At 35.7% G+C, this 65,091-nt stretch overlaps 5 protein-coding genes across 5 annotated transcripts in view; 2 read left to right on the top strand and 3 right to left on the bottom strand.

The window, feature by feature from the left end:
- The first annotated feature begins 6,985 nt into the window (after nt 1–6,985).
- On the top strand, nt 6,986–10,179 carry LOC145579286 (uncharacterized). Its single transcript, XM_081636534.1, has 2 exons — nt 6,986–7,936; nt 9,743–10,179. The coding sequence occupies exons 1-2, from the start codon at nt 7,467–7,469 to the stop codon at nt 9,963–9,965; spliced, it is 693 nt and encodes a 230-aa protein (XP_081492660.1). The 5' UTR covers nt 6,986–7,466; the 3' UTR covers nt 9,966–10,179.
- Nucleotides 10,180–24,595: 14,416 nt separating this feature from the next.
- LOC145579285 (uncharacterized) lies at nt 24,596–27,001 on the bottom strand. The gene is made up of 3 exons (XM_081636533.1): nt 26,845–27,001; nt 25,499–25,849; nt 24,596–25,201 (listed from the first exon to the last, which is right to left on the bottom strand). Exons 1-3 carry the CDS (start codon nt 26,897–26,899, stop codon nt 24,867–24,869), a joined length of 741 nt encoding a protein of 246 aa, XP_081492659.1. The 5' UTR covers nt 26,900–27,001; the 3' UTR covers nt 24,596–24,866.
- Nucleotides 27,002–27,868: 867 nt separating this feature from the next.
- On the top strand, nt 27,869–30,475 carry LOC145579284 (pentatricopeptide repeat-containing protein DOT4, chloroplastic-like). Its single transcript, XM_081636532.1, has one exon. The coding sequence runs from the start codon at nt 27,944–27,946 to the stop codon at nt 30,380–30,382; it is 2,439 nt and encodes an 812-aa protein (XP_081492658.1). The 5' UTR covers nt 27,869–27,943; the 3' UTR covers nt 30,383–30,475.
- A 1,688-nt stretch (nt 30,476–32,163) lies between these two features.
- On the bottom strand, nt 32,164–33,785 carry LOC145579283 (receptor-like protein 51). The gene has a single exon (XM_081636531.1). The coding sequence runs from the start codon at nt 33,733–33,735 to the stop codon at nt 32,461–32,463; it is 1,275 nt and encodes a 424-aa protein (XP_081492657.1). The 5' UTR covers nt 33,736–33,785; the 3' UTR covers nt 32,164–32,460.
- An 8,593-nt stretch (nt 33,786–42,378) lies between these two features.
- The window catches only part of LOC145578114 (cellulose synthase A catalytic subunit 8 [UDP-forming]-like), a 23,332-nt gene continuing 619 nt past the window's right edge, over nt 42,379–65,091 (bottom strand). Inside the window, exons 2-27 of the mRNA XM_081635504.1 lie at nt 63,923–64,019; nt 61,075–61,136; nt 60,924–60,980; nt 60,412–60,471; nt 59,560–59,616; nt 58,866–58,908; nt 56,910–56,987; nt 54,791–55,118; nt 54,478–54,628; nt 53,989–54,060; nt 53,886–53,945; nt 51,634–51,979; nt 50,832–51,526; nt 47,736–47,937; nt 47,517–47,596; nt 47,363–47,414; nt 47,113–47,263; nt 46,603–46,872; nt 45,668–46,013; nt 45,440–45,577; nt 44,929–45,054; nt 44,620–44,832; nt 44,181–44,424; nt 43,883–44,082; nt 43,385–43,738; nt 42,379–43,221 (exon numbers count right to left, since the gene is read on the bottom strand). Coding sequence (XP_081491630.1) covers nt 42,634–43,221; nt 43,385–43,738; nt 43,883–44,082; nt 44,181–44,424; nt 44,620–44,832; nt 44,929–45,054; nt 45,440–45,577; nt 45,668–46,013; nt 46,603–46,872; nt 47,113–47,263; nt 47,363–47,414; nt 47,517–47,596; nt 47,736–47,937; nt 50,832–51,526; nt 51,634–51,979; nt 53,886–53,945; nt 53,989–54,060; nt 54,478–54,628; nt 54,791–55,118; nt 56,910–56,987; nt 58,866–58,908; nt 59,560–59,616; nt 60,412–60,471; nt 60,924–60,980; nt 61,075–61,136; nt 63,923–64,019 — 5,070 coding nt within the window. The 3' untranslated portion in view covers nt 42,379–42,633. The remainder of the gene's footprint in view (nt 43,222–43,384; nt 43,739–43,882; nt 44,083–44,180; nt 44,425–44,619; nt 44,833–44,928; nt 45,055–45,439; nt 45,578–45,667; nt 46,014–46,602; nt 46,873–47,112; nt 47,264–47,362; nt 47,415–47,516; nt 47,597–47,735; nt 47,938–50,831; nt 51,527–51,633; nt 51,980–53,885; nt 53,946–53,988; nt 54,061–54,477; nt 54,629–54,790; nt 55,119–56,909; nt 56,988–58,865; nt 58,909–59,559; nt 59,617–60,411; nt 60,472–60,923; nt 60,981–61,074; nt 61,137–63,922; nt 64,020–65,091) is intronic.

Genomic DNA, 65,091 nt, shown 5'->3' with positions numbered 1-65,091 from the left:
TAATTCAAATGAAAATGAAAATTGCATGCGGAAGATCCAAAGGGATGGACTTTCAATATCATTGGATTATGAATCCATTGATATATGTAATTATCATTCTAATTTGAAATTTTGACTAAGTCACCATTTAGAGAAATGATGATGAGAACTCAAGGTCGAATACATATCGATGTAAGAAAACCAAAGGTTCAAAGGTTAGAGACGACAATGAAACTTCATTTGTGATATGATCACTACTTGTGCTTAGTTGAAACATAAGGGTGAAAATTTTGAAATGATCAAAATGTTCAGTATGAAGTTCATTATCAACTTGACAAGATAATGATTACACTACAATATGATTGTAATTGTGAAAATTTAAGTCAAGACATGTACTTGGCAACACATTCAAAATATTGCAATATGATCGTAATAATGAGAATTTAAGCCAAGACCTTGATAAACATCCAAGAGTTGTGAAATCGTTTTACAACAAACTTTGAAAGAAAACCTTGTGAAGTGTTTATGAAGGAAGCTATCAATCTATATGAGATATATTTTGATAATGGATGTAAATTACCTATCTTCCAACCATTGTTCAAGGGATATACTTTTAAGATAAGCTACAAAACTAAACAACAAATTACATAGGTCAAATCAGAATGTAGCAAACGCTTCATATGTGATATGGTTAAGAAAAGTTCTTATAATGTTTTTTCTACAAAGCAAGGAATAAAACATGTATTAAACCGTTTGATGCACGTTCAATTCCTATATAGAGCATGGGGTACTACTACACAACCATACTTAGCACAAAATGTTTGTTGCTCAAGTAGGTGCCCTTATGGAAATTGTTCCAAAAGGTCAAGTGGGAGTAGTGCAAATCTCAAAAGAGTTCGAGAAAAGCAACAAACAAACATGGTTCAAAACCATGGTTGGTTCACCCTAAGCTAAATATGCCTCCTTAAAAGGTAAGTGGGAGTATAAGAACCTCGAAAAGTTCGAGAGCCTTGAAAGAGTTCAAGAAAAGTGATTTCGAAAATCTCGAAGAAATTTGAGAAGTTATCGAATAACAGCAACAATATGAGCATGATTCACCTCATGATACAAATGACAACGCGTGGTCTCATTAAGTGTAATGGGATTAATAACCATGTGTCGAAGGTAGTACATTCCAAGTGCACATCCTCTATTGTCGTTTCTCATTGAAAACTAAACAAAGTTGTTGTATGAGTTTCAATTGTTGCATCAAACCCACAATGATGACTAGCATATGTAGAACTTAGCCAAAGAAATATGATTTCATAATGACTAAGAGTTTTAAAATATTTATTTTGGAACATTATGATTATGCAAGTAATAAAGATGATTTGACAAGTTATAACTCCAAGTGGTTTAAAACCAGGAAATCTGAAATAGATTCTAAGTCTGTAAGCAAGTGTATGACACTTGAATAATTTGCCTAAATTGGGTGAAACCCATTGTAAGCAAAGTAGACAAGAAAGAAAAATGTTATCTAACTAAAGCAAAGACTTCTTAAAGGATTCAATTAATTTATAGTATGACCATGATTACAATGAAACCTTTACATTAGTCATGTTGCAAAGATCTATTAAAGATACTTTAGTGATTTCTACCTTATGAGATTTGGTAGATGGATTTCAAAACACTTTCTTGAAATTGTTCATGATACAATCAAAAGTTTAGAGATCCAATAATCCTAGGGATGCATAAAAGATCCATAATGGATTGAAGTTAGCATCAGGGAGTTAATATTCTTAATTTTGCGAGTTAGTCAAATCGTTTGATGTTCTCGTAAAATGAAGGAAAAGGTCTTGAGTGTACAAGACGTTTAGTGGGAGCTATGAAGTCTTCTTGGTCTAGTACAAAGAGCGATTATTTGTTGCTTGAATAGTCAAGTAATGGTTAATGCATTTTGTATGAAAATCTTGAAGAAGAAGATGAGTACATTTGGGATTCAAGATCTATATAGATGGGTCTCGAAGCATGTTTGAGTTTGGTTAAGAAGCTTATATTGATAAGACTCTTATAGGGTTCAACATTATATTGAAAGGAGTTTCAATCCCATGTAACATGGCACATTGCTTAATGATTCAATACTTTAAGAAAGGTTGATGAAATTAAGATTTTGAGTGATGATCCTTATGCAATTTGCAAAGGATCCATCATGCATGTCATGGACTATACTCGTCTATTTGATTCACGTGTTCTTAGAACAAGTGATGGTAGATTTTAATCGAAATCCAATGTAACGTTGGAATACAAATTAGAAATTCCAAAGTTCCCTGCGAAAGGGCGAAGGAAAATTCTTAGTGTATGGAGATAAAAATGATTATAAGACTTAGAAATTGCAAAATTCATGTTTATGAGAATGTCTCATGAACTCTACTTACTAAACCCCTTCCATGACCAAGGTATAAGAGTCATACTAAGGTTTTTGGATTGAAGCAAGTTATGTAATTTTAGTTGTGTATGTTTTGAGAAAGCATATTACAAAAGTAAATACATTAGCTTGCAGAATTATGTTTATCAATTGAAACAAAGTTTCAATCTTATTTAATCGTGGTTTCAATATTAAATAAAATGTCCAAAATAATTATGAATTGATGGGCTCACTAGGTTAATGACCTTTTGAATGAAACCCCACAGGTGAACAAAATTCATATATTATTAAGTTCCTAGTTCGGAATCATTAAAGTGGACATAAATGATTTCTTATACTGAACTAGCATGTTAAGATTGATTGGATAGCGCAGTTTCATGGGCTATAGGAGTGTAGTGATACTCGGTCAATCACATGGATATGCATGAATGATGCATGATCGAACTATAGACCAACTTTGAAGTTCAAGTATAGAACTTCCGGATATATTAGTGGATTCCTTTGACATGAGTGGAACATTGATTTCATTCAATGGATGATATAACTGTGGTACATTCAAACGTCTTCCCGTAACTGGAGATTAAAAAGGGTGTTTCCTGGTTATTTCAGAAGTTGAGTGGGAGCTTTGGTTGCCACAAGATTGGATAGAGTCTTCCTATTTATTTAGGAATGTGTCATGTTTTGGCCTCTTGAAGAGGGAGAATTCAGAAAATGCATGGCCGTGCTCAAATGTGTTATAAAGTAACCATTTGTTTTGTAATTCTAACTCAGATTTCAAGAAATGATTTGAGGATTAATATTGATTACATATGATGCAATCATATTATCAAATCGACACAAAATGACTTAAGGAATTTGAATATTGCGCACTTGTCTCAGACAAGTGGGAGATTGAAGGAATTGTGTCTTCGATAAGTGCAATTACAAGATATATCAAGGATCACTATTATGGAGATAATAAGTTCATTCTATTGGGGCGTCATCCTCTGTTGCTAGACTATGAGAGATGATCTTTGGGTTAGTCAAATAGCCCAAAGCCCTTTAGAATGGATCCTATATTGGTCACACACAAGGGTATTGGGTTAAGCAAGTTAGAGGCCCATTAATGGGCCTCATGAGCAATCAATTAGTCATAAGCATGAGTGGGCTAAGTATAGTTTGAGTGGGATTAGGAAGTGGGCTTGGATTTGGACTTGGACTATTATTTAGAGATGCGATCTATAAATAATAGCCTTGCCTAGGGTTGGACACACAAGTCACAATTGACAATACAGTGAATTGTGAATCAAGCAACCACCATCCAAAAGCCCTCATCCTCCCTCTCTCACACGCACGCCTCTCTCCTCCCCTCTCACCCACGGCCGGCCACCCCTAGTGGCCACGTGGTGTTGCGCGGTGATTCTTGCCTAGTTGATCGTTCGTCCATCTCCGTAGAAGGTCGATAGAAGTGTTCTCTCGCGACTAACTAGCATTAGTGGAGGCCTTAATCCGTGCCCGTGGACCAAGTAGAGGAATCGCGTTTGAGGTTCTTTATCTCCCTATTGTTCTTGCTCGATCATCGTGGAATCACGCTTCAAAGGTATAATTCTTACTTCTTTATGTGTTATGCATGAGATCCTTGGTTTGGTGCTATATGAATATGATTCATGTTAATTCCGCATTTAGTACCTATAATCTCCTACACGTATATACCTCGAGTATAAACATATGGGGGGAGTTATGGGGTTTTATATTTAACCATAACTTCTACTGGAGTACAGGACGCTGTACATTCCTTTTATTATTATTATTATGCGCAGGAATTCCGCCACCTATGTGTGGTTTTTGACGCTGACACGGTTAGCTCCCGTGTCAGTAACCTCAATTTATTGGGGGAAGTTAGTGGGAAACCCGTTCGATGCGTAATCAACGCTAAATAAATTATTTAGTGTCTAAGGAGATTTTTTATTGAATGTGGTATGCTTGAAAAAAACAGGTGCAACAAGGTAAGTAGTGTGTTGATAGAGAATTGTATGTTAGTGTGTTATTTACGCTTATATACTCAGCTTTGCTGATTGTGTGTTTTGTGTGTTTGTTGGCCTTGTCTTTATCTTGGCCCTATGATGACCCATTTTTAATGGAGAGTAGTGGAAATAGGTAGAGATAAGATTTTCAGGTGTTGAAGCATTTTCATGAATGGACATGAGTGAAGAGCGTATTAAGCTAGTTTCCATAAGAATATGATGTGTTTATCGCTTTAATTATTTATGATTATATTATTGTGCATGACTAACAAAAAGGTTTTGAATTTGGTTTGGTTTTAATAAGGGCCTATAATGGTTCCAAGTTGTGGGTTGATTTTATTTTATTTCGTTTGACTTTGGTTTGACTTTACTTTCATGGATTGACTTTTCAAGTAGACTTGTTTTGAAAGGTTTTGAACTTAGTCTTCCGCTGTGTGTCTTTGATAATTGCTTTAGCCGTTATCACGGTGGCGGTAATGTCTTAGATATTCCTATTTAAAGTTTTAAACAGGACAAAAACAGGTATTTTAAAGGAAAAGGAATTTCTAGGGTGTTACATAAACATTGGAGTAGTATGTTATTTCTCGCACCCATGTCCAGGTAGTTCATGAAATGACATAGATAGATCATCATATGTGAAATAAAATAGTCAATTGTGTCATTTCATATATGTCATTATTGCAACAATTTCATAATTTGTGTTATGGACTACACCCAAGCTCATAGTTCATGGTGTGACTTGCAACCATCTAAGATTGTGTTATTGGGTTAGACTTGACAATTTTGACCTAGACCCGATGACTCGAAAATGACCCGAAATTGACCTGATTCGACCTGACCCAAAAAATGGAGTTGACCCGATCCTGACCTGATACCCGAAACGACCGACCCGAGGGTGACCCAAACCCGAAATGACACGACCCAAAATTGACCCGAAATGACCCTAACTAAAATTACCTTATAATTGAACTAAAAATGTTTTGTGCCAAAATAACTCAAATTGTTCATCTTCAATTGTAGCCAAACTCATAAACCGAATTGATAGTTCTTATTATAGCAATAATAAAATATAAAATTATTAACATGACTTGACCTGACATACTTGACCCAAAAATGACTCGACTCGAAATTGACCCGATCTACATATGACCCGAACGACCCATTTTCTAGGTCTATATTGGGTGCACACAATCCATAATTGGTGCTATTAAGACGAATTTTGCCTTAAAATTAAGTAAAAGGATATACATAGCCCTTAGCCTTAAGGGCTATGTATTAACAGTATAAGAAGCTAAAAAAAAAGAAATAATGGGAAAAGATTAACATTAATTATACCGATCTGCGCGTGGTTTTGTCATGAATTTTTAATTTAATTCATTTTAGGAAATATATTTAATGCTTATACATAACCCTAGGCTACAATACTACATACTCCCTCCGTCCCTTTTTTACATTCCTATTTGTAAAATTACACGGGAATTAAGGAACTTGGGATTAAACAAAGAACAATAAAACAAAGTATAATGGGAATTACAAGACATTGATTGATGTATTTGAACAAAGATATAATAATATTTAATGTTGCACATGTCATCAATCTTTTGAAAAGAAAAAGGACCAATAATATTTTTTGGTGGAAAAAAGGACCAATCATATTCATCTAAATTGATGCACATGGATTCCAAAAATAAGAGTGAGAAAATAATACCGAGGATTAGAAAATAAGAGTGAGAAAATAGAGAAATGATTAATTACAAAACAGAAAAATAGAGATAATTTGGGATATTTGGTAAAAATATATTTACTAAAAAAGGAAAGTAGGAATGTAATTTTGAAATACCCAAAAAGGAAAACAGGAATGTAAAAAAGGGACGGAGGGAGTATATCATTAGCCTTTTTTTTTTTTTTTTTTTTTTTGAAACCCATTACCCTAAAATTAATTCAATTTTTAGTGAATTAACTCAAATAAGTGCTTATTTTTATAAATTATTAATGCTTAAAACCTCCTAAATTAAAATATCTATTTACAGGTTTATTGGGATTCGACATCCATACACCAAGTTGTGGACAGAATCACCGTTGCAACATAAATTTCTCACATGGTGGACCCACCTTTTTTTTATTAAATAGTTCTACTAATATAATATAAAACCTTAAAATATTTGTGGAAGATCATCAACTATAAATTACCATATGAATATAAAATATTAGCAACTCCCTTTTGATTGATGTAACAACTCAACTCACAACTCACGAGATCCATAAAACTCCTATAATGGTATTAATTTAACTTCAAATTATATTCCATAGTCTTCAAATTACATTAATTTTCTTTAAAAAGTTTTTGTCTTAAATCTTGTATTTTTGTTTCATACAAATAAGAAAATTGAAGTAAAAAAAAAAAAAAAAATTAACTCTAGTATCTTAATTTTTTGGTGTTTTTTATCTTAATAATTTTATTTAAAATTTAAAATCAAATTTCGTTTTTTTTTTTTTTTTTTTTTTTTTTTTTTTTTTTTTTTATGATTATAGCTAAACACCAAAAAAAGGAAAAAAAAAAAAGTGTTGAATCCGTGATTGGATCCATACCTTTTTCTTTTACCATTTTAGAGTATTCTTTTGATTTCTTTCTTATCCTTCCTTCTCATAAAAACTTCCATTAAATCCCTAATAAAATAATAAAAAAAAAATTAAAACCAATATTTTTATGCTTAAAATCCTAGGTCAAGGCAGAGAGTCACAAAACAGAGGAGAGAGAAACAGAGAAACTTTACATTACATTTCTAAAACAGAGTTCCTTTATTTATATCCTCTTTCAAATTTTAATAATCCAATAAATTTCACAAATTTTTTTTTATTATTATTTGTTTTAAATTTGTCACAGTTTAGAATTTTGGGTTTTTATAAGTTAATTAGAATGAGCTGCTCTGGTTTTTTTGGTAAAAGTTTTGCATTTTATGTAAATTGGTAACGAAAAAAAATGATGAGTTTTGTGAAATTTAGCGATTCAAGATAATTTTGGTTTTTTTTTTTATTTTTTTTTTTTTATTTTTTTTTTTGGGTTTTGGAAAGTATAAATTATGAGTGAAGAAACTGTTGTTGAGCTTCAAGAAATTGAGAAACAAAATTCAGGTTATTCAATCAATGATACAAGAGTTTCAGAAACAGTTATTGCAATACAGGAAAATTCACAAGGTTTGAGTTGTTCACAGGAACCAGTTGGTATAGTAGTTGTTGTTGTTGATGATGTTGTCAGAAATTCTGAAAACAGATCAAGTAATTCAGGGGAGAGTTGTGCAACAGGAATTGAGAGTGAAACAAAGGTTGCAGAAAATAAAGATGAGAAAAAACCATGGGTTGTTGCTGATGTAAAATGTGGAGATGGAGAAGTTTGTGATGGTGAATTGTTGTGTAGAATTTGTCATTTGAGTTCTGAGCAACCGTGGAAGTTGAAAACTGATCTTATAATGCTTGGTTGTGGATGTAAAGGTGAACTTAGTGTTGCACATTTTTATTGTGCTGAAGCTTGGTTCAAGCTCAAGGGAAACAGGTGATTGCTTCTTCTCTAAATTTGCCTTTTTTTGGGGTTGTTTTGTACTTGTAATGTCCTTGTTTCTTCACTTGATTTAGTATATATTTGTCTTTGTAGTTTCAAGTTTGACGTTTCAATCGATAACATAACATGTTTGCATTGGTAAATCTATTTACTTTGAGTATGCAATATTGGTACTGTTTGACATTTAACTTAGTAGTTGACTATTTTGCTTTGTTTCATGTGGAGTATTAATGACCTGTATGACAGTATGAGTCTATCATTACTATTTGGTGTTTACGACGAAGAAATGTTTGGTAAAATCAATTGTTGACTGTTTATAAAATACGTCTGAGTTTGTTTAGTGTTTGAGTTTAAGATTCAACTTTTTGATGTTTGTAAATAATAACTAACAAGTTGTCACTTTGATGGACCTTGAGAGTAACGAACAAGATTATTGTATGTAGCTTTATTGATATTACTTTTATAAGTTGAAGTGTTTATTCAACACAATTGATACTCAATATTAGAACAACTTGGTTAAGATTAATTTAAAACTATATTTCTGGCTTTTAATTTTCACTTTTGACTAATTGCAAATGATCAATATAAGATTTGCCCATCACTTTTTATTAGATCTAGAATTGTAGATGCACCTTTTACTTTTTGTAATCTATTGAAGATTATTAGTCAAAAAGTATGGAATTTGAAGATAATAGGATTCATCCTAAGTCATATTCACAATGCACATGAAATTAGAGAATTTCATTTCGACTTAACTAAAATTGAAATTATATGGAACGACTCATCACTTGAATGAGATCCAAACCAAGTTAGTCATGGACCAAACTTTGAACCCGGTCTAAACAACTAGTGCATCTCTATTTGAAGATATATAATTTCACATACCAAACCTTCATGTTATCATTTATCAAAGCATATATAGTGTTTGAAAAGAAGTGTTTTAAGGTTTATCCTTATGAAACCTTTGAAAGCAGTCAATAGTCTGTTCTAGACGGGGACGTCGTAGATTTATCCAGAATAACTCATTACATGTTTTTTTGCTTATTAATTAGGACATTAAAGTCAACATAGTAAAAAAGTTGATAGTCCATATAAATTAAAGTTTGCATATGAAAGCTGGAAAACCGTGAACATGTAGTAGATGAAATGATTAAATGACATCCCTTTTATCACAAAGTTGTTGCTTAGCTTTCTCATGAATATATGTGTTCTGTGTTTGAAAAGTGTTGGAAGTTCCACTTGCATACCTCTTTGTATAAGCAACTTATCACGCTCTTATGAGTATTATGTTGCGTAACAACTTCGGAATTCTTAAAAGTTGATCAACCACACAACAGAACATGTAGTTTTCATGAGAAAAATCACCTTTCTATCTTTGGTCTCAATACACTGAAAGTAGTAGTTCCAAAGTATCTCCTTCCTACAACAAAAAATGGTTACCTTCTCTGCCCCTCGGTATGTAGTGTCGTATTACAAGTATTACAGTACTACAATCGGATAACCTACAGTTTACTCTAAGGCCAGATACAAGGCATCCCAACACGGCAACACCTGGTTTTTGCTTGTGTTGAGAGTTGGGACAATATTGGTAATATATGTTGATGACTTTTATATGTAATTATACTTATTTAAAGATGATAATAGTCAGATATTGTTTAAAATCGAATCGATGTAAGATATCTGTATACAATTCTGCATTACTAATGTGGTTGCCGGTATATCTTTGCCCTCCTTGAGCTAGAGAGAACTACTGGACATGTTGTAACTTAATGTTTTTTAAATGCCTTTGTCATTGTGTAGGATTTGCGAAATATGTGGGGAGATGGCAAACAATGTACGAGGGGTGGGGAACGAGAGCTTCATGGAGGAGTGGAAAGATAGCAGAATAAATGCCAATGCAACCGATTCATCAAACATGGGTGCAGAAGGATGCTGGCAAGGACAACCGCTGTGTAACTTTCTCATGGCCTGCTTGGTCATCGCGTTTGTTGTGCCATGGTTTTTCCGCATTAATATGTTCTGAGTATGTACATTTTTTCTTCTTAACACAATAATTTCTTCTTTCCTAGCCGACTAATGGCTAAGATTTTGGTGAAGGAACGTGGTGAAGTATTGGGACATTTATTCACACACACACATTTTTTACTTCTGAGATATGAGAGTTCAAGCTAAGCATACATTCAGATATTTGTAATGGGTGCTTTGGATTTATGAACAACAGCAGGTTGTGATTTTAACTGTATAGTGGTATAGATGGTATTTGAACCCATGATTCGGGGTTACTCTATACTGTTCGCGGTATCATCAAAAATATACATGCCTGACTGAGATGTGAATATTGTTGCACACCAAATCACCAATGTCTTGAGAACTTGATCTAGTATACTGCATGACTCTGGACTCGCGATCCTACACCGGGTGCCATGCCACTTTCCTGCACGAAGCGACTCGTTCCTTGCTCTCCCTTAATTGACAGAATTACTACTTTATACACGTTTACAATTAAGGGAGAAAGCCATTGTATATATGAAGTGTAATGAAAGATTAATAAATGGTTGTACTCTTGCATAACTTCCAACAATTCTGTGTTAGAGTGTTGATTCTATAGAAAGAATTTGTCAATTGTTTTGGATAAGTAGCTTAATTCATATCGCCTTTTTCTTTGTATCCAAAAGCAGTATTACGAATTTATGATGCTTTATTGTTCCGGATAAGTTCCGATACCGAGATGTCTTGGGGTTGGTAAAGGTTTACCGTCCAATTTGATACCTGCACAGTCAGCACAGATAATCTAGCCCGGGGGTTATCCAGGAATAACCGCTCCGATGCTAAAGTTAGTAATCTGAGGAGGAAGGTTTGAAGAGAGAGAAAAAGTGTAGAGAGAGAGATTAAGAGATTGTACCTTCAATATGAAAATGTGGCTGGGTATATATAGGGGGATAACCAAGCAGGTGCCACATATCCCTATATGTGGCGCACCGACCTTATAGGTGGCGCACCGACCTGTAGGTGGCAGGTGCCTGCGTGGTTTTAAGCTGCTCTCCACGTGGCCGAGAAACCGGCTATTGTGGATGCTAAGCTAGTTTGTTAATTGTACATATAATTTGTAACATTAAGGTGTTTATCGGCCAAACGGCTATATTGTCGGTATTATCCCATACAACTAGCCCCCCAAGTGGGGACGTTGATAAGGAGTCAACGTTCGCACTTTAACGGCAAAATATAAATTTACAGAATGAAATACTTCCGAATAGTCCCCTAGGTGAGCATAGCACTATCGGTACTCTGCTCACCTTGGGGGTAAATCGGAGATTTTTTGTCTCCAAGCACTTATCTTTGTGTTGAGCATAGCACTATCGGTACTTTGCTCACCTTGGGGGTAAATCGGAAATTTTTGATCTCCAAGTACTTATCTTTGTGTTTTACCCCCAAGGTGAGCAAAGTACCGATAGTGCTATGTTTTATTTGGAAAATGTTATGGGCGGGAAAAATTGAAAATAAGCAAAAAGTATAGGGGCACGTGTCAGACGTCTGACGATTCTTGATGAAGAGGTGCTTTAATCCTCATCTTTGGATTTCATGCACCAAATGTCAAATCAAACTACTGTTCAACGGGGGTATAAATAAGGAATACGGACAGTTTCTTTATTTCATCTTACTTTTGCGAAAAAATTTCTCAAAAAATTCCCAAAAAATCTCTCAGAAATTCCCAAAAAACGATTCTGTTGCTACTCCGAGTGATTGTCCGTGCGAAGATTTTCTTGGGTCATACTTTGGTCGACGGAATTTAGCTACTTTCGAGACTTAGTTGCTTCGTCCTATTTTTGCGATTCGTCGAAGTTGTTCGCTTCGTGTAGAGGTAAAAAACTTTGAATTTCTCTTTTTAATTTTATTGCTCGATGTTTGTGACTTGTATGTAGTGGGTTTTGATGTTTCTGTGTGTGTTGAGTTGGTTATGCGTGAATCTATAAAAAATTCTATTGCGGGTGAGGCCTGTGAGGCTGACCCGTTTGTGCACTTGTCCTCAGCGTCAGAAAAGGAAGCTGAAAAGCCTTCTCAGCTTGTTAACATTGGTATATTAGAAGACCTTGATCTTGTTGAACTTGAATCTATCAGTGTTATTGAGGACATTGAATCATATATCTTCCTCGACGAATACGGGTCTAATCTCGGTAAAATCGGCGTCCAGAAAATGCCGAGAACTAAACGTCCTAGCATTGATCCTAACCAGGCCGAGAGCGCTAATAGGCGTCCTGGTAAAGAGCCCCTTGTTGATCCTGAAGTCGAAGCGTCTGGTCCTAATGAAGAGGATATGGGATCTACTGAACGCAGCGCAGCGTCAGGTAGGGATGAGATTTCAGATGAGGAAGGCGGAGATAGTGAAAATCAGGGAGAGGAAGAGGAAACTGGCGGAAGTGGACGGCAGTCTGGATCCGACAACGAAGAGACTGACTCCGATATAAATGATGACATTAACATCGGCGAACAAATCATTACCGAGGAAGCATTAGATGAGGGTTACAATTCAGAAGATGATGATGAGCAACACCGCCGCCCTCTAGTGATGGCCGACACACTAAAGGTAAAGACTGTCGTGATTGACGACAAATGGTTGGCAACTGCTGCCGAGAAAGATTATTGTGGCGTTGGGATGAGGTTTTTCGGACTTCCCGATGACTATGTTCTTACTTTACCGCCCTCTGGTAGCACTGTGTTTGACTGCCGAGCCGGGCATATTGCCGTGTATGCTAAACATCTGGAGTTCGGACTCCGCTTTCCGCTTCATCCCTTCATCGAAAAGATGTTTAGGGCCTGGAATATTTGCATTGCCTAGTTAACTCCTCCTGCCGTTCGCAATATTGTATCTTTAGTATGGACGATGATTTATATGGATTTTCCGCTAACTCTGAATCTTGTGCGTAAGATTCACCGTCTTAAAAAAGACAGTCAATCACCTGGTTGGTGGTCTCTTCTCACTACTAGCGGTAGAATTACAGTGTGGCCAAAGCTAACCAGTTGTAAGAATTGGCAGAATCAATTTTATTTTCTGAAGGTTCCTGATAACTTTGCTTTGCGAAGGACCTTCTATCTTCCTCATACCTGGTTTGATACACTTAGGGATAGGAGTTTAGGCAAGGTTGAACGAAAAGCCTTTCGGTTTTTTGAGTGTATTTATGTTAACGAGGGTAGACAAGTTAAGGCCGTTCCAAGGGAGTGGCTGCCCAACTGTAATTATATCCTGGGCAACGCTCCCCTGTCTCATGTCGGTCTATGCCATACTGATGCAATGGGTATGATTTAAAGTCATCATTGTTGTTTTTACCGTTTATCATTTATTTGCACACAGTTTTCGTGTTTTGCAATTATACTGTAATCCTTTCCCTGCATGTTTTACGCGTGCCGTGATAATAATAATAATTAATTTAATTATTTTATTATTATTATTATTATTTTATATATATATATATTTTTTAAAACCTTTCCCTGATGTGTCATTTTTATTACAACGTGTTGTTTTGTTTGATATTTCCGTTATTCTTATCGTTGGTTTAACCGTTCATCCGTCATGATTTTAAACAGGTGTTGACAAACTAGACAACGCCCGACTCGGTCTTTATCCTGACGGCAGCGTCAAGCATCAGTGCCCTCCCAACCCCCAGAATAAGCTCGAAAACCTTCCCAAGTTTGCTACCAGAGCTCAAAGGGGTAGGCGAAGAGACAGAAGAGACATGACGGCTATTTCCCAATCAAAACCGGCGGGATCCGCTGTTCTTCCCCTGAGGAGGGGTGGTGGTGCCGGTAAGTCCAAAAGGACCACTTCAACCAGCGACCGTGATCAGTCTAAGAAGCGAAAGACAACTCCCGCTTCTGACCAACAAGCAAAAGTCAATTTCTATTTTATTCTTATTCCCCCGAATAGAACATCAGCCCAAAGCTTCCGCTGCCGGGCTCAGCGTTGTGAATTTGGACGAGGATGACGTCGGTGATATCGACCTGTCATCCTTGCAGCCGCCCCGTTCTGAAGCCGAGAAGGTCATTACTGTTACCTAGGTGACCACTCAGGCTAACATTGGCTTATCTGGACTTAGCGGCCAGAACGCATTTGTTCCTGCCTCTGTGTCGGAGTTCATCGAGGTACCACATGTAAAAATTCCTCAAGAAGTAGCAGATGAGCTCTCGGCCTTTCCAGCTGGTAACGCCAGTGAGTCTTGGCGTCCAACGCTGACGGTGAACAGAGGTGAGTCTGTTTATTCTGACGATCCGTTATCTGGGGGTAGCCTTGGCTGGCGAATGCTGAAAGATCTACCCACTCCTGCCGACAGGCCTACTGGCCGTGTTGTGGCTCCTTGTGGTGAGATGATGAACAGCCTACTGAAGGTATGTCAATTCTTTATTTTATTTCTTCTCTTTTCTGGTTTTGCTCGTCCTTTTAGTCATATGCTTATCATGATTTGTTCCTCATAATAATATTTTTTTTTTTAAGACCGTCAACTCTGCTGTTGAGGTTGTTCATATGTATAGGCATTATCAGAGGCAGGCAGATAAGGCGGATCTTATTCTGAAAAAGGCTGATGATGAACACAAGGCCCATAATGCTGAGATTGAAGGTTATAAGGGCAAGCTGAAGCTGATGGAGGGCAAGGCCGCTGACCGTGACGAGCTATTCAAGAAGCTTGAGGATCAGACTCAGCTAAAGGCTCGAATTACTGATCTTGAGCAGCAATTGGAAGCCGAGAAGAGCGGCAGGAAGAGGGTCGAGGATAGCCTTGAACTACTGCGTTCGGAAAAGCCGGCCATAAAGCGTAGAGCTGTCAATCGGTTTTTACGGTCGGACTTGTACCGTAACAAGCTGGTTGATCGCTATACCGGCGGTTGGGTTGCTGCGCATCGGTGCATTTGTAAGGCCGAGGAGTGGGACGAGGAGAAATGGCAGGTAGTGGAGGATGCGTACGGTTCTGACCGACATCTATCTCCTACTAGCTATGAACAGGAGTATTTTGATGATCCTCCCAGCCTTGCTACAATGAAGAATCTTGACCCTCGCGGCCTTCCTGAAGAGGAATTTGATGACGCCCTACTTGCTACTCCTCCCCATGATGATGGTTTAGGGAAGGAGTCTGAGTCCAAAGAGAACTGAAGTATTTGGGCCGTCATCCATCTGTTTCTGTTTTAACTTAGTTACTGAAGAACTTATGTTTGTATATTTATGTCCGATAAGGGACAAGTATTTTGCTTATCTAACTGTTTTATTAGCACACTTTTTAATTACTATCGGCTGCGTATGATAATCCGTTCTCTTTTGATGACCATGCTTATATTTTTTGTCTGTGATATTTGCGCTTGTGCTTTTGTTAGCTGTCAATTTTGCTTGTTCTAGTTAATTTTGTTTATTATTCATAATACTCATAATACGCTTGCCCCGCAGTTTTACGGGTAAATGCCTTAGCATTTATTCGTGAAACTCAGTATTGTCCTTGAACAATATACTGCCGTGATGGATTTGAAGAGAACAAAAATCCGTTATTCCTCTTGAATCAATCCGCTCTTCCCTTTTTTTTTTTTTTTTTTGTTGTTGCGACCTTTAGCAGGCTGAGCAACGACAGTGGATCAGACCATCTATTCAACTCACCTTTAGGTGCATAGTTATCCAACCATCTCGGCACTTGAATGGCTGTTACGGCTAGCTAGGCCGTTTGCAAGTCCATATCGAAAGTGGGCAGATGGTTCTCATTTTTGCTGATTATTTCGCATTTCTTATTAACGGCTCTCCGCCAAAATAAAATTTGCGTACAAAGCGGTCCTTAGAAATAATAAGTACAAAACACATACGGAATAGTTATGCCGACATCTAAGTACTATTGGTACAAAATACATAGGATTAAGCATAATACTTTTTTAGGACAGCTGTGTTCCAAACATTTTTCAACTGGGTTCCCTCTAATGTCATAAGACGATAGGAGCCTTGGCGTATTGTTTCGTATACTTGATACGGACCTTCCCAGTTTGCCATGAATTTACCATCGGCATTCCCTTTTCTCGTTGCAACTGTTCTACGCAACACCAGGTCTCCATCTTCTAACGGCCTATGGTTGACGCGCTTGTTGTAGGCTTGGCTCATTCTGTTTTTGTAGGCTGCAGACTTAATGGAAGCCGTTAGCCTTACTTCTGGTAAGAAATCTAACTGCTGTCGTAATAATAAATCATTTTGGTCCTCGCAAAAGTGTTGAATTCGAAATGTCGGTAACCCTACTTCTGCAGGGATGACGGCCTCTGATCCAAACGCCAGATTGAAAGGTGATTCTCCTGTCGTCTCTTTTGTTGTCGTCCTGTTAGCCCATAATATTTCTGGCACCAAGTCTGCCCAAAGGCCTTTGGCGTCGTCAATCTTCTTTTTCAGTGCGGTTAGTATTTGTTTGTTAGCGGCTTCATCTTGGCCATTGGATTGAGGGTGACAAACTGCGGCATATGCGAACTTCACCTTATATATGCTGAGGCAATTTTTGACCGGATTACAGTCAAATTGCGAGCCGTGATCAAATACCATTGCTATCGGCAACCCAAATCTGGTGAAAATGTTTTTCCAGATAAACTTCTTCACCTCATTAGCAGTTATCTTCGCAACCGGCTCCGCCTCGATCCACTTCGTGAAGTAGTCTATTCCTACTATCAAAAATTTACGGCCTCCCGTTGCCGAAGTAAAAGGTCCGACAATATCCATCCCCCATTGGGCGAATGGGATAGGGTTGAGGATAGGTGTTAAGTCTTAGGTGGTTGATTTATCACTGGACCAAATTTCTGACACTTGTCACACTTCTTAACGTAGGATAGAGTATCCGAGTTCATTGTCGGCCAATAATACCCTCTTTTCATTGCTTCTAAGGACATTGACCTGCCGCTTGAGTGATTACCGCAATCACCCTCATGTATTTCTTCTATTAGTCTCGCTGACTCATATGCCGTTAGACATCTACGCAATGGCAGTGAGAAGCCTCTCTTGTACAGCATGCCCCGAAACATAATGAACTAGACGCTATCCTTCTTGATCCTTTGTGCCTCGCTTTTATTTGTCGGAAGTACACCCTGCAACTTATATGCCAGAATGTCATCATACCATTCTCGGCTTTGCGCCACACAATTTACTTCCTTTTGCTCTTTTTCGTCTATACTTTTGTGTTCCAGAACCTCAACCATCACTGTGCGTTCTAAGTTATTAAAACTTGAACTTGCCAATTTCGCCAATGCATCTGCCTGAGTGTTTTGCCCACGTGGTATTAGATTGATCACGAATTGATTAAGTGTTGCTGTCGCATTTCGGAGATTTTCTAAGTAGGCCATCATTGTCGGCTCACGTGCTTCGTATGTCCCATCAAAATGGCTTGCTACCAACTGCGAATCCGTGGAAAGCTCTACTTTCATTGTTTCTGCCGCTATGCATAACTGGACCCCGGCCAGTGCTGCTTCATACTCAGCCTCATTATTGGATGCCTTAAACTTGAATCTAATTGCATATTCGAATATATCTCCTTGTGGGGAAGTAAGGATTATACCGGCCCCGGATCCGGTTACGGCTGAAGAGCCGTCAACGGACACTTTCCAGATGCCGATTTCTTCCTCTTCTTCATTGTAAGAGGTCTCGACTATAAAATCGGACAGGGCCTGGGCCTTGATCGACACCCTGGGCTTATAGATCAGCGCGTATTCCGACAACTCAATTGCCCATTTCAGCAGACGGCCAGAGGTTTCCATCTTTTGAAGAGATTTCTCTAATGGTTGATTTGTTAAAATCTCAATGATGTGTGCATCAAAGTACGGTTGCAGTTTTCTTGCCGCTATTACGACTGCATATGCGGTTTTTTCTACTAGGGGGTATCGTCGTTCTGCAGCATTTAACACATGGCTTACAAAATATATAGGCATCTGCGTTTTCTTCCATTCCACTAGTAGTACAGCTGCTACCGTTTTGGGGGATGCCGAGATGTAAAGTTGTAGTGTTTCCCCCGTTTCCGGCCTTGCTATTGTTGGTAATGATCGTAGATAATTCTTAGCGGCTTCTAATGCTTTGACCTGCTCTGGTCCCCAAACAAAAGTCTTGTTTTGTCGTAGAACTACGAAAAATGGCAGAGCCTTGTCGGCAGATTTGCTGATAAATCTCGTTAACGCCGCCATTCGGCCTGTTAACTTTTGTATATCTTTAATTGACCTCGGTTGCGGAAGGCTGAGGATAGCTTCTACTTTGTCGGGATTAGCATCTATTCCTCTTTCGCTAACCATAAAGCCCAAGAATTTTCCGGACTTGACTCCAAACACACACCTCTCGGGATTCAGCTTCATCCAATAATGTCGTAGAGTATCGAACGTCTCCCTTAAGTCTTTAATGTGATCTGCAGCTAGACGGCTTTTTACAATGGAGTCGTCAACATAAACTTCGACATTTCTTCCTTTTTGGTCGGCGAAAACTTTATCTACAAGTTTTTGGTATGTTGCTCCTGCATTCCTCAACCCGAAAGGCATGGCTTTATAGCAGTAAACTCCGGCATCTGTGATAAATGCCGCTTTGTTTCGGTCCGGCTGATAGAGGCTGACTTGGTGGTATCCAGAAAAGGCATCCATAAAACTTAAAAGTGCATGGCCTGACGTGGAGTCAACCAGTCGATCTATTCTCGGCAAGGGATAGCAGTCTTTTGGGCAAGCCTTGTTTAAATCGGTAAAATCAACGCACATTCTCCACTTTCCTGATGGCTTTCTAACCATTACGACATTGGCTAACCATTCCGGATATGTGCACGGCTCTATAAAACCTGACGCTAACAACTTGTTCACTTCTGCTTGTATCGCTTCAATTTTTTCTGTTGAAAAGTTCCTTTTCTTTTGTCGTACCGGTCTAGCTCGCCTATCAACATTCAACTTGTGCACCATCACATCTGGGTGAATACCTAGCATTACGTCGGCCGAGAATGCGAAAACATCCGCGTTCTCTCTCAAGAGTTCAATCAAGTGGCATTGCATATCGCTATCCATATCGGAGCCTATCTTCACTGTACGATTAACAACTCCAGGCTGCAATTCGACATCAATTGTTTCTCCTCCCGGCAGTGGTCTCGGCATAGTTACGGGCCTTGTGTCAAAATTCGTCATTGCCAAATCTTGGGTAGAGAGGGATCGCTCTCTTTTTTTATTATGCAAGTTCGCTGGACTTTGTCGGCCAGGTTGCTTTAATGCCGATACGTAGCATTCTCTTGCCGTTGTTTGACTGCCTCGGATACGCTCTGTTTTGCCGATATTGGACACATAAACCATCGTGAGGTGATATGTCGATACCACTGCTTGTATATCATGAATCAATGGTCTACCAATAATAACGTTGTATGCTGACGGCACGTCTACAATCAGGAATTCTGTCATCACGTCCCGTGCCATCGATCCTTCCCCAATTCTTACTTGCAGTATTATACTTCCCTCGGGTCTGACTGTTGACCCGTTAAAACCGATAACCGGGTACGACACCGGCGTTAGGTACTTTCGACCTATCATCATTGCATCAAACACTCTTGCGAACAAAATGTTTGCCGAGCTGCCCCCGTCTACCAACGCGCGCTTGACGTCGCACCCATTGATTGCCAATATCAACACTAACGGGTCGTCATGAGGAAAAACTATACCCTTTGCATCGTCCTCGGAGAATGATACGCGTGGCATTGTCGCGGGTCGGGGTCGTTCATCTACTCCTAAAGCGTTCACCACATGCTTGAATTCCGACAAGCTTTTCTTTGCACCGCTAACGGAACCCCCATGCACGGGCCCTCCGGTAATTACTTCTATGGTTATCTTACGTCCAGGAGGTGCAGTACTGTAGACACCCATTTGTGTCTCCCCAAAACCAAACCCAGTGATGAATGCCTTGCACGTTGTGTTATTATCGAATTAGGTGAAAGTGATTCGAAAGTCGAGTGTTGCGGTTTAGTTTTAATTAAATTCTTTTCTCTCTGTTTTTGAAAATGACTTTATTTATTTGAAAACGTCCAATTCAGTTTATTTTGGTCCATGATAAGGGTCCAATAATGGTGTAGTTGGATGGGGTTTGGAAAGACCTTTCCAACGATATATTATAAGATCGATTCCGATGAATATTGAGGAAGTTATGGACAAAATACTAAACTGGGCCTGGTTAATTATTTGAAATGCGGCCCAATGATCTAGAGGAGGGCCCAATATTAATTATTATTCCTAAAATTATTAGGATTAATTATAGTTTTCTAGAAGTTTCTAGAAAGTTCCTTTTAATTCTAATATTGTTAGATTTAATAATTAATTATCCTTAAAAGATTTTTATTTGGAATAAAATATTGTTTTGTTATCTTAAAAATATATATTTATCTTCTGTACGGATTCCGTAGATCAAGTTGATTAAAGATCGGATTCCGCGTGAAGAAAAACGCGCTAATAAAGACTGTCGCCAAACGACAAGTCTGTCGCCGCGCGACAGACATTGTCGCGTTGCGACAGAGTTAGTTCCTGGCGACGGCTTGGAGTTTTATTCCTTATCAAATTCTATGTTTTTCCGGATTATTTTCATTATAAATAACGTCCGAATCTCTGTTTTCAAAATCATCTACAAACATCATTCATAATTCACAATCATCAATATTCACAATCATCAATTCTCTTCCTTAATTCTTTCTTTTCTTTCTCCCTCTCTTTCTAGATTTTTTCAAAATACAATATTCCGCATTCACAAGACTTAGAGTCTCTTAGCCAAGTTCGAAGTTGCCTTCGCCCAAGACGTGCAAGGTTGATAATTTCTGAGGGTTTGGTCCAAAACTAGTCTAAACTTTATTTAATTTGATTTCAATTTAATTCTTTAATTCTTTAATTGTTCTTTATTATTTTCATTGAAGTTACTAACTTGTGTATTTTTGTTATTAGAAAGAGGTACGAGGCTTCAAAGTAAGTAGATTAGCTTACTCTCTATTTCTTTCACAATGTAGAAAGCATGCTTGTTATTGTTATATTCCTAGTATCATGTTAGGATGTATTTAATTCCTAGTATCATGTTAGGATGTTATTTAATGCTTTCTAGTATCATGTTTAGGATGCCTTTATGCTTTCTAATATCATGTTAGTACCATATTAGGTTTTAAGCTTTGATCTTTATTGCTTAGTGACATGCTAGGATTCGTTATTAATCTTGTTAGTATCATGCCTAGGATCTTGCTATTGTATTTAAGCTTTATTATGCCTTATCATGCTATTATCATCGTTATTGATTTATTATGTTGCTTGATATGATTTATGTTTTATTTATTGTTATTGCTTGATCACACCTTTTATGATTGTTAAAGGGAATTTGTACTTGAAATCACGCTTAATAAGATAATTAATAATTTGGTTTAGGCTAATGTGATTTTAACTCAAGTGATCGCCAATAATAGTCTTATTTATGCATTAATATTCAACCAACATAGATAAACAGGGTAGGTTTAATATAATGTTTGTATGTTATTCGAAAAGCGCACATGAATACGAGCAGAACAAAGTAGAGGCCTATTTTATAGGGCGGGTCCTTTCTTTTGTAGATTTGATTCGTACCCTCATCTCCGGACCCTGTTTGGTTCAAGACCTTATGGAGTAGTTGATGGTCCTTTTGGATTGTCTTTTGGGTTTACAAGTTCCTAAAACTTGTTGGCGACTCTTTTTGCTCTTTGTCTTTCCCTTTGGAACGCCACCGTACTTTAGTGTATGATCACAGTGGGGTTCAAGTTTGGGGTTGTCATGATGCTTGAAATATTCCCTACAAGTACCTTGCCGATAAGAATCGGCATGGCTTGGACGATAGGTGTCATCTTGTGTTGACAGGTCTCCTTGCTTCCGATATTCGGTTTTTCGGGCCAATGGTGCTGATTGTCGGCTGGTTCCCCCCTGAGACCGGTATTGGGAGAGGTGTCCCTTTCTAATAAGGTCTTCAATGTTTTCTTTCAACTGGATACATTCTTCGGTATAATGGCCGACATCTTTGTGGAACATGCAATATTTCTTTATATCTCGGCCCTTCGTTATCATTGGTGCCGGCCGGGTCCAATCTTCCTTGTGCTGATTTATTGAATAAATAGCGGCCCTTGGTGTGTTCAGTTGAGTATAATTATTGTACCGTCCCAGACCTCTGGCAGGTCTGTTCGCTTTTTGTGGGTTCTGCCTTCTAACCCCTTCCACCGGGGTTTCTACTGGTACATATGTGTTTTGTCACCGAGACGAGTCTGCCGAGACAGTCTGGTTGCCTGCTTTCAGAAGTTCTTCGCTCTTGATATACTCATGAGCTTTGCTGAAAGCTATCCCCAGGTTGGGGAAGGATTTCTGCGCCATGTATCTCTTAAAATCACTGTCGGCTAGACCACTCATCAAAGCCATGACGGCTATCTCTTGCTGTAATTTTGGAATGGTATTAACTTCATTATTGAAACGCCGAACGAAATCTCTCAGTGATTCGTCCCTTCTTTGTCTGATAGACATGTGTTCCTCTGAGGTTCTCTGTCTTGCACTGTTGCTCACATACTGACTTGTGAACATCTCAACAAGGGTCTCAAAACAGTCGATAGACCCGGGTGGGAGATTAGTGAACCAATCTGAGGCAGCCCCTACCAGCGTTGTAGGGAAAACCTTGCACCATACCGCGTCAGTATCGGTATATAGCAGCATATGGCTTTCAAAGGCCGCTACATACCTCTTTGGATCACCCTTGTCGTCATAGGTACACGCCGGCATTTTTATTTTTTCCATTTGTTGATCAAGGACCCCTTGCGTAAAGGGATACGTTTTTAGTCGAATGATGGCCCTGGCTAAGTGCCTCGGCGGCCCGCTACTGGCCTCCTGTCGGTATGATTCTGATTCCTCCCTTTGCGCAGTTCTTGTGACCTGTCGTTCAGAGGGCATCACCACTTCACGCGGTGGTGGTTGTGGCTGAGGCTGTTGTTCGGCCTGATTGAACCGATCTTCAAGGTTGATAATTACGGGCGGTGTCGGCCTTCTTTGTGGCTCTCTCGTGGCCGCAATCCCGGCCTCTTTCCTTTTTCGGGACATTGCCTGCATGACTTTGGCCGTTATCTCTAACTCTTCCGGAGTGAACTCTCCCCAGGGATCCGGGATAGCCTGGGTTCTTTCCGGTGTTAGCGGTATGTTTACCGTATCCTTATCAAGAAGGTGGGTTTCATCCTCCACCGTTATTTCCGGTATAGTGTTTACGGCCCTGTTGCCAGCAGTTGCCAGGATGCCACTATCAAAATTCCGGTCTTCTGATTCTGGGATGGGTGTAGTTTCGGTATTTCCTTCCATACTGTGGGAGGTCTTTTTTGGACGATAGAAGTTATTACCCCCTCCTTCTAGCGCCAATTGTTCCGGATAAGTTCCGATACCGAGATGTCTTGGGGTTGGTAAAGGTTTACCGTCCAATTTGATACCTGCACAGTCAGCACAGATAATCTAGCCCGGGGGTTATCCAGGAATAACCGCTCCGATGCTAAACTTAGTAATCTGAGGAGGAAGGTTTGAAGAGAGAGAAAAAGTGTAGAGAGAGAGATTAAGAGATTGTACCTTCAATATGAAAATGTGGCTGGGTATATATAGGGGGATAACCAAGCAGGTGCCACATATCCCTATAGGTGGCGCACCGACCTTATAGGTGGCGCACCGACTTGTAGGTGGCAGGTGCCTGCGTGGTTTTAAGCTGCTCTCCACGTGGCCGAGAAACCGGCTATTGTGGATGCTAAGCTAGTTTGTTAATTGTACATATAATTTGTAACATTAAGGTGTCTATCGGCCAAACGGCTATGTTGTCGGTATTATCCCATACATTTATTATTTCATGTAGAAGGTAGAAATAAACTCTTACAAAAGTACACCATAAGCTTAAATTAACTATCTATTCACTATCATTAATCCTTCATTGTTCTTGCTCGAAATAACACAGAGATGTGGCACCATTCTCAAATCTCACTGATTTACTTATTATTACTCTAGTCGTATGTATGAACCATAAAGTGAACTTAAATAGGTGCCTCTCTTTTTTAAGGTTATTGGAGGAAGGAGGTATAAGGAAGATAAGTTCATATACTCGTAATATAAGTTCTGATAAGGTCGATAAAGGTTACTCAAGTTCAATTTACAACTAAAATGTGAGAACGTGACTAAATAAATGATATCCAAGTTCAATTAATAGCTAATAACAAGGTCTACTCTGTTTAGTTTTAGAATACACCGGTTGTTTAGTCTTTGAGGTGACAAGATTCGGTGAGTTTAGGTTAGTTCAAATAAGTGATATTAAGGTGAATTGGACACACCTTCAGTCTTTGCTCGACCAATCTGTTTCAGCCAGAGTACAATTGTACATGATATTTTCATCACTCAGTTACTGAATACACATTCAAATGGTATCTACAATAGACTTTCACTTTGAACGTCCCGAACAATGGCATGCCTACTATTGGACTGTGTCTGAAGGCCTGAAGCTTCTAATGGTCTCAGATGCAAATAAGCATAGCCTAGATCAACAGTGATCGAGTCAACAATTTATAGATCTGTCAATCCTGCATATGAGCTATATGATAAGAAACTACTGAATATGATTTGTTTATCAGCCTTTACTTTTACTGCTTAACACCAAAAGACACAAAAAACCAATTATCATATCAACAAATGAATAGATACAAGAATACATTTTCAAATAGAAAGAGATGAGTATAAAAGAAAGCCAATATTTCGAGCAACAAATGTTGCATGACAATGAGGCTGTATGAACAGAATCAGAGAAAGCTAGATAGAAAACCAAGATTGATAATTTTTTATCTGCATCAAAGTCAACTTTACTCCGTTTTTTTGATTACTGGAGCCTTCAAATGCTGGAACTTCAATCATAGGAGACAAACTACACATTTACCTAGGACTTTAGCAGTTTTACAAGCTCACTCTTCTTTAGTTTGGAATAACCTCTGATACCTCGTTCTTTGGCGAGCTCTTTGAGTTCACTGAGCTTCATTCCTTCAACATTTAAAGACTCTCTGTCAGATTCTGAGCTTGACTCCTCTTTATCATTCAACTCAACTTCATTGCGTTGCAATGCTGTTGTCAATGGAATTGGAGACTTCTTCACGAAATTGGATGGTGGACGAGTAAACTTTGTAGGAGGAAGTTCTGGGACATATATTGATTTCTCCTCACCGGTTTGTTTCTTGAGATTGAACTCTTCACTATGCTTCAATTTTGAACTCACAACTGCCAAGAGGAGAAGATTTTGTACACTCACAGGTTAGCATATCTACAGAGCTTGACTATTGAAGGAAAAAGGTATTTATTTCAATAATTTGCTGTTAGCTTAGCAAATTGGTAAGGTTTAACTTTGTAAGATCTGGTCTATCATAAGCCAATATCTCTAGAGTAGGCTATGATAATCAAAATAACATACGAGAAAAGCATCTAGCAGATATACTGGCAATATTACTGTGTACATTTGATTACTTGCATACCTATCTATCTAGTAGTGCAAAGAGGCTGAGATGACTACTAATTCACCTTTTGTTTCCCTGGTTGATTGCTGAAGAAATTCCAAAACTGAGGTTTCAACAGAAGAATCATCATCAATTGTTTGGGTACTCTTGCTATAATCCCCACTTCCTGATTCCCCTTCAGAGATTTCAATCTGTATGCGTTTAAACAACGCTATTAATCTTTCCCTTCTCGAGGACTTGCTGTCAGATGTTATATGTGTTCTAAACTCGTCCTCTTCAAATGCTCTTCCCAAAAAACTTTTCCTTGAGGAAAGATTACCTCCCCAATTAGGTGTGTAAGCTCTGATGCTCGTGGTTTTATTATGAAATAATAGCGTCTTGCAAGATGCAACAGGCAGTAATCTGCATACAGTCTCTGCCAAATATAACAAGCTGCATCAAAAAATGATGACTCAGTTTTCAGTCCCAATTACGCGTACATTATTGAACCACAACCCCAATCAGAATTTGTAGCCTCTACAGTTAATCTTTGAAGCTGACACAGAGCTGCTAGCACAATCATTCTTAAAATATAAAGGAAAAATTGGCCGCAACAACACCAACTATGACAAAGGTGCGTGTAGCAGCACAACCTTTCAAGGGTGCACTCAACATCACAAACTATGCACTTGGGTGCACATAACAACATAAATACCTCCTTGTGTTTTTTGACATAGCTTTCAGGTGAATCATGGTACAATTTCATCCTTTCACACCAGAACTTATGTGAATTCACTTTAATTAACAATATTACAAACCCAAATTCTCCACCCACCCTTATAAGAAATACTTCATTGTGGTCTAGTGAAGGGGCATTAGGAATATATGGTTTTGGCAAAAATGCTAAAATTAAGGTGTAGCATAGTCCAAAACCGGACTAGAACTAGTTGGATCAAGCGATTTTGGGTACCACTTCCAAAGACTTTAACCAACTAAACTGGTTGACATTTAAATTTATTAATCATATTATAACTTCTTATTTTCCAATTTAATCAATTCAATGATATGACAATTGAGTTGAATAGCCTTAAATTTCTTGTAATCAAAATACAAATTAATTTTATTTTTTTGTTGGGCATTATGATGTTGTAGAGGATATAAAGAAGGGATTTACAAATTACAATCAGATTAAAACCCAAAATAATATCACTTTCTACTACAAATTAAATGCTACCACACTAGTTCAAATTACACTATCATCGTGATTACGTACTTGTATTGATTTCGAATGAAGGGTATGCAGTAAAATAATTGTCTTTCATTGACACATAACATCCAATTTAGAATCACAAAGAACTATTAATACATAAACTAAATAGGAAAGAAAAAGCAGAGACAAGATTGAAATAGAGATAGAGAAAAGGTTAATACCTCCCAGGAATAAGGAAGTGGAATTGTTGAGGACAGAGAGAGCAATTGCCTCCATTCTCAGCGGATGAGATTTTCCACTGCCTGTAAGCCTCAATTTTTCAACTTGTTTTTATGTGACCAAAACATTTACAATTTTATTTATTATTTATTTTTCTATTTTTTAGTGAAGTATTATATTTTCTACTAGTATTTATTTCTTATAAACCAAATGCGAGTAAGTGAATAGCACATTCAAGGTACTATAGAGTTGAAGGTACAAAATTGTTATTTTGATTGAAAGCTCCTTAACCAGGGTCTAAGCAATCCAATAAAGAAGAGGAGAGGAGAGGACAATTATAAATCCAAATAAAATTTCATATAATTAAGGATTTGTTCATTTCAGCTTAATTTCAGTTCAGTTCAGTTCAATTCAGCTCCAATCAGTTCAGTTCAGCTCTTAATTTCCTTCTCTTATAAAATATTCATTTCAGCTCAGATCAATTCAATTCAGCTCTAATCAGTTCAATTTAATTCAGTAAATGTGAACAGGCCCTAAATCATGGACATAAAAGGTGTTTTTTTTGCTCTCTTTTTTCTCTAATACGAGACAACTCACTTATGGTTTTAATTAGGTAAAGTATTATAATAATATAAATATGTAATGCACCAAACATACAAAAAAAATAATAATAATAATAATAAAAAATGAAAATGAAAAGAGCCCATCCCACTTAATATGTCATATTCACGAATATTAACGGGTACTTGGGTAGATAACATCAACAACTCTCTCTTTTACTACTTCCACTTAAATCATTTTTCCCTAGTATTATTTGCAAACTATAAAGTTGCCCAAATTGTAATATTGAATTCAACACTCAACATTTAACTAACAAACTTTCAATTTCTCCACATTTTCCCGCCCTCATTATCCGCCATGTCAACCATGACAAACACCTTGTGGGTTTCTCTTCTTCCTCATCAAAATCAAAGACAAAATGTCATCAATCATATCAATAATCCTAACTTATTCTCCAAACACATTTCAATTATCACTCCAAAATCATCAAATTCCATCTTATCAACCCCTGTTAAAACCTCAGTTGTGCTGAATAAAGCAATGTCAACCGAACTCGCCGATTGCAATCGCAAAAAAATTCGGCATTTTTGCGAAGCAGGAAAGCTTTCAGAAGCTGTAGATTTGCTCTGTAGTTCACCAGCATCGGAATTGGAGTTGGGTACTTATTGTTTAATCCTCCAACGTTGTGCTGAGCACAAATCATTGCGTGAGGGTCGTCGAGTTCATTCAGTCATTTCGTCGAACAGTTGGCAGGCAGACAGTGTTTTGGGTGCAAAATTAGTGTTTATGTATGTAACTTGTGGAGATTTACTAGAGGGTAGGAAAATCTTTGATGAAATTGCCAATGAGAAGGTTTATTTGTGGAATATTTTGATCAAGGAGTATACAAAAGCCGGTGAGTTTAACGAAGGTGTATATTTGTATAACAAGATGAAGGAGTTTGGAGTTGAGCCTGATTCATATACATTTACTAGTGTTTTTAAGTGTTTTTCTGGATTAGGGTTTTTGGAGGAAGGTGAAAAGGCTCATGGGTGTTCGTTAAAATTGCATTTAGGTGGTATTATTGTGGTGGTGAACTCGCTTATTAGTTTTTATTTCAAGTTTGGGAGGGTTGAAAGTGCACAGAAGCTGTTTGATGAATTGCTTGACCGAGATGTTGTAACATGGAATTCTATGATTAGTGGGTATGCATCGAATGGATGTCCTTGGAAGGCAATCGATGTCTTTGAGCAAATGATTATTACTGGTGCATTGCCCAACTCAACGACGGTGATTTGTGTTCTTGCAGCTTGTGCAGATATTGCTCTTATTAGGTTTGGTAAAGTGGTTCATGGTTATGCAGTGAAAACTGGTTTTCATAAGGATCTGACTTTTAACAATACATTACTTGATATGTATTCGAAATGTGGCTATTTAGATTGTGCTATTAGAGTCTTTGAAAACATGGGTGATCGAAATATTGTGTCATGGACTTCCATGATGGGTACATATGCACGAGAAGGTCGTTCTGATGCTGCTGTGAAGCTGTTTCATGAAATGAAAAACAAGGGTATTAGACCTGATACCTTTGCTATGACTACCGTGTTAAATGCTTGTGCATCGAATGGATTGTTGGATGATGGGAAGGAGGCACATGATTATATCAAAAAGCACAATATGCAGTCAGATGTATCAGTCTGTAATGCTCTGATGAACATGTATATAAAATGTGGAAGCATGGAGGATGCAGAATTAGTATTCAGTCAGTTGCCTGTGGTAGACACAATATCCTGGAATACTATGATTGGTGGTTACTCAAAGAATGGCTTTCCCAATGAAGCTCTGAGTTTATTTCTTCAAATGCAACGTGAAGTGAAACCCGATGGTATAACCATAGCTTGCATATTACCCGCTTCTGCAAGCCTAGCCGACTTGGAAAGGGGCAAACAAATCCATGCCTACGTGCTCAGGAACGGGCATTTTTCTGATCAGTATGTTGCTAATGCACTTGTTGACATGTATGTTAAGTGTGGGCGTCTAGCCTTTGCAAGATTAGCATTTGATAGGATTCTTAGCAAGGACTTGATCTCATGGACTATAATGATTGCCGGATATTGTATTCATGGACTTGGTAGTGAAGCTAGTTTCACCTTTAAAGAGATGAGAAGTGAAGGGATTGAACCAGATGAGAATTGCTTCACATCTGTATTATATGCCTGTGTTCACTCGGCATTGCTTGATGAAGGAAAAAGATTTTACCTCATAATGTCAGAGGAATGTAAAATTGAGCCCAAACTGGAGCATTACATTTGCATGGTTAATCTCCTTGCTAATGCTGGTAGGTTGACAGAAGCATATAAATTCATCGAAAGTATGCCACTGAAGCCTGAAGCTGCTGTTTGGGGTGCTTTACTTCAAGGTTGCAGAGTACACAATAATGTCAAACTAGCAGAGAAGGTGGCAGAACATATCTTTGAGCTTGAACCTGATAACGCTGCATACTATGTGCTTGAAAATATTTACGAAGATGCCAAAATATGGGAGAAGGTTGAATGGTTAAAGAACAGAATTAGCCATCTTGGACTGAAAAAGAATAAGGTTTGCAGCTGGATTGTAGTTAAGGAGAAGGTTCAAATCTTTTTGGCAGGAAATCCTGTTGCACACCCAGAGTTCAAAAAGATTGACACGTTCTTAAAAAAACTAAGAACTATGATGAAGAATAAAAATGTCTCTCAAACAGCAAAATATACATTGAGTAATGCAGAGGAAGTGAAGAAGGAAGTATCTCTTTGTGGACACAGTGAGGTGTCAGCTGCGGCCTTTGGAGTGTTAAATTTGGAACCAGGGAAGACCATACGTGTCACAAAGAACTCAAAAGTCTGCCACGAATGCCATGAAACAGCCAAGTTCATGTCAAAAGCTTGTCGTAGAGAAATTCTCTTAAGAGATTCTCAGCGTTTCCACCATTTCAAGGATGCGCATTGTTCTTGTAAGTGTTAATGTCAAGGAGACTATATTAGAAAATTCGCAACTTATAAAAAATGCCTACAGAGCTCTTTCTTCTATGAGCCGCTGATCAATGTAGAATCTAGAGTTCAGGAGTTAGCATTGGTCTAGAGAAAAATGTATCTTTCACTGCAAACTGTACTAAAACCAGTGCTAACGGCACTGCCCCTTGTACGGATTGTAATGCCGCATAATACATTAATATTAGAATCAGCCTACATTGATCAGCATTCAGGAGTCTTAAATGATACAACTAAAAACGTGAAACAGCTGCAATTTGTCTGCACATACTTGGCAATAATCTTCCGAGGAATTATTTGGCAGAGAAGCCGTTATATAAAAAGGTGTAATTTGTCTCTCTGCAGCAATATTATTGTTTAGAGGCTGATAACTGATAGCCTGGCCTTGCTGTCTGAGATGTAGGATCACATGAATCTCTTCTTGGTAAGTGATTAGTCATGTTGATAACTCTGTTTTTTAGTGGATATAATTCATTTGAGTTGTTTGATTAGTTGACAAGTTTAATACGGCAAATTGGTTATGGCTGCCACAGCCCCGTCACATGCAAGTTTTTTACGGAGTATATTATTGCTTAATTTACGTCCTTTTAACAATTACTCAATAGCAACACGTATCGGTAGAATTTTTTTTTAATCGTACACTCGAGAGCACCGCATCATATTTTGATTCAAATGAACATGATTAAGTTTGAATAAATTATGAGCAACTACGGGTCTGTTCTCTACAGCTTAATTTCAGTCCAGTTCAGCTCTAATCAGTTCAGTTCCTAATTTCCTTCTCTCATAAACAATTCATTTCAGCTCTATAGTAAATCAGAACAGACCCTACATAATTTGTAATTAATGATAAAAAGTTCCATATACCATCTTTGCATTCAAAGCTGTCAAAACTGACTTGACATGAGAATGACTCGACTAAACCCGAGAAGAACAGACCACAGTTGACGAAACCTAATCGACACACCGATTTAACAGCTCTATTTGCAACTTGCAAGTCTTCAGGAGAGAATAAAGGATTGTAGGCAGGCAAAGCAAAGAGCAGAACAGAAAGGGGCAGAAACCAGGAGGGAATAACATAACAACAATAATTAACAAGTTCTAAGGTGAAAAAAGAATCGAATTAGGGATTTTTTTTAAGAGCTTTTTAGCTTTTAGTGCATGAACCTCCTGCAAAAGATCCTCTTATTAGATCTGCAATTTTTTGGTCTTAAAGAATATTGCATCCTCCAATCAATTGTAACGTACATAATAGTTAACCTTATAGAAAATTAATATATCTAGTACTAAAGATTATGTATAAAAATGAAAAATAGTAGCATTGCTAAACATTAAACCCCACAAACATTAATTCGGATCAGAGTAACACACTAACACCAACACCGATCAACACATAATTTTATCGTGACTCCCGTATTTAATTTTGAAAAGTAGCTCTTCAAGATAGCAAAAACCCAAAATTTCAAGACATACTTATCAATTAAGATAGAAAGAACCTTGCCAGAGTGCAAAGAAATATGAAAATGATTGAAGCAAAAAGAAACTTCTGAGCTTAACTATACTGTACTTTTTACTTGATTACTTGTAATCTACATTAACCAATAAAATTAAAAGTAATAATTACGGTCCCTGTGATATTGGATCAATCCAGCTAGGCAACAACCATAAATATATAAATTTTTTTTTTGCTTCATCCTATAACAGCATTAATAATTATGCAGCCATAATCTCAACATCCAGTATATAATCAAGATTGACTGCCAATTTTTTGCTGGCATATCAATATTTCATATTAATAATATTTTAAAAGATGCAACAAAATAACAAAAATAATCACACCAATATTGAAAAAAATAATGGAAAAATACCCTTCTGGCTTCTCCTACTCCAATTTTGCCAATTTCCACTTTTGCTAATTGGCAATGTATAGAGCTAAAAAAAAAAAAAAAAAATTGACCCCTTTTTTCTTTGTTCAATTTGACAATTTTCAATAATCCAATCTAATCTAATAATAATAACAAACCTAAAAAAAAATATATATAATCTCTAAAATAATCATGCACACCTTCTTGATAATAGAATTAGGAAAATAATCAAGAAAACAATAGAAGAAAGAGCAATAGCAACACCAAGAACAACCTTATTAGGACCATGATGTCCACCTCCTTTCTCACTTGAAGAATCCTCCGAAGTGCTATCATCCTCATCGTCGCTCGAAGGCGATTGCGCCGGAGGCAACAATGGGAACCCATTCTTGTCACAAGGAGCAATACCAAGTTTCAGTTTCGATGACAATGTGGTACGATTGTAACACAAATTGGTATTGTCCCCAATCTTGAAAACCACTAATTTCTTGATAAATGACTCATTGAAGGGTAAAACCCCTTGAAAATTATTCTTTTCTAGATTCAAATGCTTCAAACCCTTCATTTTACCCAGAAAACTTGGAATACTCCCGTTGAACTGATTAGACCCCAGATCAAGGGAAATTAAGGATGGAATTGATTTCAGGGATTCCGGAATCGGCCCAGATAAGGAATTCGACGAAACTGAGAGGTTTCGCAGCTCAATGAGGTCACCCATAGTAGAGGGTAACTCCCCAGTGAGCTGATTCGAGGACAAATTGAGATGTACCAAGTTCTCAAGTTGAGTAATTGAAGTAGGGATCTTACCCTTGAAGAAATTACGGGATAAATCGATGTGCGAAACATTCGCATTCCATGATTTACCCGGTAAACCCCCAGTGAGATTGGTGCGAGACATTACGACTTTGTACACCTTACTAAGATGAGCTACAACAATAACAGGACCGCTCGCTTTGATTGGAACATCAATGACAGTAAGATCTGTAACATTCTCCAGCTTACTAAGCCAGACTCCTGAGAGCTTCTTCAGACTGTTTATACAAGTGAATGTTTTAATATTCGAGGCCAGCTCGGAAGGGAAGGGGACAGGTGCAACAGGGCAGTTGATGAACTGGAGATCTTGCAAGGTAGAGAGTGATTTGAGGCCGGTAATTGACAGTGATATATCATCGGAACAATTGATTAAGTGGAGAGAGAGTAAATGGCGGAAAGGTTTCGCGGTGTCGCAACGGATGGCATTGTGCAGGGAAGGAGGATTAGAGCAAGGGTCTTTGGAAGTGGGGATGTTGAGGGATTGAAGGGCTCTGAGTTGTTTTGGGTCAAGAGTTGAGTGTGCGGTGGTTGTTGGCCCGGAGGAGGGTGGTTTTGAGGGGGAAATGGCCGGAGTTAGGGTGGTTATTGGGTGGATATTGTGGAGGAAAAGGATCCAGAATAGGAGGAGAAATGGAGTTTGAGTTTTCTCCATTGAAGAATCAAGGAAATAAAATGATTTTGGGTTTGGATTGAATTAAAGTGGGGTTTTTTTTTTTTTTTTTGGAGGAGGGAATTTATGTGATGTGGTAAGGATTGGAGATTTAGAGGGTGGAATGCCAAAAATGTCCTTTGGGAAAGTTTTGGTTTAAAATTTTGGGTTAAGTAGACTATTCAAGTATTTTCATTAAATTTAATGGAAAAGATTGACCGTTGTTAACTTAATGTGAAACTAACATGGAATATGGATCTTTGGAAGTTTGGTACTCAATCTACTCTTAAAATAATTGACACTCATTTTATGGTTAATTGTTTTTTGTAAAAAAAATTAGTGTGAAAAACACTTTAGCTATTTTAAGATCATTACTCTTCAAAAAGCTATTATTCAGATCATTACTCTTCAAAAAAATAAATAAATATATAGATAAATGAAAAAATTACAACATGTTGCCATCTAGGCCATGTTATATTCACCTTTGAAAAAAATTAGATCAAGTAATAAAGATTAATAAGTTCAACTAAACTCAAATCAGTTGACCTTGTATGAAATTATTAAAATGAATTCATAGTGGTAAATTTAAATCTAGGCTGTCCCTTTTAACCCTTAAGAATTTATCATTCTTAAACTTATCTTGTTTAAATTTATTAGCCAACATTAAAGCTTATTAGTCCTAAACAACAAAACTAAGGTAGTCATAATACTCATAAATCATAATAGGACAATTGACTTCTATTTGTATGTTTTTGAAAAATTATTTTATTATTTGAAACACTAAATTTTGAGATGAGAGACTAAGGCCCCGTTCTTTAGAGCTGCTCTGCTCTGCTTTGCTCTGCTGAAATCTGCTCTGCTTTGCTCTGCTCTGCTCTGCTTCAATCTGCTCTGCCCTGCTCTGCTCTGCTTAAAATTAATACTTAATATTGAATTATTATAATAATAATGTATATTTAATAATAATAATAATAAATAATTAATACTTAATGATAATAATAAAGATTTAATAATAATAATAAATAAATAATATTTAATAATAATAATAAATATTTAATAATAATAATATATAATTAATATTTAATAATAATAATATATAAATAATATTTAATAATAATAATAAATATTTAATAATAATAATATATAATTAATATTTAATAATAATAATATATAATTAATATTTAATAATAATAATATTATTAAATATTAATATTTAATAATAATAATATTATTAAATATTAATATTTAATAATAATAATAATATTAATATAATATAATTAATATTTAATAATAATAATATTAATAATAACATAATTAATATTTAATAATATAAATATTATTAATTATAATTAATATTTAATAATAAAATTTAATGATTATAATAGTAGTAGTAGTAGTAGTAGTAGTAGTAGTAGTAGTAGCAGCAGCAGCAGCAGTAGTAATAATAATAATTGTAGTAGTAATAATAATAATAATAATAATAATAGTAATAATAATAATAATAATAATAATAATAATAGTAAAAATAATAATAATAATAATAATAATAATAGTAATAATAATAATATTAGTAATAATAATATTAGTAATTATAATAATATTAGATATAATAATAATATTAATATTAATGAAATCTGCTCGGCTCTGCTATGCCCAGAAGCTCAAAAGAACAGGGCCTAACAGATATAACTTAATTAGTTAAAATCACCTAGATTACATCCACGCAAATGATTTTGATGTATCCCATCATGAAAGGGGAATAAGTGAACTTATTGCGCACGTGATATCATTTTCATATGCCAATTCAAGTTAGTAACTTCGACGCAGTAGTAAATGCTAAGATTGTAACATACTAACATGATTGTTATAATTTATACGCCTTAACACACATCTACATATTTCGTACACGTGATATCATTATTAATGAAGGCTAATAGTAGATTGTTATACACTTAATTACACTTTCTCAAATTTAGATTAGAATATCTAATCAAGCAAACAAGTGTCCCTAACCTATTTTAAAACCCTAGATTCTTTCTTTATATATTTATGACGGTTGATATATCAAATAAATTTGTCTAGAAGAGAGTCTATTTTATTTCTTTCCTTCAACACCTAGTGGAATAAATACAAGATTACTCAATTTATTAGTTTGTTTGGGTGTGCTATAGTCTTATCATTTGCTAATAACATACCAAATATAAAACAGTAATTGTGTGGTTTAAATTTTAATACAAGGGCAAAGGGAATTTTTGGTAAAGACAGATTTTTTAAAAAAAAAAAAAAAAAGGGAATATACAAAGAGTCCACTATTCGTAGTCAATGCTCTATGTACTTGGGGTGTTTGGACAACAACCCTTTGGGCTTTGAGTCTCTATCCGCTAGCTGTAGATTTGTTAATTACATTACCCAATTTGTGTTATGTCCTAATTCCTAAGACAATTACCACCAACTTACCGACCCTTTTTTAAGAAAATGTTGAACTTCTTCCTCTTTCTTTTTATTTATTTTTTATTTTTTTTATAGTGCAAATAATGTTCGACTTGTAGGGTTGTTTGTTTTGACACTAATAGATACAGCCAAATTTTCTTACAAAATTAGTGGATTTCCCCACCCCCCCTAAAAAAAAAAAAATAGAGATGCTGAAATTTTCTGTCACACTGTTACACTCATATATTGTTTGTCAAGTAATACCTATATTTTTCCCTCAAAAAAAAAAAAAAAAAAAAAAAGTAATACGCGTGCAAGATGTTGAAGAACGTAAGTGTATGTAAGATGAATTAAAAAAAAAAAAAAAAGTTGATGTAAAAAGATATACGAGTGTAAGAAAAATTGGTGAATAAAATAAAACAATATGTAGAAAGATGTAATTATTGTAAGGTTAAAATGATAAATGTTATTTTGTGACTTGAAATTTAGTGGAATGGTGAACCTTCAAATCTTGAGGTGATTTTAGATGGAGTTGATTGCTTGTTGTAAGATATTTCCAACGATAGGTCATATGCTTAATTTCAATAAGAAACGAGAAAGTTATGGCCGTTTTATGAAGAACTGTCGAAGCCGAGAATTTTTTTGACGAGTGCTTAGACCAATAATTTTAGAGAACTTCATCTACAAATCCTCTAGGAAAATTTTTGTAATATAACTTTAGATTAAAACACGCTTACTCAATTAGCTACAAGCCTATAAAAACGCTGTAAATAGGGGTGTTCATAAAAACCCCTTATTGAAAGATTGTTTTGAAAAGTCGAACAAATCAGACTAATAAGCAAATAGGTAGCCAAAACTGAAAATACTAACAAAAATGTTCCATGACGTCCATCAAACAAATAAAGATAGAGGTTAAACAATTCGGTTACTTTTCGTAATGTAAACAAAACAATTCTTTGTCAATAAAACAAAACAATTCACTTGGAAAATCAATTATTATTATTTTTTTTTTTTACTCTATAAAGTTTAACAAGACAATTCTTTGTCAAAAAATCAAATTTTTTTTTTGTAATAAAAATAATATTAGTCACACTTTTTAACTAGTGTTGGACTTCAAGAGGCAACAAAACCGCTAACATTGAAAATTAAGTCTTTTTGGTTTTGGGCTAACCCAAGATACAAAAGAAGTACTTCGTAGATTGTACTTCGCAGTCCATTAGCCCAATTTAATTAAGCAAAGTCTACGATCACAATTTCGCAAACGTGTAGGGTTGATGTATAAATATTGTTTTGCTTAGGGCATGTTCATATTTATTGAACTGAACTGATTGGAGCTGAACTGAACAGAACTAATTAGAGTTGAGCTGAACTGAACTGAACTGATTGGAACTGAACTGACTGAATAGAGCTTAAATGAATATTTTATGAGAGAAGGAAATTAGAAGCTGAACTGAACTGGACTGATTAAAGCTTAAATGAACTGAAATTAAGCTGAAGTGAACAAGCCCTTAATCTTCAATACCAACATTTTAAGTTTTTTATTTATTTATTTGTAGTTGTAAAGTCCATTAGCCCAATTTATTTACTCTATGTTTAATAAAACTAGGACCTAGCTTAATAAGTTTATACTAAACTAGATTAGTCCCGTACGGTGCACGGTTTTAACAAAAAAAAAAATTGCAGTATAGAAATACAAATACAAATAATCTTTTCAAATTTGTCATAAATTCATTGTTAGAAGGTAAAAATCCTAACACATATTTTTATACTCGTATGTCATAAGTATGTATAAATAAATAACTTTAATTTCTTGTTAAATGATCAAACATGCATCTAAAATAAATTAATAGATAAAATCATACGCTTATGTAGTTAATGATATACTTATAATACATTCAATAATGCTTTCTATATAATTGACCTAAAGTAGCCAACTTTTAAATTAATTAACACAACATCCAAATTGATGAATAACCAAAACCCTATGATGTAGGAGCTGTAAAGACTCTGCAAAATCAAAATACTAAGTCAAAATTTCATAACTATCAATCATCCTACTGTTGGAATAAGAAGTAAAAGAGAATATAAATAAACGTTGAAAATAATACTGATATTTTATTATTGAATAGAAAATAATACTGATACTTGCATACTTCATTCAATTATGATAGATGCCTCTTACCCTACAATAACAAACTTAGACTAAAAAATAGATAATGCTAGTACTTTATTTGAGAAGATTAATATGGCACTAAAGCACTAACAACCTAATATCCATTAATTTCTAACTTTTAAGCACATAAAAAAACTTAATTACAAATTATTTTGAAGGAATAATATTGAAAATGAAATTGGGTTTACAAATTTGGTCAAAAAAACTCAATTAATAAGAAGCTAAAGTAAGGTTGATTGTACTCCATAATTTAGAAGAAAATACGTATCACTAAAAATAAATTATATTTAAATATTATCATTCAATATTTAACATAGTCAAATGCATAATCCCAAGCTCAAAATATCTATTTTTCACAAGAAACTTAGAACTAATGCCAAGACAAATTAGATAATTAAAAATAGATAATTGAAAATCGAATTGAAGAGTTGTATTCCAATTTTCTTGAATAAATTAGCTTCTTATGAAATATCACAAAAAAAAAATGACATCATCAAAGCTTTTAGGCGGGAAAAAATTTAATAGAAAAAGCTTGTACAATTGTAATGTCAGCGGTTACTACTTTAGTATTAGTTATAGATGTGCACTATCTATTTCCTAGAGTAAATATCTTGTGATTCATCAACGCTTGCATTGCAGGCCTTATAAAGAATCCATTACTCCTCACCCTTGTAGCCACAATATTTTTTCAAATGTTTATAAAAGCTTTTGACAAATAGTGATACTCGTTTGGTTTATTAGCCTCCTCCTCGACAGCCTTCAGGAAAGAAAAACTTTAATTTAGTTATGGAGAGAGTACGTATTAAATGTAAATACATCTAATTGACACGATAATTGAACAAAGCCAAACATATAGACTTACTTCATGATAATACCGCAGGAGATCCTTGCATTCCTTAGTACGCATACCTCCAGAATACATGTGGGCGAGCTTTACCTCACTAGCTTCATAAACACCAATCTCTTTTCTCAATAAATCATAAGCCTCTATTTGAGATATTCCCGTTTCTTGCCTTCCTAAAACCACTAAGAGTTCATCCGTGTCACGAATTCCTCGTGATATATATAGCAATTCTCTTTAGTACGTCATTGTGTTATGATCAAACAAATAATTCAATCAAGTGACTCAAATGTCCATGTACATATGTAAAGATTTAACATCTTAAATATTTCAAAATTCAATTTATTGTTACATAATGTTTTTCGAATTGGAGAAAGAAAAGCGTTTAAATTACCTGAATCATACCCTGATCCGAAAATCCCTGCTCCAACAATAAAATCAAACAAGCTTAAAATGAAAGAACAAAAAATAAACAAACATCTTGTACGAAGGAGTTTTGAATGAAAAAGGGAAGGTAGCACTAAGCACTAATTCATCTCGTATTTGATGGTTGGCAGGTACTAAGATCATACAGTATTAGGTATATCACCTCAATTATGGAAAGAATAAGCTCCAAGAAGGACTTGCATACATAACAAGAGTAATGAGCCGATATATGATACGATTCATACGAAGTATAAGAAATCATTCTAAATATTGCAAAACACATCCTAACATCAACATACAAATCAACATTCCATTATGTTTTTAAAATTTTGCAACATATTCATCTTAAATGTTTGATATTTTTAATTAAACAAATGTACCTAATCTCTACATATAATTTAAAGTGAATTGGTGGAACCTTTTAACTTTTGACAATTAATATTTTTGAAAATATAGATTGTACCAAACTACAAATCCAACAAAATAATACATATTACTCCGTATTATTAAAATTTTATACAGTATATAGATAAGTAAAAAACTATACTTAATGTTCATAAATGAAGAGTGCTAAATTCAAAAATATGTGAAAGAGGTAAGAATAACTTTTGTATAGATCCGGTGTATATTAATTTACTGTACATTAGAAGTCACTTTTTATCAAATTTAGGGCCACTTTTATAATTTTTTAAATAACTTTTATCAATAAACCATAAATACTTCGTAACTTTTATTTATATCAGGGTAACTTTTATGCATTTATTGTGCATCCGATTTATTTAAAAGTTTGTCAAGGGGTAATATTAACGTCCAAATATTTCAATTATAATTGACATTAAATCTAATTTTACTTCCAAAATTATGGTAATCCACATGAAAAAGAAGGCAAGTTGTTAAAAAAAAAAAAATCATGAAAGAAAGCAATGATTTGCAAACCATAACGCCTTAATAATTAGTTACATTAAACGTTAACTGACGACTGAATAAAGATCAGCAAAATAAACCACTGAAGGCATTTGGATTAGGCAAAAGATTTTATATATTTAAAACAATCAGAGTGCAGAAAATAGGAATAATAAAAGAGAGGGAGAAAAAAGATACTTCAGAAAAAGCAGAACCGGTACAACCCAGTGTAACCATCGCCGCCGAGTTTGCCGCCTTTGCTGCCTCTGCCACCTCTACCATTGCCACCGCCTCTACCCATTTTTTTTAATGAGAAAAGGTTTTGCTGTTCCTTGCCGATAAAAGTGTGATTTGTTTTGTGAGTGCTGTCCAACTTCTAACCTTAATAATTTTGGAAAAATTGATTCTAATAATCCAGCCGGTTCGCCGATAATAATCTCACCTATTGATTATTATTTAATAATCTCACTTTTGGGGATCATCTTATTGTAATGGTCCTTAACTTGTTAGTAACTGGTATAATAGGTGAACATGCGACGTGTCATTTTATGATTCGTCCAAATATATTTTTATTTTTTTTTTTAAAAAAAAATTTAATTTTTCAATTTTCTTTCCTTTTCCCCTTCTCCTCCATTGATTCCGGCCACCAAGACCAGCCAACTCCCACACGCAGCCACGTCCCACGCGCAACCACCTCTCTCTGAAACAGGCACCCATAACCAGCCACCCCCACCCACGGACCAGCCATCCCCATCCATGAAAAACCCCACCCACGGCTGGCCACTCCCACCCACGCCCTACCCTATGCACGAAACCCCTACCCTCGAAACCCTCAACTGTCCTTTCCCCTCCCGCAAAACACCCCACCTTACGTATTCTCCAATTTCCCCATTTGCTGCTACTATTACCTTGTGGTAGGAAGAGAGAGAAAGTGAGGTGGGAAAGTCATGGAAGGGAAAGGGAGGAGAGAGAATGGGCTGACTTGTGATGGAATTGGAGGATGAGGGTCTGAGGGAGAATAGGAGAAAGAAAGAATAAAATAAAAAAAATAAAAAAAACTTACCCATTCTTCAAGTTACCTGTCATAAAGGACTAATAAGAGAAGATGAACCCCAAAGGTGGGATTATTAAATAATAATCAATAGGTGAGATTATTATTTGCGAATTGGGCAAAGATGAAATTATTAAAATCACCTTTTTCCAATAATTTTACATCTAAGTAAAACTTATCAAGGGGTATATTTGTAATTGCATAGTAACACCTATCTTGCTCACTTAACAGTTAACAAATGACGTTTAATAGATAAGCTCTAGTGAACCAGTGAATATCCTAAAAAAAAAAAGAAAAAACAGAACGTCTACACTTTGTTATGACGTTTATTTTCGTTATGGAAACCCCAACAACTCAAAACTGAGAATTTTTAATAAAAAATTATACAAGTATATATATTGATTTTAACTAACGTTTTCATGTATTGAGCAATAATGTTAGTAATTAATCTATCATATTTTATTTCAATGGTCAAGTGTTCAATGGCCACTTTGAATGTATTAGTATCAAATCATAATTAGCATGACTATTTAGCTTGAGACTAATCCATAATAATGTTGGAATGTAGGAGGATCCCACACTTTAAAAGTTCACTGTTATATTATTCATGATGGTGTTTCTTTTACTATTAATCTTATTATACTCAAAATTGAAGTTCTAACCAGTGTTAACATGAGGAAAGTTAATAGTGAATGATTATTTTATGGTAATGACCACTCAAATTGTTGAAACGGTTTGTATTATTAGGTCCCTTCAACAAACTGGTATAGATGTAAACGAGATTTGATGCTCACGTCCAAGAATTTAACCAATAACGCGGTAGTTAAAAATTATGTTTGTACATAAATGTATGAAATGCATCACACCCTTTTGTTCTACTATGCAAAAGCACTAGCTAATGAGTAAGTGAGTAACTTCCTAGAAAAAGAAAGACACCCACCTAATGCCATGAGTGGAATTTGCTTAAAATTTACTCCAACAGCTTATGCTCAGTTCATACATATATCAAAAAAAAATAAAACAAAAATATTCTAGAAAGATAACAAAATTTATATGCTATGGTTTTGCTTGTTTTTTTCAACAATCAATGGAAATGCAGCTCTGAGCAATACTCTTACTGTCCACCTTGCTGACAAACGGGTCGATTTTGACCCAAACAAGGGAGAAAACTGAGGCCAACAGCACAGACCACAACACCACAATAGTAGGTGTCCTGTTTTGCTTTCCCATGAGACCCTTAAGGAAGGGGTACAGATGCAGGATCACCCAGAAGGAAAAGAAGACCTTTCCGAAGAGTGGTCCCCACGAATCATAGCCGTTGTTCAAGGCATCAGAAAACCCTGCCACCACCCCGACAATGTTGAGGATGATGAGGGTGGTGGGAGGGATAAGAAGGGTAGTCCACTTGAAAACATAGAGTTCTCCAAATTCAGTGTCATCAGATGATTTCGACGTGACAGTAAAGTTGGTGTCTAGTCCTGCAAGCATCTTCAGCAGTCCTTGGAAGACAGCAAACAGGTGAGCTGAGACTCCTCCGATGACCCAGAACTGCTCGTTCCTCCACAAGTCCTCGATGCCTACTCCACTCCATCTTAGTTCTAACACACTGACGAGTATGATGGACGTGAAGAGGCCTAAGAAGAGTACACTTGCCAGGTTTGATAGCTGTAAATCAGAAGAACAATGTCAAGTTTACATACTGATAATGTAATTCATCAGTGCTATAACTTTCTTAGTTTCTTAGCCAATTTTAACAAGAATGAATTACGCTAGTTGCTGAAATTCCAAAAATATTACTGCATTATCTGATGATGTAAAGGAAACTTACAGTAGGTATGATGAACTTTCCAGTGAGGAGGCAGATAGCGGGCAATGTACAGTATGCAACAAGAGGAAGGGAAGTAAAGGGGTAAACAATGGTATTAATGTATGCCAATCTCTGAAGCAACTTAAGGCGGCCAGCTCCAAATCCATACCAAAGTGGACAATGTCTACTAAAGAAAATTTCCACTGATCCAAGAGCCCAACGAAGGACCTGGTGCAGTCTATCAGACAAGTTGATAGGTGCAGACCCTTTGAAGCAAGGCCTTAAGGGCATACAGTATATTGATCTCCAACCTCGGCATTGCATCTTGAACCCTGTCAAGATATCTTCTGTAATAGATCCATATATCCATCCAATCTGTCAAAATGGAAAGAAAAGACGGTCAATGAGAAAGGGCTAGTAAACCATGATATACTTCATGGTATTTTTAATAGATTCAAAAGACTGCTAAAAGGTTGAAGTTTTTATTAGTTTGTATAATGTTGTTACAGGTTATTATACCTCTTTTCCCCAGGCTGTCTTTTCTTCATACCCACAGCTAATGACATGTATCGCTTCCTTGATCAATGTTGGCGAGTTAGCAGAGTCTGGAACACCTCCATTCTCCATCAATGTAGACTCGATGAACACAGTGGATAATCCAAATGTCTTCTCAAAGCTTGTTTGAGAGATTAACATTGATCTATCATATTCATCATAATCTGTATTTTAAAATTTAGAATAATTAGTGTTAATCCTGTTAGTTATTTATTCCTGACATTCTTGATGTATAGATAACTACAGATATAAGTAAGCTTACTGTTGAGCTCCTTGAGGTTAAATATGGCAGATTCTAGATCTTCACGTTTTGAATCACGGTTAAGCTCTGAGACATCTTTTTCTTCCTTCTTCTTGGAAGGGCAGCAACAACAGGAAGACGAGGATGATTTGGATAAACTAGGTAATGATGGTGGTCCATAACCATATAGTGCTTGCCTATTGAATACACAACCAGTTCCGACATAAACTGGCCCTTGAATCCCATCAAGTCCTTTCATGTTAACCTGAACAAGTTCAAAAAATTGAGGTCAGGTAATGAAGATAGTAACAACAGCTTTTTCTTACTTATGAATTCCCTACAGATCTTATTTTTCACAATGCCATTGAGTAGTGCAAATTACTTCCATAATATGCATAAAGTATATTTAAAATTTTGCAATAGTAATTTTTTTTTTTTTTTTTTTAAAAGTGTTTCTTACATCAAAGAAGACAACATTTCGGTTGGCATATCGATCACTCTTGTCAATACCATCAAATCTTTGAGGGAACTGAACATAACAAACATCCTGACCGACTACAGGGTCCATCAGGAAGCACATTGCCTCGCGAACTGCCTTGCTGTTATTGACATAATGATCACAATCAAGGTTCAGAATGTAGGGAGCATTTGTGAGGACTGCAGATACTCTGATCTGTGATAGAAAAACAGTTTATGTGAAATGTCAGAAGTAGTATCTTAAAGGTGGAATTTAAGTTAATTCTTGTTTGATTAGGTTGAGGATAGTTACCAAAGCATTCTCAGCACCGGCTTTCTTGTGATGCTGAAATCCTGGCCTCTTTTCTCTTGAAACATAAACGAGCCTTGGAAGTTCATTACCTTCTATGTCAGGAGAACCAGTGTTTCCAAGGAAGACCTACAAAATTCCAAATTGGTAAATGAATATAAGATAGAATCAGACTAGAATTTGCAGGTAAATGAATATTGCTTCAAACTGCCACATAATTACAACCATACATAAATCATCTAAGCCCCTTCTTGTCACGGGTTAAAGGAAAATTCTTGAGGTCATATACTTTGCGACTTTGGTAAGCCAATGACTACAAGTTTCTTGTTTCATACAGAGCTGATCTAAATGGCCAGGTCCGCCCTGATATCCTAGGTTCGGGAAGATTTTTTAGCCACAACATCAGACATGACATGAGGCGGAAATTTTAGGCTCAAATTTACAGTTTGGCTGAAACATATGATCAACTCTAGTTACATCTTAAAGACAAAAACAAAGATGAAATAATACACACCTGGATCATTCCTGGATGATCACGAGTATTGTTTCCTGGCCAAGGTGTTCCATCTGCCATAGTCCATCCTTCATCTGGGGTTTTTTGTGCCTTGGCAACTAAAGCATTCATCTTCACCTTGTATTCCTCATAATCTCTCTGTTGTATAAAAATTTAACATCATAAGATCTCCTTTACAAATCATTATAAAAACATACATTACATAAATTAGTCACATGAGTTGCATACTTTCATTGCTCTGCGTTCCTTCACAAAAGAAGGCTGTACTTTGTCCCTAAGGTAGTCAATCTTCTGTGAGAAGTAAAACTCAGGAGCTCGTGGTTCAATCTCATATTTTTTGCAAAAAGGAACCCACTTCCTCGCGAATTCAGATGTCTCAGCAAGTGATTCAAAGGTAAGCATTGCAGCACCATCATCAGATACATAGCAGGAGACTTTATCAACAGGATAGTCCACTGCAAGGATGGAAAGTACAGTATTTGCTGTGATTATAGGCGGTTCTTTCAATGGATCCACCGTACTCACAAAGAAGTCTACAGCTGCAAGCTGTGAAGGTTCTCCTTCTCTTTCGTACCTGAACAAATTACAAATGATTATCTTAAATGAAGAGGTTCTACTTCTAACATGTTATACTCAAATTACATTGATTTTCCTTCGTATGTTAATTGTCTTTCCATACATTAGCAACTAGATTAATATGAAAAATATACGAAGTATGAACTCATGACTCGTTACAACTACAAGGATTCTTTGCATATTCCTCTGCTCCATAATAATCATTTTCTTTAAACTTTTATCCAAACATGTTACAGTAATACAAGAAATTAATATGAAAAAAGGCACATTGATATTATAGCAAATGTATCATTAATATAACCTCATAAGATTATCATTATATAATTTTACTTTAATACAAAAGTAATGATTGAACGATTGGTTTCAAGGATGCAAAAAAATAAACTGAATCCCTCTCATCATGAGTCCCAAAAGGCATATAAACTACATTGAAGTAATAAAAATCAATAGTTTGTCAATGTATTCATATGAAAAGTCCATATTATAGACAAACAGCAGGGTTATGGTTTCAAATGATGCATCAAATAGCCTAAAGACTAAGTATTATACAACAAAATCATCACAATGTTGTTAGCATAAAAGGTTACCTCAAGGACAACTGATCGATGAATGTCTCCCTATTGATGGGCTGCCATTTAGGAAACTGATCCAAAATCCAGGAAAAAGCAAACCAGATCTCACAGATAACAGAAGTGAGCCATAGACCAAAGGCGCTATCCACAGGATTAGTTAATCTGTAGTGGAAAAATAGTGCAAGAATGATCAACCGCACAATGATCATGATCCTGTATGAGGTGATCTTGGTTCTTGGGATCGGAATAATTCTTGAAAGTGGCTGTGCAGCAGCCTCTGAAAACCTGTAAAAGCAGCAAATGTCTGAGAATAATGGATTCCTTTTTCTCAATTCAACACGCCTACAGTATCATTTTCCTGGTTTTCGTATACTTGGTCCAAAAACATTTTATCAAGAAATTTGTTAAGGATGTAATTCAACAAATTTAAGTTAATTTGGTCCAATAAATGTTTTTTTTTTTCTTCTTTAATGCACTTAATTGCAAAATGTTATTCTCAATTATATTCTTATCTGAAAAACTTACTGCTGTTCCTCCATCTGTTGTTCAGGTGGAACTTGTTCAACTTCTTTTGAAGCTTTAGACTCTTTAACATTCTTTTTCTTCTTGTCTTTCCTTTCTCTCCAACTCTCCACCCGATGCTTCCATATTGAGCTTCCAGATTCACTATTTAACTCTGATTAAGTAGACATAACACATAATTGATTTAGTAGTTATGCAACCACTAACACAAAAAAGTTGGAACTAAACTTCATGAAAGGTTAGAAATGCTCACCACTATCAACTGTGGAGATGGTGCTCATGTTTCGAGCATGTAGGCCAAGATCCTGTTACCAATTTAACCAAGATAAATCAATCAGTACATAACATAAGATAAGTTTAATAAACTTTATCTTGAAATTTACAACTTTGGCTAACCATTTTAATACCTGCTCATTAGTAAGATGGGCTGTCTTGTTCTTGTGACTACCAGATGCCTCAACACCGGCCTCATCATATGTCACATTATCTAATGATTCATTTGACACAAGTTAGAATCTAGCAATACCACACAAATTGAACTTTACACATATTTGCATAAAATTATTATGATGCAACACGAATAAAAAAATGATTAGGACTAATGAGAAAGAGATCATGTGACACACCTTCATAGGGAGCAGCACAACGAAAGCAAGCCTTTTTACCTTCCTTAATCTCATAATCAACACAAGCCTTACAAACAGGATAATTGCATTCAAGGCAAGCCACAAACACATTTCCATTCGAATCAAGTCCTACTGGTTCGCCGCAAGTGTTACACTGTGGAAGGCCAGATTGCATCATCTTTGGCTGCTTTTCCTTCTTTCTCTACCAATAAACCCCAGTTTAGCTAAGTCTTTATATTAGATGAAGATACTCATCACTCATTATTCAGAAGCAAAGGCGGTGTAGAGTGGATTTTGTATGGGAGAGTTTGGTAGAAGAGTTAGTTTGGTGCCAATTTCTTAAGTGAATAAAAGAGGAAAGAGAGATGAGAAGCAACGTCTTAGTAAGTTTGAAAAATTGCGGGAGTTTTAAGGAAGAGGTTTCTGTTGTCAAGTGTACATCTTTTAACTAATCAACTACTTTTTGAAAAGGCACAACTCAGCTATATCTTATTATTTTTCCATATAATTTCTTACCTAATTAATGTATAAACAACCCTGATTAATTGATTTTAAGTAAATATTTTTATGTCAATATCTTTGGAACTCCAAAGATAAAAATAAAAGGATTTAAAATTACTCTGTATCAAATATTAATAATAACATGGATCACACGATCAATGCGTGATTTTGTCATAAATTCCTAAAATTATTTCGAATTCGGATTTTCGAAGGACGCGACCCCCACCACGGGGGGAGCACCCGTACTATTGAAATGGTTCGTCAGTAGAGATGTTCCCACAGGTGCCCCTTTTTCCAAAGCGGATACTGGAGTGGGACCCTCCATAGCATCGGGTGACCAAGTATGCGAGGAAGTTTCGAAATACTATCAATATTGGAGCTACTTCTACCCCCGGTAACACGTTTAGTCCGGTTCACTTCATTTTGCCGCAAGAACGGCCCTGAGAAAACCGAATTCGCCCCAACCTCGAATTCGGATTTTCGATGGATATAAATTATTCAATTCGATCTAAGCACTACATATAGTATAACCGTTAAAGTTTTTTGGGCTTCGTGCATTATACTGCTAAGTTAGAATTATGTTTATTGTAGAAACACTCTAAACACATCTTAGCTAAAAATGGAAAAAAAAGACAATAAATAAACATTTATTGCACCGATTTACTCATGAATTGTCGATAAATTCCCAACTTAATACTAAAAAAGGAAGTATATTAAATGCTGATGAGCATTTAATCAAATTTATGTCAATAGTGATGAGCATTAAGAAGGTCACTGTACTACTATCAGTATTACAAGAATGATATCAATAGGGGCATTGATAGTCCCTTCTGATTTTATTTGAACTTTGATTGGGACATCAGAACTTAATTTTGTAGCTTGAGAAGCGAGCTTAAATAAGAAGTATAATTTATGCGTCTTTAGGTACTCGTTTCATCTTTTTTGATATCTTAATTGGTTTACTCTACTACTTTTACGGCATCTTATTCACAATTTTCATCTAAAATACGCTATACTTTTTCAATTTTCACACTTAAATTGTGTTATTTGAACCATACACATATCATACACTATACGAATAAAAATATTTTCTATCAATTATTAGTAATTTCATTGTTTCTTATACAAGTATTATTCAGAAATCATCAAATTCGTTGCTAGTGTAATTTATTATACAGTATGGTCTAATTAAATTATTTTATACTCCATATTTTACAATATTGTTTTTGTTTTAGTTTTAAATCAGGTGAAGCAATTTAAAAGCTGATATGTTAGGTAAAAAGCACAATCTGTCAAACTCAAACTTGTGCAAACATATAAGATAGTAAACCATCATACATCAAAGTAGGTGTCACATCTAATGATATTCAACTGCTAACCTAAGATTTTATATCTCACTCCACTCCAATGTCACAGCAACTCATTTTCAAAGTAATATTTTAAGGTCTTATAAAAGGGAAACCAAATACTAACACTTATCAGAGCCTAGACTCAAGTTTTACATACATGATATTAGCTGTTGCTGGGATGCTTGAATTGAAAATGGTTGTTTCGCGACCTCCAAATTCCACGGCTGCATATCACAATTCAGCTATACAGCTACTATTATTGAGATGCTTGATGTCAAGGAAGGAAAACTCTTGAGAATAACGTTATTAGAATGGTTTACATCTGAAAATCTATTCTAGACTTCTCTGCTTCTGATGTCATCTGCTGCACTCTGGATTCCTGAATCAGTAGGGGGTAGCGCGCAGTCAGTTAACCACTTAACTTTATGAAGGACATACAAACTAAACTAAATTTCTTCATGTGTTTTTCTTACCCCAAGCAGAGCAATGAGATGAAACAGCCGTTTCTCTCTATCTTCCGCGCAGTCAGTAGCACAACAAGATACAAGCAGAGAGGAGACACTACTAGTGACATGTATGTTGGGTCAGGATATTAACCGGGTGCTAATTACCTTGTCAGCTGTGGAGGAGCATCAAAGTTCAGACTCAGTTGGAGTGATTAAGCCAATTTCTGGCAATATAAACATAACAAAACAGCTTGGTTGAGAGGAACAGATTTCAGTCAGAAATAATTGATGCAGTAAGCAGGCTAATCTGACAGATGGTTACACAGCTGACTGGCGTAATGAGAGAATGGATTTCAGACAGTAAAACGACGAAGGATTTGGATTTCCTTAATCCGCATAATGTCTTACAGTTTCAGATGCTTAGGACAACAGAAAAAATGCGAATGTATAACATCTCAGTTGAAGGCAAATCAAAACACAATAAATCATGACAACTCTACATGTTCGAACCAATATGATTTCACCAGCACTATTACATTACTCTATATTATAGACCTAAAACAGTTCACTTTGTCCAGATGCATTCAATTGTTGATTGAATAATACAAAGATATCAATTCTACAAGTTAGACACCACATTTGAAAATTACAACTGCATCAGAGAATAAAATCAAACATCCTGTTAAAATAAAAATTTCTGAACAAATAATGCAGCAATATTTGAGAGTTTACAATTGATTTTCTTGCAAGATCTATTCTTCAATTCTGCTTTGACCCTTTATTCTTCCGTGAGAACTCACTCTTTGCCCACCCATTGTAGCCTTGTGCACAAAGGATCTATGATTCCTCTTTGGTCGAAGGGATCTTGATCGAGTCATCTGATCATTTGAAGAATCATTGGCTCGCACCCTCTTGAACCTAAATTTATGCCATTCTTTGTAAGCACTTTGACTAAAATCAACGCGTATCCTCCTATCATCAATCAATGTGCCATCCATGGCATAGTAAGCTTGTTCGCAAGCTACTTTACTCTCAAATTCAATGAAACTACTATCTCCATTCTTGTCACGAACAATAATAACCGAATTAATAGCCCCAAAGCGTGAAAATATTGTGTGCAAATCATCCTCCTCTGTGATCGGATTTAGTCTACATACAAACAACTGATTTTCAGGAGGCTTCGTATCTGCATCAGGGATATCACCTATACACTCAAGAACAACACCTCTGGAGCGTGCTTCCTTTGCTCGAATAACTCGATCGAGTTCATGTGGAGCAAGACTTTCATCCATAGGCACCCAATCATCTTCGAGTCTAACATCATCATCATAAACCTCAACCTCTTCTTTCTGCTTGCCTTGAGGAGTCACCAAACACGGCGAGTCTTCAAAAGGGTCAAAAAGTACATAAACATTCTTAATTCTTATGTTTTGAAGTGGTCTTCCCTTGTCATCAACATAAGCTTGATTTATTTTTTCTACTACATCGAGACCTTCTGCAACATTCCCGAAAACAGTATGTTTGTCATGGAGGTAGCGAATATCATCCCTTAAAGTTATGTAGAACTGAGATGCATTGAGATTCTTGCCATCGCAACTGTACCCTTGTTTGAGTGTTTGAGATGAGGGTGAATCTCATCTTCGAAAAAGCGAGCCTGATCACCGTAGAGAAACTTGTAGATAGAATCACCACCAGTCCCTGTTCCGGTTGGATCGCCCGTTTGAGCAATAAAATCGTTTTGCACATTGTGAAACAAACAACCATTGTAGTAATTTATCTTGGCAAGTTTTAAGAAACTCTTGCAGGTCAAAGGGCAGTCATCGGTGAAAAGATCGATCACAACATCACCTAGGCTCGTCACTAACAATACAGACATTGTGTTATAGTTGTAACTTTTGAGTAATGAATTAATTACCCCTTCACTCTTCTCTAATACAGTAATAAACACCTATGAAGCCAATATTTATAGGCTACAAAGTACAAACAGATACTCCGTAACTCCTAAAAATAAAACCTTTCTAAATCTAAACAACACCAAATTACCATAAATAATACTCCTGTAAAATATACATTAATAATCCTTATACTGTTCAATTTACTTGCTTTCAAGTAGGTTCTGTCAAAAAAAAAAAAAAACCTTATTATTATAGGTTAGTTAACACGTGTCGATATGTGAGTGGTTCAAGAATAAGTTAAAAAAAAATTTAAAAAAGAAAATAAATAAATTAAAAACCCAAACCACCGGCCAGCAATGGTGGCTTTCTGGTAACAAAGAGAAGCAATAACTCCGATCACCAAGAAAATTAGGGATGTAACAAGGAACCAAATCATTAATCTGAACAAAATTTCTCTCTTTTGCTCTGATTTCAATCGACCCGTTCGAATTAAACCCCAGAAAAATCGAAATCCCTAATTGATTTATAATTGAATTTGATTTCTATAAAATTACCAAATTCGAAGTCAGAATTGATCATTTGTTTGGGGGAGCAAGGGAGGTGTCGGAATGGGTGATGGGCGCCGGAAATCAGGAATCGGGCTGGGGAGGTCGTGGCCACCGGCGGTGGTCATGGATGGCTGGGCTTTGATTTTTTTTTTTTGTTTTTTTCCTTTATTTTTAAACTTTCTTTTTAAATAAATAATAATAAAAAAAAAACTTATTTATATTTACTTTTTTTTTTTTTTTTTTTTGAGAAAAAACTTATTTATATTTTTTAACCAATAAACTAGCAACACGTGCCAATTATAATATTTTTTTTCAAATAATGTAACTCGGACTATTGCAAAATAAGACAAAGTTTTTTCGATCTCCTTCGAAGGACAAGGTTTTTCGAACGGTTTTATTGGTGTTTAATTTGGTCTCCGGTTGTGCGGGGCTACGATTTATTATGGCTCGGATTCGAGTTACGGAATCGGCACAAGAATTTATTTTTTCACAAAATTGCGAAGCGATGACGAATCTACTCAAAAAGTTGTATGGGACAACAAATCGAAAATGTGCTGAATTGTTATATTTATGTATTTGGATTCTTAGCCCATTCCCGATTAATTCTTGTTTGATTCTGTTCAATTCGTTTTCATTATAGTTATTTGTCAATTGTAGATGTCGTATGACTTTAATTAATGAAATTTAGTGTCCTATAGGACTTCTTTCAAAAAAAAAAAAAAAAAGTTGAGATTATTTATAATAAATTGAGTAAAGTTTAGATTATTATATTTTTCCTTTTTTAAATCTATCTTTACTTTTATGCTTGTATTTAAGACTTTGAATACTGGAATCATCTTTATGTTCCGTGAATCTTAATGCATCTTTATTCTTATTAAAATTATATTTCATAAATCAAATCAAATCCAATTCGTAAATTTCCTATTATAGCTCAATTGACATCTTTAATTGGAATATTACATTAAAATTACTCCGTATTTAATTTTAAAGGCTAATTTACTAATTTAAGAAGTTTAAAAGTTAAATAGCAAACTATGCGATGTTGTCCATTTGTCCCCTTGCACCGCCACTAAAATGGCTTCTCAATAGAAAAGAAAAGAAAAAAAAAGAAGCATAGCCAGCACACAGCGTATCAAAGTTGATGTTACATCTTATGAAGTTCAACTGCTATTTTTATATTTTATACAACTCATTCAAGCCCAAAACCACTAAAACTAGTAACCTATCAGAGCCTAGACTCAAAATTTACATGCAAGATAGCTGCTGAAATGATTGTTTTACAATCTCCAAAAAAATCCACAAATGCAATGGCCTAGCAAAATATCCATTCCTCCTTTCAAAGTAATGAACAGCAATCTTAATGTCACATCTCAACCCAGCTACACGGCTACAATCAAATATTTGCTCCAACAATAGCAACAATGTTGGCATGTTGCTCAAATGGTTCAACTGAATTCTGTTCTAGGCTCCACTGCCAATGATTGTATCTATTTAAATTAAGCAAGAGTATAAACCTTTACCACTTTGGACGTATCACAGACAACAAGGTTGTCTGAATCAGTTGGGGTAGTGCACAGCCAGTTAACCTGCCAAGAACAGCAACCTTTAAAAATCTGACAAAGGAAAGGTCATACAGACCAATAAAATTTTTTTCTGTTATTTCTTAGCCTTGTTGAGCTATTCTCCTTAATATGATACTTCCTCCGTTCTTTTTTACTTGACCCGCTTTGACTTTAACACTATTCATCACCCCTCCTTTGACCGTCTTTTGTAAAAAATATGCAATGAAAAATATATTTATGTAAGATCTTTTTGAATTCGTCTCAATAAGTACTATCATAATATGTAAATTTTAAAATTTTTACTGATTGAGAATTAAAGTTATTGATTGTTAAAGTTTAGCATTGGCAAGCGTGATAAAAGAAACAGGTCAAGTAAAAAAGAACAGAGGAAGTATATGTTAATTCGACCAGAAAATAACCACAAAAAGGAAGATGCATTACCTTTTTTGGCAAATCAATGCTAGATACAGAAGTTGAGTCCGCACTTGTTTGAGCCTCATCAAGATACCGAGACCAATCCCAGACCTTAATTGATTTATCATTTCCTCCAGATATTATGAACTTCCCTTTCTCTCCAAATGTTGAAAATGTCCTGAAATGTCGAGCTAAATAAAAGTCACCAACCTACAAGATTATATTACCAGTTATTGACTCAAAGAGGCCCCATCATTTGGATCTCCCTGAACCCTAACTAGGGAGCGATTGTTGCATCCTAAAAGCATGGTACATTTGCAAGATAAAGGTAAATACTTACACGCAAGAAGCAGCTGCAGAATGGCCTCCAAGTGTATAATCCAAATGCAACCTTTTCATCTCATTTTGTTTGATTGTTGCAATATCTGAGACTGCAGCAGCATTACTTGACCTACCTTGGGGACATTTGTCGTTTTTGGAATACCCTTTTAACTTAACAGCAGCAAGTTCTGCTTCTATATTGATCAAGCTGACAATCCCATCTCCTCTTGCAACGGCACATGCCTTTCCTAACTTATCCAACATGTCCATTTCAGGAACAGCTATAGCATGGATGAAAGCTGGGTTGTAAAACTGTCCGGTGTTTTTAGTGCTTTCCTCCAGATTCCCTGATACAAACGACAGTAGCATCATCTTATGTGCTCAAGCAGGCATAAGGACAGATAGAAGTCATTCCATCTTCCAACCATGAGAGCTGGCCTAACTAAACACAAATTCTACAACAGAATATAAGGATTTTAAAGGCCGGTTTGCTACAGAAATGCATGCATATTAGGGATAGACTGCTAGCTGAGAGCTCGTCAGTTTGACCATCTAAACAATTCGTTTTTAAAGTAGTGATCACGAGGACATTTGTAAGGTACAAAAGCAAAGCCAGCAGGCATGACATCGGCATCAACCTGCATAAACACAAAGGTAACTAACTAGTGGCATGATTAAAAGCCCTATTAAATGACTAAAATGTTCTGTAATTTTATTACTTGGCTCGAATAATGCATAAATCAATATGATCACCTTTTAAATGTCCTGCAATACTACCTGCATTCTCAGAAAGCCAAAACTTCACTTTTGTTACATAAACATCACACAGGTCAGCCCCTAATTATCAGACCACCAATATGATAATCAGCATTGCCACCATGCCCCATATACTCAGCTCATCGTGTAGTTCACTAAGAAAGTCACCAACTCACCAGCCCACACAAGTTCAGAGGTAGAGACCTTCAGTCCATATAATATGCAGTAGGAATGAAATTGGGACCAGATCTAATAAAGTTAATATTGTAGTCTTTTCTTTTTCCCGATATACAAACATAGAGAGAGTAAATTAGTCAGTGGGTGTAAGAACAGAGGGTACATTTCACACCGAATCTTCCCAAAACTTTACACTATGATATTCCCATTTAACACTACGGCAGCCACAATTGCCCTCTTCTCTTCCATTGTAGTCAGGTTGGAGATTTCATTGCTGACTTAGATAGTGGGAGCTGAGACAAGCTCCTGTTCCGGTTTTGTAGAGGCTAAGAATGGGAGGACATATGCAAAAATGGGTACATGGAGCTTCTATGATAAAAGGAATTATTACATAATAGATAAAGTGGGAAGAGAGAGGGAAAGGGGAGAAACAGATGGAAAATTTAAGTTAATTAACAAAAGGTCTCAGTATCAAATTTTAAAATGCAAATGGACAAAGTAAAAAACAATACTACATATTCCTGAACTACTTGCAAACAAATTCATTCAAAGCCTATTCATTCATATAAGTAAATAAACAAAGTTGAATAAAAACCGTGAGCGGTTAATAAATGAGTAAAAATGGAACAATCCATGTTTGACTCGATATTGTTCATGTTCAACTCATATAAAGTTCATTTGTAAGCATGTTTATGTCCAGAGAAATAGTCTTGACAGTTTACAAAATAATGAAACAGTATTATCATAGTCTCTGTTTCAAACAGATGCTCCTTTTATTTTTTAAAGTTTCCAATGCATATATTTGAGTATCAAAATTACGAAAAGTAAATATTTTGAGATGCCAGATTGGGATGAATCTAAGCAAAATCCCACATTGGCATGTTTTTCTTATATATCAGTGAATACTCATCAAACTTTTGGCTCTTTTACCGAGATATACTAAAGAAGAACATATTTTAGAAATGGAGGGGGTACGTTTATCGCTAATTTGAATTCTAGCTTCATTTGAACTCAAAGAGCAAATGAGCAAGTCAAAAGCTAACGAGCCATGCTTGAACAAAAAATCTAAAAGCCTACTCAAGCTCGAACAATTTCATTATCCATACTTGGAACAAACAGAGAATCAACAATCATAAATTTGAAATGCAGTTTGCAGCCATTAACCAAAAAAAACTAATATAAAATCATGCTAAGAGAAATAGTACCAAAATCCACAACAAGGAACGGTCGTCCCTTGGAAAAATCCCACATGATCATTTTAGAATCAAGGCCTCCAGTAATAACTGCCAAGCAGCAAGTAAGAAAATTACCAAAATGTTAAGTAGGAAGATGTCCGAAATAGACAGGAAGCAATAAAAAAAAAATGCTATTGTCTTTCAATGACCAAGAGAACAGAATAGTTATCCAAACATTTGACACTAGAAGATGATATTGTCATACAAAAAAAAGGCTGATTGGCAACTTGCATCACAAGGAACATCAATCAATCAATCAAAGTCGTAATCCCATAAGTGGAGTCAGCTACATGAACCAAAAGTGATTATTCAGTATAGTTTATCCACAAAAATCTTCCTCCTCCATCCCTTACAATCAAATATTTTTCATTCTCATGCAAATCTATATGCTTCATATCCTTCCCTTCCAATGAAGTCATTTTTCGGTCTCCCTCTACCTTGTTTAACCTCTCCATGATCCCACTCTTCATACCGGAGAACCCTGGGTCTCCGTCTTACATGCCCGAACCAATTCTCTTAGTTTGTCAGCAATGCCTGCAACACCCACTTTCTTGCGAATAACTTCATTTTTTATTCTATCTCTTAGAGTATTCCCACACATCCTCTTAACATGCGCATTTCCGTACCCTCCATCATTTAAAGGGCTCCTACTCACCAAGGTACTATGAAATTATTCACACAAAATGATAATTAAGAATTTTGACTCACTAATACGCATGTAGATTAACATTCCAGCTTGAAGGATTGCACCATAGAAATAAAGACATGGTGAATAAGGAAAAAACGACTTCATAAGCATGGAAACCAATTTCTTCAATCTGTTTGTTAGCTCAGTAGCTCACCTGACTTTCAGGTCCAGAATTATGCTGACAAAATAAACTTCATAAAACCACCATATCCTTGCACCACAAAATATCAGAAAATGAAGAGAAAGTGACAAAGACAAAAGGTAAGAAGCAGAAATGATAACTCCCCAGCCGAAGGTTTCTCTCAAAATTAAGATTTTCATGAGTCCCAAGTTGATTAAGGAAAAAATATCAAGTATACCCAGGAGATAACTTCGAAGGCTGGAGCAAAAGCCATGGGTTCCAGCAAGTGCATCTCACCCATTCCTCTAAAGTCCTTACATCCAATGATTCAGCACTAACAGAATCCAAGTCCATGAGAAAAATTATTTAACCATTTTCTTACCAAGAAAATTTTCATGGACAGTTGGACACAAATCCACAGACCTAGATCACACTCATCCCTAAGCCTTGAAACATAATTCCATCCAACAAATTTCTGAGACCATAATCACCCTCCTAAGGCCTACAATGGCTACAAACAAAAACTGAGACCTTGACCACCCTCCTCCTTAGGCTTACAAACCTGATCACATCCCACAAGACACAAAAATCCTAAGACCTGTAGCGACCCCCCCCCCCCCTCTTCTTTATCCATGTACAAAATCTACGGGAAATGCTTAACCTCCATATCATGTATATTATTTAACATTTGACTTGAATAACCAGTGTTCTGTGTCACCAAATGGCTTGGTGCATTGCTGATACTTATCTTCTGCCACTCCATTTCAGAAAGCAACTTATCTCTTTTTAAAATATCATAGATTAGTTTCCTGAGCACCCAATAATCAGGACAAAAATACCTGTTAACATTGTCATAGAAAGATCTGATAGTTGATATTATATAGGCCTAACTGCCTAAGGACTAGCAACATTCTCATTATTTTATTTTACCTAATTAGAGGGAGAATCTAGGACCATGAATTAACATAATAATAGCAGCCTTGGTATGTGTATACATTTTCATTTATCAATAACTATAGCAAAAATCATAGCTTTATATCTGATAATGAAACCGGGTGTTCCTTAGCCACTTCATCACCAATTACAAATTTACGATTGTGACAAAATCAGCATGTACCTTCCCAAGGCTTCCAAGGAACAAACTGTACACTGCTACATATCTAGACATGAAGGGTCAAGGTCACAGAAATTCACAGCACTACACAGTACCACTAATATATGCAATGCAAGTGAAGAGAGGCATCAAAATTATACAGGAATATAAACTCAAGTTATATACAAGGAAAATCAATTTGTCAAAGATACTTCATATTTTTTTAATTGCACCATTTGTCAATCATCACTTGCCAATGCACAACTTTGGTCAAGATATCTTTAATTATCCTTTAATAAAGTTACTCCCACCATTTCTTTTTGATGTTCCAATTTAGAAACTTGCAACTATTCGTAATTTGAAGAAATCTTCTAAATTATTATCAGCATATGAGAAAAAATCATAATCATGTGGGATCTTGTTTGATACGTCTCGATAAGTGCTTTAAGAATATCAATTTTTAACGATGCGTAATTAGGGATATTAATGGTCCACAATAAAACAAGAGCATCAAAACAAAACGGAGGAAGTACAAAAATTTGATATTTTGAAAGTATATATGAAAATGAATCTAACAAGACCCCACATAAATATAGTTTTTGTTATGTGTAAAGTACAAAAGATGGTCAAGTAACATTTAGCTGAATGCTCATAAACATCTAATAAAAAGCATACAATTAAGGAACCCAAAGTTTTCGAGATAAAAGTGGAAGGATACACTATCATGACCAGATCTCAATGTTTTGAAAGGGCATTGCCGTTGGATATCAATTATCTGCCAAAGTTAGTATAGTCAGAATCTGAATAACATAGGCAGAGACAAATAAATACAAGAATTGTGCCTTCTTAATGTACAAGGGGGCTTAAAGCTACATAAATACTTGAAATTATACCACCATTGAGCAAATACAATCACATTTATTAATATTTAAATTGTTAGATGGGCATGGTAATCAAGTATATCAACTTTAAGAATTATACGGCATAAAAATTTATTAATAATGCCAACTAACATAACTTTCTGTCCTATGATCATGCAAAATTCTTTTTCTAACCATTTCCTAGTGTTACTCATGTCTGAAAGTTATCATAAACTTCCAGCACTGCAGCAATTGGTTTGAAATCTTCACTGTCCATGGCCTCAATTAAGCAAACATACTCCTGAGATTACAAATACTTTTAGCACTCCAATTTCCAAATGAATATTTGGATAGGACGTGACCAATCCATCAACAATCATGACAATGTTACTTGGACTCTTCATTTTACCCGTGTCAAATCCTCAGCACTCAGAGAGGGTAGGACATTTCGACCCTTCATTTCAAAAAACACAAAATCTTTCCACAAAATAGACGAGTTGGATACTTGTATACATACTTGTGTCAGACATTGGTATACAAGTATGAATGTATGATCATCCAGTATAATCTAAGGCAATCACAAGTGTAAAAGATGAACAGAGAGATGGGTTATAAAAAATAAAGAAAGAGAAACCAATTAAGAAAACAAACATTCTTCAGCCAATGCCAGAACTGTAATCTTCATCAAATATAATGTGAATAGTAAGTACCTTCACATCACCGCTATCATCTGCAGCAGCAAGAAAAGATGACTTCGAGTTACATGATATCTGTACATAAACAGAACTGAGGTGTTATGTTTCCAAGAATAGATCATGTACAATGCAATAATTTACGACAGCAAGAAAAAAATTCAAGACTAGTTGTCATCATTGCTTTTACTTAAGGGAAATCATACTCACCAAAGTCAAGCCTAAATTCAAAGAAATGACTAAAAAAACAGGCATTCATTATAAAACTCACAAACAAAATTCCCCTTGTAACAATGTTGTCAATCATACATGATACATCATCAAAAGCTTGTTTTCAAGCCAATAAAACAGTTATGCACCAAAACCAATGCACCAAATAATTATTACCTCCGTTAACTTTTAGTTGCGACAAAGGAGTATTACTTGTGAGACATAAAATATTCCTTTGTTGCAACTAAAAATTAACGGAGGTAGTAATTATAATGCAAGCCCTCCAATGTAATAAAGTTTTTCACAAGACACAAGAATACCTGGTTAATTTCCTCTTTGTTATATTTGTAGCTCTCCATGGGCTTCTCAAAAGTAGTCTAAAAGATCAAGGCCAACCATGTTATATGGAATACAAAGACAAAAGAATACAAATAGGTTCCAGCCACTGAAAACACACCGCATGATTTATACCATTTGAACATCAAAGCAACTGATGCCTGTCCCAGAAGAAATATATATCATATTTTCATTCCCTACATCGTTGAGAGAAAACATAAGGGATCATTAGCAATTATTTGCTTCTTCTCAAGTAAACAAAACTTATTTGCTTCTTCTCAAGTAAACAACACTGAAGATTGATGAGAGATTGTCACTTAAATCCATTCTCATTTAAGCCTCTAGTAAATAAGCTTTGCCCTTGGATAATTAAGTGATTGCTAAATACCCTCTCTATTTTAGTAGCCACAATTATATCAATTCTATATCTCAGGGGCTCAGCCTAATTAAAAGTTGTATTATTGGTGAGTGCTCATTCGTCTAAGTAATGATTGGAGAAAATTAAGCATAAAAAACAATTTCCTTTAGTAGCATTATTAATATGAAATGCAAATTAATTACCCTTTATAGTCTGTTTCACTTTTTATTCAAAGGTAAGAGCTTTTTATAGGATAAACTTGTCCACTGATGATTAGCTTTGAACTAAAGGCTTTTAAATTAGGCCACATCACTTCATACTCAATATTTAAGCCTTTCTGGGCTTATAGTTCCCTTCTTCTCTGTATCATTCTTTAAGCCAAAATTTTATTGTATTCATAAAGAGGAGGGAAAAAATACGTTCTATTTCTAGGTGCCAGCATGCCAAGAATAGATAGTTTAATTTCACCTTTCATGTTTTTTTTGCATTAACCAAATAATCCAAGTGATACAAATTACTTACAGATGGTCAAAGGTGATTATGTGAATAATTTTAAAAGTCAATACGGTAAAACTACTAAAAAATGGACGAATAATATTTCTTTACACCAAAATTGTGCATTTTTTTAGGGACTTAGATCTTGCATGTAACTAAAGGCCCTTGAAATGTTTAAGATGTCCCCAATATTTTCAAGGAGAACAAGGCCCCCTAAATTATTAAGCTGAGCTACAAAAGATAAACGACACCAAACAAGTTGAGTGCTCACAAGTAGGCCGAGCACAGCCAAACAATATAGAGACAAGGCAACACCACTTGAGAGAGAGCGGATCAAGAAAGGTGGCCTAAGGATTTTCGGGGAACTAAGAAAAAGTTATCAAAGATTAACATGCCCTAAAGGGAAACCACCTCAAGAAAAGGCTGACTAACGCAATCCTGCCTAGTTGTTGCCGACAAAAGAGTGTTGTAAAAAATTTCCACATGCCTTTGTAAAAAATTTCCACATGCCTGTTAGTTTCTCTCTCTCTCTCTCTCTCTCTCTCTCTCTCTCTCTCTCTCTCTTAAGTCCTTCCACACTTTCCTCTCCTCTCACTAAGAATACTTTAAATTGTTGGTTAATAAATGAAATAGGAAAAAGGAAATTGTTGAAAAGTTTAAAAAGATACGAGCTTAATTTGGTCTAGGAGGAAATCTTTATTTCAGTAAAATCGATCAATTGACAAGAATATCCTATCAAAAGTCCTAAAACTCTATTAAGATTGTAAAAAGACAATTAAATTGAAATTAATTTAGATTTCAAGTAATAAAAATCCTTTTAAAGAGCAAATATACCATGGACACTGTTTAAATTCCCTCCATTTGTGACTCATGTGGCATAGCTCATGACTAAATTTAAGTGACAAGTCACCCTACTCGTATGATATGTGGAGCCTTTTTAACAAGTTAATCAATACTGATAATAAAGAGGCAATATTGTCTTTCACCACACTTCTCCTAATAACAAGCACCATCGTCTAATTTATGTCAACTCACATATTTCTAAGAGATGAATAAATAATTAAAGAAAACTCACCAATAATACGTATCTCAAATGGGAAAAGCCCCATAATATAAGAATGGGCTTAATTAAATCTATTAATTAGAGATGCTATAAAGCAATATATTATGATTGGCTAAACCTTGTCATCCAAAGCAAAGCAACAACTGGCACTCTATTATTACATAGCTTATGATGATTGACAAGGGATTATCAAGGGAAAAAGGGAAGCAATAAAATATTAGCATATTAGCCTTATACGGAAAAACTCTCTAGTGGCCTTGTCTAAAAGATATTTAAAGTTCTAAACCTTTTTCTGTCTAATCCAATCTTTATCTCGCAAATGAGACCGTTCCAAAAAGCCACCACTATTCATAATATATGCACTGGCACAAAAATGATGCTAACTATTCTAGAGCACATCAAAAACACACGGCCAAAGAAAAGCCTTATTTCTTTTAACCGTGATATCAAGTGGCTAGCTAGTATTAAGGTGCACATGAGATAATAAATCTATACCTCAAATGCCGTTTTAAGCCTATCTTTAGGGCAATAATCCTAATAATCGTGGCACATAAACAATCGATGAAATTGTCTACGTGTTTCCCTCTTTGTGGAGATGTAAGCAAGTGCAATACTAGAGATTCTCATTAATACCGAAGTCTATGTAACATAGCATCTCCATCATCAAACTTAAGTTTAGGACAATTGATAGAGATGAACCATGGTATCATATAATTATTACTAATGTTTATAGTAAAAATAAATTTAAAAAATTAAACACTTATGAACATACATTTTACATTGAAAAAATAATGTTTTGGTCTGGTATTAATAAAAATTAAAATAAAAATAAAATAAAATAAAAACCTTAATTCGGTAAAAGAATTGTCTACAATTAGTATGAGCTAGCAAGTTAAGAGGAGGAGAGAGTTTGTGAAACAAAAGACCTATATATGTCACAATAATTATTGATTTCCTTTGTTGAGTACATGAGAGTATGTAGTTGTAGGTCAAGACCGTTAAATGAAGCTTATGTAGAACAGTTTTATTATAAGAGACTAAATATAGATAAGGTAAGGATAACACACCTTCTTTGAAACACAAAGACGAAATAGCATCATTGCCTAGCTTCATAACTTGTTGAACATCTTTGCATCTCAAGTCAAACAAACACATGCAACCATCCTGATGACATAAAAGCATGACAACATGCAATCGAGACATTAAAAATAGAGCGTAAAGCACCACCATTACACATAAATCATAGTTCATGTAGATTTTCAAACAATCAAGCCATTGATATTTCCTCTTTTTAAAAATAAAATGTAAATGAAGGACAATAATGAAACTACAATACCAAAGCTAGCATTGATCTATAAAAAGATTCGTGAATGCATCATGAAGAAACAAGTAACGAGGACACGTATAAAAACACAAGCAGTCAGCTTTAGTCAAATGGATCATTACAAGGCCACCATAAGGTCCACAACAAAAAGACATGATCGCTAACACAAATAGCACAATGATACAAACACACACAAGTCGGCAAAAACTGGGTAATTACCTCTTATCAAGTATATATGTTTTTCACCAAAATTGAATTTAATGCACAATTAGTTATGTTTAATGTTGGAAAGCCATTGATAAGATTTACTTAATTCGTAGCAGATGGAAAGAAAGTGGTCAAAAATCACATGGTGCAAGGCGATACTCCAACAATTTCCAGAGAGAATTCCAAAGCTTATAGGTGCTGTTACAGACTCAATAGTTAATACCTTGCTAAACCTACAAAGAAACTTAATTTCACAACTGCCAACCTAGTTACAAGGATATCTCTGAGACTGAATTTCACAAAGATTTTGTCGATAAATTCGAGTCGGTAATCTTATTTCCCAAAGGCAAGAACTTGCTAAGGTACTCCACAGTGCTCCAAAGCCCACAAGTTACAAAATTCACCCAGGTTGGTTATCCTATTATTCAATTTCTCCTGTAAAATAACAATCTATTGTTCAAATGGGTGTCAGCAGCATTATCCGTGTTTTCTTGTTTACAATCTTTCTTATAAAAATACAAGATTCCAAATCCAAACATTCAATCCACAATCCTACATAAGAAGCATCAATCCCCCAAAAATAAACGTCCTTCATTCCAATAAATTAACCCTACTCCCAGAAATCTAAATTCATAACCCAGCAACAATCAAACATAATAAACAATGATCATACTCCTAACTTCCCAAGAATCAAGAAAGATGTAA

Source organism: Chenopodium album, chromosome 14 (assembly GCF_948465745.1).
Source record: "Chenopodium album chromosome 14, dcCheAlbu1.1, whole genome shotgun sequence".
Taxonomy (NCBI): Eukaryota; Viridiplantae; Streptophyta; class Magnoliopsida; order Caryophyllales; family Amaranthaceae; genus Chenopodium; species Chenopodium album.
Note: the sequence above shows the minus strand (reverse complement) of the source record. Positions and strands in the feature narration are given on the sequence as shown.

What these genes read in the sequence shown, in the direction of transcription:
- LOC145579286 (XM_081636534.1), top strand. Translation starts at nt 7,467, where the DNA reads ATGAGTGAAGAAACTGTTGTTGAGCTTCAAGAAATTGAGAAACAAAAT. An exon ending in TTCAAGCTCAAGGGAAACAG is followed by an intron (nt 7,937 to 9,742) that starts GTGATTGCTTCT and finishes GTCATTGTGTAG; the next exon opens with GATTTGCGAAATATGTGGGG.
- LOC145579285 (XM_081636533.1), bottom strand. Translation starts at nt 26,899, where the DNA reads ATGGAGGCAATTGCTCTCTCTGTCCTCAACAATTCCACTTCCTTATTC. An exon ending in CACTTCCTTATTCCTGGGAG is followed by an intron (nt 25,850 to 26,844) that starts GTATTAACCTTT and finishes TATATTTGGCAG; the next exon opens with AGACTGTATGCAGATTACTG. An exon ending in ATCAACCAGGGAAACAAAAG is followed by an intron (nt 25,202 to 25,498) that starts GTGAATTAGTAG and finishes TCCTCTTGGCAG; the next exon opens with TTGTGAGTTCAAAATTGAAG.
- LOC145579284 (XM_081636532.1), top strand. Translation starts at nt 27,944, where the DNA reads ATGTCAACCGAACTCGCCGATTGCAATCGCAAAAAAATTCGGCATTTT.
- LOC145579283 (XM_081636531.1), bottom strand. Translation starts at nt 33,735, where the DNA reads ATGGAGAAAACTCAAACTCCATTTCTCCTCCTATTCTGGATCCTTTTC.